General features: G+C 39.2%; 1 protein-coding gene across 1 annotated transcript; it reads left to right on the top strand.

Annotated features, from left to right (window-relative positions):
• The first annotated feature begins 40529 nt into the window (after nt 1-40529).
• LOC132691225 (uncharacterized) lies at nt 40530-62449 on the top strand. Its single transcript, XM_078438748.2, is given in 5 exon segments — nt 40530-41113; nt 45648-45774; nt 46271-46366; nt 57537-59191; nt 59193-62449. Coding segments are annotated over 5 exon segments (2211 nt in total). The 5' UTR covers nt 40530-41098; the 3' UTR covers nt 59511-62449.
• The last annotated feature ends 9640 nt before the right edge of the window (nt 62450-72089 follow it).

The raw sequence follows: 72089 nt of genomic DNA, 5'->3' as shown, positions 1-72089 counted from the left end.
CTCAAGCTTGTTCACCGAAGACATTTTCTACCTGTTGAAACTTTTGCCCTTGAAGAGACATTAAGTCTCCAAAAAATAATTGCAGCTTGCTCTCACTTAGGTTAGATATTTAAGGCACCTACAGTCCTGACAAGGACTAGAATTGGATCCAGCTAGATTTTGAGGCATCCTGTGTAAGTCCAAACCTAAGACTAAGGACTAATTATGAGGATTTCTTGGACTCTGCTGGTTATTGCTGAAATTGGATTCCAAACTTCTCTTTTAGGGGTCAACCTATATACGCTTTACTGAAACAAAACAAAACAAAACAAAACAACAAAACCTAACCCTATAATTTGAAATGAGGGGATGTCATAGCCTTTGATAGTTTAAATAAAAGTCTAAAAAATGCTTTTTTATTTGGACACCCGAATAAGGAATGTGACAAAGCCCTTAATCAGTCAAACTTTTCTGGATATTAGAGAGTTCATTGTGAGAAGAAACTCTACTTATGTAAAGAATGTGGCAAAGCCTTTCACCAGCACTCAAATCTTTCTGAACATCAGAGAATACATACTGGGAAGAAATCTGAAAAATGTAAATAATTTGGTGAAGGTTTTCACCATTGCTCAAAACACTTTGACATCAGAGTATACATACCTGGAAGAAAACCAGCCAACACAAATAATATGGCAAAGGTTTTGCCAGGACTATAACCTAAGTAAACATCAGTGAGTGCATGCTGGGGAGAGAACTGACAAATGTAAAGAATGTAGCAAAGCCTTTATGCAGAACTCAACATCAGCTCAACATCACAGAGTATATACTGGATAGTAACCATAGAAATGTAGTGAATTGGGAAAAGCCTTTGCTTTAAATATACATCTCAGACAAAAACAGAGGTTCATAGAGTTCATATATCTTTAAAGATGAAAAAAATTTGCAATGTATGAAATAAAAAAAACAAATCTAAATATACATCTGAGAATTTATAGTAAAAAGCACTAAGCCTACACCACTTTTCAGGCATTAATCTAAATCACAGTATTTATTGGAGAGAATAAGCCAAAGTTGAAGCACTTAGATCATTTATAGTAGAGCATTCAACATGCATGGTTAAGGGTCTGACCCCTATGCAGTCAAAACAGTTGTATGATTTGACTCCCCCCAAATGTAACTATGAATAGATTACTGTTAACCAGAAACCTTATTGAGAACAAAAGCATTTTGATCAACACATATTTGGAATGTTGTAAGTAATACCATGGAAGCAACAACTCTCAGATTATTATATTAAAGGAAGAAGACAGACTTTTGACCCATTGTAATCTGTACTTTTAAAAAAATGTTTATTTATTTCTGAGACAGAGAGAGACAGAGCATGAGTGGGGGAGAGGCAGAGAGAGAGGGAGACACAGGATCTGAAGCAGTCTCCAGGCTCCGAGATGTCAGCACCGAGCCCCACGCAGAGCTCAAACTCGCAAACCACGAGATCATGACCTGAGCTGAAGTCAGACACTTAACCGACTGAGCCACCCAGGCACCCTTGTAATCTGCATTTTGACCAAGGGTTTTGCAGTGTTTTGTTGAGACTGTTTGAACTTAATACATTTTAATTAGTGAAACTGAACAGATTTTAATGTGTTAACACTGATGTGTAGTGAAGAGTGTTATTCTTGCACCAGCCTCAACCTACTATATTTTTCTAAGTTTTTTTTTTTTAGAGAGAGAGAGAGAGAGAGAGAGGAAGAGAGAGAGCATGAGCAAGGAAGGGGCAGAGAGAGAGGGAGAAAAAGAATCACAAGCATTCTCCATGCTGTCAGCACAGAGTGTGACGCTGGACTCTATCTCAAGAACCTGTGGGATCATGACCTGAGCTGAAACCAACAGTCAGAAGCCTGACTGATTGAGCCACCCAGGCACCCCAATCTACTAACTTTAAACAAGACTGTGGGTAAACAGACGTTAAGAACAAAATACTGTTGATTTTAAACACCATGGGTTTGAACTATGTGGGTCCACTTACATACATATATTTTTTTAACAGTATAGTGTAAGTGTATTTTCTCTTCCTTATGATTTTCTTATTAACATATTCTTTTCTCTACCTTATTTTATTGTAATACTGTATATAATACACATAACATAGAAAATATGTGTTTATCATCTATGTTTTCAGTTAGATTTCTGGTTGATGGTAGGCTATTAGAACAGTTATACATGGGGTATCTGGGTGGCTCAGCCGGTTGAGCATCCGGCTTCAGCTCGGGTCATGATCTCACAGTTCGTGAATTCGAGCCCCGCGTTGGGCTCTGTGCTGACAGCTCAGAGCCTGGAGCCTGCTTACGTCTCTGTGTCTCCCTCTCTATCTGCTCCTCCCCCCACTCACGCTCTGTCTCTCTCTCTCCTTCAAAAATAAATAAAAATATTAAAAAAACAAAAGAACAGTTATACATGTATTTTCAACTGCTGGGGGTTGAGGACCCAACCCCTTCATTGTGCAAGAGTCAACTGTACTTGTGAATTCAGAGGGATCTCATCACAAGTATTCCATTTTCACAGTAGCCTTAAACCTCAAATAATTTAGACTATTTTCCCCAACTTTACAAACTGTATCTTTTCCTCCTTTTTGTAACTAATATGTTTGAACTTAACATATATTTAATTAATGAGCTAATTTAATTAATCCAATAATTATTAATTATGATGGTTCTGGAATAGATGATATAGAACTATTATTGAGCTTGTGGCTAACTTCTTGGTATTGCTGTCTTGGACTTGATTGTATGTAATCAAGCTGCCTGCAGGCGGTTTGAACTGACACTAACTCATCTGCAAAGTCACATGCTAGTGCAACTTCCTGATATGAAGTCCCCATCAGTCCTTAAAAACAACACTCTCCACTCCCAGTCTACTTACTTTGTGTACCCCTTACAGAATAACCCCACAGAGTTTACCATATGTCACTCACTTTGATTTGAATTGTGCATTCTACACTTGGCCCAGGAACATGGACCCTAATAAAGGCATCTTCCCTGGTTCCTACCACTCTCTTTTCCTGCACTGCTCCTTGATCCCCTTGTGTAGTCCTTTCAAGGCTTATTGTGCACATCCTCTAGGATCTATGAGTAATACACTTATCAATGTTGATTACCTTCATGTTCTTTTATTGAACCATGGCTCACCATCCAATGCCTAAGGGCTCTAGCTAAGAAATACTAATTTAGCAAAGTCACTACTTTGTTAAATATAATTATAAGCCACACCTGCAGAATTAAAAAAAAATTTTTTTTAACGTTTATTTATTTTTGAGACAGAGAGAGACAGAGCATGAATGGGGGAGGGTCAGAGAGAGGGAGACAGAATCTGAAACAGGCTCCAGGCTCTGAGCTGTCAGCACAGAGCCCAACGCGGGGCTTGAACTCACGGACCGTGAGATCATGACCTGAGCCGAAGTCTGAGGCTTAACTGATTGAGCCACCCAGGCGCCCCACACCTGCAGAATTTTAAATCACTCTTTAAGAAATTTCTGTTCTATAATATTCTTTGCTCTTGTGCTTTTTCTGAGTATACTGAACAAAAAAAGATTCCCATGGTTTTGATATGCATGGAATGAAAATTGTAAACATGCAAAGCTTAAGATATAATTTAGGTGTAACAGCATTAATGACAAAAAGTTTGTGTGTGTATGTGTACCTATATCTTCAGAAAAGAGGAGGTTGGATCAATATAGATAATATCAGAATTTCAAAATTGATGATTTCCTAGCAAATTTTAAATGTTCCAGATTCATAATGGGAATAAATTTGCTTACATAGCATTGAATTTATTTATCCCAAATCTCATGACTCTTGGTGTGAGAATTTACCCATGCAAATCCTCATCTACCTGCCTATTACTTGTGTGAATATACTCCATTTTCCTTGTTCCAGCATTCATAAACCATTGCTTATATGACTTGCTCAGAGATTTTAAGAATGGCTTTCCTTGAATGATATGATGTTCAGAAATTCATTCAAAATGGAAGTAATTCCACTGTGATCATGTTAAGTTGTATGTTGTTTAACTGATATGTTTGATTGAACACTATGCCAGCTTTTTTCTTCTTTACTTCACTTTTGAGAAATGACATCATCCAAGTTGTTTATGTTACTGTGACAGTTTATTCAGGTGAAAACATGAAGAGATCATGAGTCATGGGTTGTTTTGATATTTCCCTGGAATGAAGGACATAGGACGGTGCTGGGTAAGTAGCCACTATACTACACCTAGGAAGATAACAGTATTCCATTAGAAGTAATGTTACTTTCTCAGGTAGAGATGAAAAGCATCCAGACTGAAGTATTGGAACGAATTCTGCATGTGCAGACAGAACACCTGTCCTGGGCTGCACTACTTACTCTGAACTTAGGAAGGTAAATTCTACTTGTTTCCTTTCCAAATAATCCCTAGTTCTTCTATATCTCCTCATCTCCACTCCCAGAAATCTATGCATCATGCTACCCCCCCCTCCCACATCAGTTTCTCAGGCCCTTGTAGATTCTCATGTGTAGTTTGGAATTTTTCTAACCAATGAGAAATGATCTTTAAACAGATTATTAGAGGCCATATTTAAGATTTTTTTTAACTTTTTTAAATGTTCATTTTTGAGAGAGAGACAGAGAGTGTGAGCAGGGAAAGGGGAGAGAGAGGGAGACACAGAATCTGAGTAGGTTCCAGGCTCTGAGCTGTCAGCACAGTGCCCGATGTGGGGCTTGAACTCTTCAACTGCAAGATCATGACCTGAGCCAAAGTCCGACACTTAACAGACTGAGCTACCCAGGTGCACTCATATTTAACATTTAAATACAACATTGTCTCCACTTCTTTGAGATAAAAGGAAAGAGGTGTCAATAGGCCACAGGTTTACCTCAGGCACTTGGCACTGAGACAGTTATGAAGGCAGATGAAACATAATGATGGTATCCTTTGAGTGTAACCTAGGTCTACTGGAAGCAAACATGGACAACTCTTGAAATGTGGGACACAAATGGTAGGGAATCCGTTTTAGTCACTACAAGGGCTTAGGAAGCTACTTTTGATCAACAAATGTGACAGAGATGGAGACTTGGCAAATGAGGTGGTTTTCAGAGAAGTCAGATCCTATCTTCATGATTTCATATGTCTCTGTGCAGTGCTGAGGACACGTGGTGTTGGATGACAGAGATTCCTGTACTTTTCAGGCCAAAATCAGTGGCAGTGGAAGGAGAGGGGTTGCTGGAAGATACAAATGTTGTGGGCTTAGCTTCCCAATGTCACATGGCAGAGTAGATGCTGGAAATGAGAAGTCCTTCTGGACACCGGCAGGATCAGGTGTGCGCTGTCCTTCCACAAAGCACTAGAATCTTAGGTTTATAACCGCATGTTGGTCTGATCCACTGTAGATGGATGACATTCCAGGGAAGCTGATCCACAGCTGGCAGGAAACTCAGTCCTGCATGAGCCCCACGATGAGTGTTCTACTCTGAAGATTGTGCAAGGTACTGATTAATTGGGGAGCAATTCACCAGACACAGTCAGTGAGCGCTTCTGCCTCGTACAGTCCACCTAGTTTTTAGGCTAGATGCCCCTCTGTTCATTCACAGCACATGATGCATTTCACCCATCTCCTGAGGGCTTCTGTCTGTGGTAGAAACTTATACCATGAAGTTGGGTAGCAGTTGTGCTCACATTTAACATGGGCACATTGAAGTATAACGATGTAATATGGGATAGCTGTTATTTTGTGTTCAGCTATACCATGAGAAGGTCAATTGTGTACATAGGGAAAAAGCTGTGTATTTTGTGTTATGTACACAGTGAGTAGGTAGATGCTCATGTCTGATAACATGGCTCAGACACCCTATGCTGTGCTCTAGCTGTTCTATGTCTTCCCTCTGGTATTGTCCACCTGCAGGCATGTGTTCTCTTGCTCTCTCATGACCACAGATGCTTGCCCCACTATCAGCTATCAAACCATGTTCCATGTGTCAAGGAGGGAGTGTAAATCTGATAGGACTTATGGAATATATTTTCCAACGACTCCTTTTTGCTGAAGGAAGGTCATCCCCTTCAAGGCACTTTTCTCTTCATCTCATTGACCAGAACCCTTTCATAATGCCACTCTAAGTACCAACATATCTGTAAGACAGGTGGACAGATGAGATTGTTGGGAAAAGACAGCATTACCTGAACTATTTCAAGGCATCTGACACAAAGGGCATCATGCCTTGCATTGGAATCAGATGTCATTAAAATCCCCTGAAATATAGAGTATGTCTACCCAGATTCACAAGAATTTATCATTTATGCAAATGGAGTGCTAATTCTTTATTGGTGGGCATGAAGAGCTGCTTAACCAGGCAATTATTTCCTGGCTGACAAGAAAAATCATCAAATACAGATTCAAAGTGAGAATGCTGTATTCAACTCTATTATCAAACATAACATCTATTTATGTTTGCATGTGTTTCATATCTTATTTGATAAAATATTTGAATAAGTTCCAATTCATTTTAACATTACCTTGATGAAAGAATATGAAGACATGTGTATTTGTGGGTGATTACAGGGTGCTTGAGGAGGGCATTGAGGGAAGTGAGACATGGAAGAGGGGGAAGTCAGAGCCTTAAAGAATAATTCCACTTTCCATTGACCCCCTCCAATATCCTCTGCTGGATTCTATTTGAGCTGGTAGGTATCACAGTTGCTATGTATGTGTGTGACAAGAAGAATAAGAAATATATCACAACACCTAGAATTGAACCCTGTTCTGCTATGCCTTGTGGCAAACACATAGACTTGCTCTATGCAGTGTTCAGATGTACCTCAGATGTTTTCCATTTAGGACTAATGGTTTCCATTCCTTGCATATACAAGCCCAGAGGCCAACACCTTCATAGGAACAATCACACCTAGATCCTCCCATGACATATCTGCTACTCCAAGCCTTGACCTGGGGAGCACTTTTTAAAGTTTTGATTTATTTTTCATTTTTTTACTGTTTTTATTTGTTTATTAATTAATTTATTTATTTAGAGAAAGGGAGTGGGGGAGGGGCTGAGAGAGAACTATTTGAGAATCCCAAGCAGGCTATAGGCTGTCAGCCCAGAACCTGATGTGGGGATCAGTCTCACTAAACGTGAGATCATGACCTGAGCTGAAATCAAGAGTCAGATGTTTAACTGACTTAGCCACCCCACGGCCCCCACTTTTGCAGCTCTTTATACCTTCTCTTCCATTATTGTATTTTTTTTCTTCATCATTAGAATATGTGGAGGGAAGTGAACAACTAAGACTTTATCAGTGCAACTTTTCCAACTGCCAGACTCTTTAGTCTCTTGAGTAATGACCACCGTGTATCCAGGATCTTCTGTTTTTCTCCATGTCACTTGTTTATGTATTCATGACTCAGATTGTTATGTAGAATTTTAAGGTGCTCACATTTAGGTTCAATTGTGAATAATATAATCTGTTCCAGTAATAAATAATAAATTATAGCCATACGATGAATCCTTTTATAATTATTATATAATAATCCATACAGTTATGTTCTTTTAGTGGCTTGAGGAGACGAGGTCAGAGTCCAATCAAGCATGAAACAGTTTCTCCTGTTATGCAAAATCTCTTTGAATGTGCATCTTTCTTTTTTTAAGTTTCTTTATTTTGAGAGAGAGAGAGAAAGAGGGTAGGGGCAGAGAGAGAAGGAGAGAAAGAGAACACCAAGCAGGGCTCCATGCTGCCAGTGTGAAGCCCAAGGCAGCACTCAAACTCACAAACCATTTGATCACGATCTGAGTTGAAACCAAGAGTGAGACACACAAATGAGTAAGCCCCTTGTGCTCCTGAATGTGTATTTTTCAATATAAGTATTTTTTCAATATAAATATTTTATTTTCCTAACATTTACTTGGGCATGGGGTTTTGAAGACAGTTTCACAATGGTGCTTAACATGTTTGATGGTCCTTCAAGAAACTGATGCTTCTGATGGTCAGTGCAGAATCTCTAAGTAGCATCAAGCATAGGAAATAAAACCTGCTACAGTAGGTCTTGCCTTAATGCAACCTCAGGAGGCAAGAAGATCCTTTAACAAGGCAAAGTTAAAACCCACAAAATCTAGAATCATGACCACAACCTGTAACCTGTGTTAACTGAAGTAGAGGCTTTTTACAGTAGAATGCCCTGTTCAGGGACAGGAAACATCACACCTGTATCAAGGGTACTGCTCCACTAGGAACAGGTATATGCTCTACCTGATGGCCCAGACTCAGCCTAAGGTTTCTGGTACCTGGATCCCTATGGGGCCATTAGGTCAGTCTCACTAAGGACACTCTCTGTAGCAACAAAGGCTGTTTGGAATATTTGGGGATATTGTATGTAGGCCTCAGCCTACACCAGATATGGCACCAGAATCTGAATCTGCTTCCATCTCAGAGAAAGATGAGTGAGTCATCCAGTGTCCTCTCCTCCTTCCATAGAAGGAAGCTCCTTCGTGGTACCCAGGTGGGACTCATTCCAAGTTCTTTCTACTACTTTGAGAACACTGAGAATGTGTAGAGATGCAAACAGATAGAAACTTATTGTTTGCATGGCATCTAGTCATTAGAAAAACAGATGGAGAGTCATGATTCCTACTCTGTAGGAATTTTTAGACTAGAGCTAATGGGTACATTGTTGAACTCAGACTGTGGAGTCACATAAGACAAAGAGGTGGTATACAGGGGACTTTGATGCAGCTGGGCCAGTTCTCTTTCTGTGTGTGTGAGTTCTGGTGTCACTTCTGATGGGTCATCCATGGACCAAAGAGTTTTTATTAGTAGTAGTAGTAGCATTTATTTTTCATTCTTGTTAAGAATACAAGTTTTCTAATATAATTGTCCCAGAAAATTCTAATTGTTTATGGTAAGTTGCCTTTTATTTTATTTTTATGAAATAGAATGGAAAGAGACTAAATAGGTTAAACTAATAAGAACTCTGGGTGTTAAATTTCTCTGGGAGACCTAGGACTGAAAGAGCCAGAAGTACCCCAGAGGCAGGGAGAGAAGAGCTTGCAGCCAGCCAGCTCCCTTCCTCACCCAAACCAGATCCACCCCCTTGTGAGACTGTGTCCTGGTCTAGCCTGGCTCTGGAATCTACTTTTCTAGGACAGATTAGAGGAGGTGAGATTCTGAGTGGTTGTTCCTTTCATCTCCCAGGGCAGATTCCAAAAACCCAGAAGCAGATTACTGGGAGCAGAGGACTATATATTTTAGTGTCTTCATTTCTGCCTTTCCTATTTAATCTTGTTTTTCATGAGTCTTTCATCCAGAACCTATTTTGTATTTCTGCAGATCCAATAGTTGCTCAAGTAATAAAATATAAATATATGTATATATTATGACATGATTATAAGAATCTAACATCCCACCACCTCATATACTTAAGAGTTTTGATTTTTGATTTTCATTTTTGTTAAGAACATCAAAGATACACTCTCTTAGCAAATTTCAAGTATAAAAGACATGTAAATATGTGTAGTCTCCATCCTGTACTTTAGATCTCCAGAATTTCATGCATACCTGAGATTTTGTACCATTTGGCTAACATCTCCCACTATGCCCTCAGTCAGCTCCTGGGAATCACAATTCTTCTCTTCTTTAGGAGCCCAATGTTATTAGATTCCAGATACAATTGAAATAATACAGTATTTGCCATTTTGTGTGGCTATTCCACTTAGTGTAACATCCTCCAGACTCACCTGCACTGTCCCAAAGGGAAGGATGTCCCTCTTTTTTTTTAAGGTTGAATTTTGTATTTACATATAGAGAGATGATAGCTATATAGATAGAGATATCTATATTTAAATAGATATATAGATGTACTATATACTACATAAGTTATATATTATTTATGATACATAACATTCTGATTTTATTTTATATCATATATATGACATGTTCCATAAATACTCCTCCTAGAAAGCAGGGAAACTACAGGGAGATAATACTTCCTATCTTCCCAAATGATTAAACTTGATAAAGTGATAACTCAAAAATGGAGGACTTAAGCTGATCATACATTGCTGATGAGAGTGGACCAACTACAGGAAAACTGGCATTTACTATAAACATTTTTCTATCCTGTTAAAAAATGCACACACAACAATGAAAACTCTCTGAACTTCAAATCTAACCTTCCTTTCTGCATTTTTCAATTCATCCATATTTCACTCCTATGGTATGCGAATGTTCTTTTTCAATCAATAGGGAAACAGAAGATAGCACTTGGGTCAGACACGGTATCTACATCTTCACGGTTATTGTGGGACATCTAGTGGCCACTTGCAGGATATTATGGGGATTAAATCACATCATGTATGTGAAGTTCCTTACATGGTGCATCGCAACTTCCTTGTAAACAGGAAATTAGTGCTTAATCCACATTGCAGTAATTGATTTATACGTGTTGTTTTCCAAATAGAGACTGGCTCAGACATTAGTGCATTCCAGAGCCTTCTCTCAGTAAACTTTAAAGTGCTGTGAAAGCATGTTGTTCTGCAGGATGGTGATAGTGGTCTTTGCTGGGAAAAACAGTAAACTCACAACAGTGGAAAGTAAGTGGTAAACTCTTGCCTGGGAACTCAGCAGCAGTTGTTTGTGTTGAGTCAGATGGTGGCTGTGGGGGGCTCAGGTGTGCTGTGCCTGCATTCTCTAGTGTAGTGCCACTAAACATGGGTCTTGGGGAGTAACATCAGCGCTAACAAGGAATTGGTGAAAGATGCCAGTTCACAGACCCCATTCCAAGCCTGAAGAATCACCATTTCTTCTATGGGACTTAAAACACCACATGATTCATATTCACATTAAAACTTGAAGCACAAAATTGTTTATCAGCCTGGGTTTACAATAAAAATCCCATGGTGAATTTTAAGAACCAGCATCATCTGTGTCCTCTGCCAGAGTCTATTGGTTGAGGTGAGAGCATCGGTGCTGCTTTAACTATGAGCCCCAGGTGATTCTCAGGTGAGGCCAGGGTGAAGCATGAGGATTTGCAGGCATATTTGGGAGGGCTGCATCTGCCTTTCAGTAGAAGAGACAATGACAGTCTGTTTAGTGTGGATTTGGAAGGGGCAGGACAGTGCAGTCCATATTCGTGGAGCTGTGGTAGGATGTGTGACTATCTGTGGGAGAGCAGGACATCTGAAATTGGGAAGGAGAAACTCACAGGTAAGTGTCCACGCAAGAGCTCCATTTTTCTGAATCTTTCCTGTGACAAAGTCAAAGAGGGGGCAGCCCTTTCTGCACTTTGAGATGATGAGTGCAGGTGAAGAGGCTGTGTTGAGGACTTTAAAGGTCTACAGGTGTGATTTCTCCACATGCCATCACCCCAGAAAGCACTCAAGAGCAGGCAGGGAGGAAGAAATTACTGCTTCTCAGGTAAATTTGGTCTTGACTTAGCTCAGGGACTGTGTCCTCATTTCTTACTGAAATGCTATGCATTTAGAAATTGCAAACATTTACCTCTCTATCTCTGATGGCCCTGCCTAACAAATTTGTTTTGGACCAGTATTTATTCCTTTCATGATAGTCAAATTCAGCTCTTTAGGACATTCCTAAATTATGTTCCCAGGCCTTCTCTCTATTCTCTACAACCAGGCTTTCTATACAGCATGAAAAATTCCTGCCATGAATTCATGACTTGGAACTTTGAAATAATTCCTTCTGCGACAGATCAATATGGAGATGTGTTGATACCCAAGATTCTCTTGGGAGATGGGTCATGTTTTGGGACCTCAGTGAAGGATGATATTATACAATATTTAGGTTGTGTCTGGGTATGGCATGAGTCTATGTAAACTAGATTAAAAACATGAACAAACAAGGGCTCATGGGTGGCTCAGTCATTTAGGCATTAGACTCTGTTTCAGCTCAGGTCATGATGTCACAGGTTGGAGTTCAAGCCCTGTGACAAGTTGTTGTCAGCACAGCTTCTCTCTTCTTCCCTTTCCCCCTACGCTGTTCACTCTGTCACATTCAAAATAAATATAAAACCAAAAGAACATGAACAAACAGATCAGATGGCTATTTGGCCCAGAATAAGTCAACGTTCTGGAAAAAAAAAAAAAAAAAAAAAAGCCTTCTTGTCTAGATTGTTTCAAAGGCTTACTATTTAAAATGGATTGAATACTATAGGACATGGGAGGAATCTGTGGCTTGAAATTTGCAAAAACCTTCTATATTTTCATGATTGGTATCCTATTATGATTTGTGGTGTTTTTGTTTGTTTGTTTTGTCCTTCTGAAACTCTATCACAACAATGGTGAGTCCTTCTACATGCATGAGGCCACTGATAACAATTTGTCTCATTACAGCTGATGTTAATATTGTTCACATGGATTAGGGTCTCTCTGATGGATACCCCTGAAAATGAAGTTTCTCACCTTTGCTTACAGGAGATCCTGGCCCTTGCAGATAAAGGTTTCATTGATAGGAAACCTTGATCTCTTGAGATGCAATTTTATTTTGCACAGTATAACAGATGTATTCTCCATCATTACTTCTTTTTATTTTCAGCAAAAGGAAACAAGCATCATATACTTACTATTTGTGAATAGGTTTTAAAATTCTTGGCACAAATGTAACTTGGCACAAATGACATAATTTCAATGAAATAATCAGGTATTTGTTGGTGTAAGGAAGGATTAATGATGTTTTATCTTGACTTAACCTTCTTCTTCCCTGAGGTTCTCTGTAAGCATCACTGTAGATTGATGATAATTGTAGAAACTAAATGGCATAGGATTCTGTTGCCCACATTTTAAAATCTGATATCTAGTCCTTATTTTTTATTCAATGGTACTTTGAGATGGAGTTAAGTGGCTGAACTTTGAAAAGGCTTCCTAAGTGTTCTAAAGAGGCCATCAGGAAACAACATTTGGAGAAATAAGTTCTATATTGTTCTATAATGTAACATCTTACTGAGGATAGTGCTGGATTTGAAATTGTAGATTTTCCAGCCAGGATCATGTATCTTTTTGCACATCTTGCTATCTCCAGAGTGGATCTGATCAAGTTCCTGGAAAAAGGAAAGAGCCCTGGCATATGAAGAGAAGGGAGACAGTAACCATACACCCAAGGTAAGTGGGAATGAATGAAGCAGATGACACAGGTGAGGGACCAAAGTCAAAGGAGATAACTCAACCTTAAAATGTGGTTTGGGAAACTCAGATTGAATGGAATGATTCTGGAAACCTAGGTTTATTTTGCTGGTGGTCACAGAGGGATCTCTCCTGTCTCCCTCTTGCCATGCTCCTACATCTTCTTAGGCTTACCCTCTGTTACATTGGAACATTGTTCCATTGTCATCTTCTATGACATTCACAGTGAAATCCAAAAGCCACCAATGGCCACTGAGGGTCTATGTGATGTCTGCTTTTCCATTGGTTTTGGGAGCACATGAAAATCTGTACACATAGAGAGATTCTAAGTGAAGGCCTCAATGTAATTTACTCCTGTCCAAGTTATGGGTGCACTTGTCTCCTGGAGACAGACACAAAGGCTGGTACAACATCAGGAATGTGAGGTGGATTGATGCTCCCCTATGAAATCTTATACAGTGCAACCCTATCCATATAGGCTTCCCCATTGACCAAACCCAGTACTCTGTGCTCTTAAATGTACTGGGAGCCTCATCATTTATATTGGCTGCACAGTGGAATAATGGGGCCACTTCATTAACACCTAATTAATACTAGGCTCCATTAAGGACTAAGTGCCAGAATCTTTGGGGTTGGGACACTAGAGATAGGAGTTGAAAAAAAACTACACAGGGGATCCCACTATGAAGCCAAAGCTGAGAATGACATTTTAAACATTGCTTGTCAAAATTCCATGTATACACAAATCACTTGAGGTTCCCATTAAAAACAGACTCTGGAGCCCCACAGTCAGGTATCCTGACTCCTTAGGTCTAGACGAGGTCATTAATTTGTTCTTTATTTTTTTAATGTTTATTTTTGAAAGTGAGAGTGTGAGTGGAGGAGGGGCAGAGAGAGGGAGACACTGAATCTGAAGCAGGCTCTAGACTCTGAGCTGGCAGCAAAGAGCCTGATGCAGGGCTAAAATTCAGGAACCAGTGAGATTGTGACCTGAGCCAAAGTCAGCCACTTAACTGACTGAGCCACCCAGGTGCCCCCATTAATTTTTACTTTTCACAAGCATTGAGGTTGCTGTCCCCAGACTTTATTTCCAGTAGCACTAGAGAGAGCAGAAGAGCACACCTGAATCCGTTATACCCAACCATCCTATCTGAACACAAATACTGCCATTTTCAGTGAAGACTACTAACTGCTTTAAAAAAGATGGCATTCTCTGCTCATACCCTGCAAATTGGGAAAGGAAAGGATAAGGCAGTGGGGTCTGAACATGGCTCTTTGGGGTACATATGTGTACTCATCCACAAAGGGGATGTTTATTGAGTATCTTCTACATGCTCCAAGTGTATGAGAATGCACTGTGTTCAAGAAGTTGGCTTGAGAATCTTACGTATATTGTGTGAGTTAATCTTCCTAAAACCCTGGGAATTGTGTACACTATGTCCATTTTTCCAGGAGGGTTGGATCCTGGGTGAGCCTTCTTGGGAGTAGAGATTGTTTCTCTTCTCTTGTAATAGCAGTGCTCTTGAAGACCATGTCGGATGTGGAGGCACAAATATAGAGAGCAGATGGGAGACACAAAGGGTAGGGTAGAACCTCTGAGGGAAATTTGATGTGTCAATAATTTGCATTTATGTATTTTGTCAATTTTAATGTGTTGAAAATCAGTGGACATTCCAGGAGTGGAAGGTGGGATGCTATGTGTTACGTTGCAAGCACTGTTTGAACCAGAAAGATGAAATGTACTCACCAAATTGTAAGTCCTTTACAATCCTTTATCTGAGTCTGAGCCTTAGGAAAGTGTGGATATCAATGGGCTATCCAGGAGGTGGAGCTGCTAGGAACTCTGTTCTCTGAGCTGTTCTGAGAAGGGAGGATCAGGGACTGGCACCGGGGCCATAGAGGTCAATTTCGTGGTGGAACAGGTCAATTAAAACAATTTTTTTTAACATTTATTCATTTTTGAGAGACAGAGAGAGCCCCAAAATGAGCAGGAGAGGGGCAGAGAGGGAGACACAGGATCAGAAGCAGGCTTCAGGCTCTGAGCTGTTAGCACAAAGCCCAATGTGGGGCTTGAACTCACAGACCTCAAGATCATGATCTGAGGTGAAGTTGGACGCTTAACGGAATGAGCCACCCAGGCACCCCTCAAACAGGTCATTTTTTGACAGAATCTGAAGGGATAATTCTGTCAGGCTCCACACACACCTGTAGACAGAAGGACTGTTCCAGATGCAAATTCCAGGACACCTGAGCTCCATGCCCAGAATGTTAGCCCTGAAGTATGAAACAGTAATCCGGGAACATCAGAAGATTCACTCCAGTGATGGGACTGATGGACGCCTAAGCATTTATATCATGCACGGTGATCCTGAATGGCTGGTCCCTGCTCCCTATCTTCTCAGGTTCCCCTTCATTGTGTGAGGTGCCAAACTTGATGGGTTCACCAGCATTCTCTTAGTGCACATGTGTGAAGTTTGATAATACCAAAGGCAGAAATGAGAGAAAGTATCAAAAATTTTGGGTGTGATAACACTGGTATGAGGGAGGACTGGTCTGGCCAGAGACTGTGACCCCTTCACGTTTGAAACGTAAACTCAGGTGTGTGGGCTTGGTTGAGAAGAGATTAAAGGCTGGTGCTCTGGAGGCCTGGGCCAGTAAAAGGAGGAGCACAGGATTACAGGTTTTGGCCCTGAGAGGGGCAATGCATGCACAGAAATCCCCTGTGCACATGTGCAACATTTGGCCAAAAACTCTATCTGTGCAGGTGCTGTGGGGAGCCATTACCACAAGTGAAGTCTGGGGAAATGAGGGCTGAATCACATGAGTGTCTTATGCACATGTGCAAAAGTGGGCTGAGAGAGGCACGGAAAGGTGTCATACTGAGTCTTATGCCCACGTTGTGAGTGGGCAAGGTGTTCAGACCATGTGGGAAAGGTGCTCAAAATGAGAGGTGGTACTGTGTGGTGTTAAAAGATGAACTGGTATGTGTTCATATTTTCAAGAGTTAGCTGACTACTTTTTTGTCTGTACAAATGGTTAGACATCTTCCTTCTGTAGATGATAGTGGTAAAGTTTTTATAGAGATGTGGAAACAAAGGAAAGACAGTGATTTATTGGATTCAGTATTTGCCCTTATTTTTGAATGCAATTTTATACAAACAAAAACTGCCCAAAAATTAATATCAGAAACCTTACAGATGGGTATTATGGTAACCTGCCTGAAAGGACAACTTACTTGGAGATTAAAATACCAGATAATAAGGTAAATTAAATAACATATGAATGAAAAAAAATGCAGTGTATAATAGCAAGAGGTTTACTATAGAAAGCATTTACTATAGAAAAGATTTATTACTATAGAAAAGATTTATTAGCCTGTACAAGTTGGTTTTGATAAACTACTGTCTACAGGTTACTGTAAAGGACCATGACTTTCATTGCAACAGTATTTCCCACACACATAAAAATCTGGAAATAAGTCCTTCTCATATTGTCATTTAGTGTTTTTTCCCCAACCCTCAAGTCACAGAAATAGATTTTTGAATATCAACTAGCTAAAAACCCTGCACAAAGTGACCATTAGTCACTTTAGTCTCACACTGGTGTGACTGAGTGTTTTTAGATTGGTGGTGTTTGGAAGAATGACAATAAGGTTTTCCCTCAGTTTGGTTTTGGAAGGATATGAATAGGGTGTTTCTTTAACTCATGTAATGCTTACCACTTTTCAAACCTACACTTTTTTTCTTCCCACAAGTGTTGGTGGTGTTTCCCCAGGTACCTCAATTAGAGCTTGTGTAAGGATTACAAACATCTGTATCTTAAGGGGTTTCTCTCCAGTATGGATTTGCCTATGTCCATATAGTGGTGAGCCATAAAGGTTCAACCACATATTTCACATTTGTAAGGTTTCTCAACAGTATGTATTCACTGATGATGAGACAGTTGAGTGTCAGTCAAAGGTTTGTCCACATTCCTTACAAATGTACCTTTTCTTACCAGTACCATTTGTCTTCTGTATATTTAGTCTTGAGGACTGACTAAACACGTTCCCAGGTTTATGACATCTGGATGAGGTTTTTTCCCCCACATGAGTCCTCTGATGATCATCATCATTGGAGGACTGGTTAAGAGTTTTCCTACATTCATTATATTCATAAGGATTCTCTCCTATATGCATACTCTTATATATAGTAAGATTGGAGCTTTGATAAATATCATCCCCTTAATTATTCATAATGATTGTCTGGAAAATGAGTCCTTAGACATTGTTAACAGCTGACCCTGGTTAAACTGTTTTCTCAGATTCACTGCGTTGTACAGTTCTGTCTCCATTAACAATGCTCTGGTAGGATTGTGGGTTTGACTCCTTGGTGAAGGACCTCTCAAACTGAAACCACTTAGCACTTTTTTTCTTCATTTTAAATCTATGATTTTCACAAGTATTTGACGGAAAGGTCAATGCAATCCTATTTTTGAAATGGTTCAAATAATTATTTTTAGCATGGACTAGGTAACTGTAGAGAGACAGGTCCTAAAGGTGTGGTGATGAGAGAATTGGAAAGCAGAGGGCTGAGACTTTCCAGGAGCTGAAGCATTGGTCCCCTAGCTCAAGCCTCTTTTATTTTTGCAAATTGACTGATAACAGCAAGCACATACAACACTGTGTTGGACATCTTGACAGGTCCTGCACCTGTAGTCTATTCCATACTGGGTCATGAGTACGTCTGGTGCCAGACAACACATTCTCATCCCCAGGCCTGGTGCCCATATGATGTTCTTCTGGAGAGGACGAACAGTCCTGGCAGCCTTCTGTCCTGGGAATGAAACTGCTTTCAGTTTCTAGCTGCTCTGTCCCTTTCCTTCAGGACATTCTTATGGTGCCTCCAGTTTCTTGTCCTCCAACATCTCCCCCTTTTTGTTTGTATACAATGGACTGGAGAAGGACATTGCATAACCCAAACTGTCGGTTGGTACATTGACAGGCTCATTTTCCTCAGCACCAGACTGTACGTGCAAATATAAATACACTGCATATTAATACAAACAGAATAGCGGTAGGGAAACTGAAAATCTTAATATGCTCTGTACGATTTAATTTTCCTAATCCCTCTGATCTACTTTCTAAGATCTTAGAACCAGATAACATGTCCAGACTTGTTTTGAAAGTCTCCTATATCTCTGCTTGCAGATGTTAAATGTCCATGGGCACATTAGATTGCCCAAGCAAGGGGCACCTGGGTGGCTCAGTCGGTTAAGCGGCTGACTTCAGCTCAGGTCATGATCTCACGGTTTGTGAGGGCTGTGAGTTCAAGCCCCGCATCGGGCTCTGTGCTGACAGCTCAGAGCCTGGAGCCTGTTTCAGATTCTGTGTCTCCCTCTCTCTGACCCTCCCCTGTTCATGCTCTGTCTCTCTGTGTCTCAAAAATAAATAAATGTTAAAAAAAAAAATTTAGATTGCCCAAGCAAATGTCTCTTAACATGATTCCATGGAAATTTGGTGTTATTAAACGGTAATGGGGTTACACATACTGATGTAGCATACCAAACACATTTTAATGATATTTGCCTTTGTAGGCTCACTAATTGATCTCCCAGAAATATCACAGCCTGTTGTAGGTCTGCAATTTCTCTGGACATTCTACTGTCAATATCCCTCTCTGTCTTCCAAAGTTGGTGTGATTTCTCATGCCATTGTTGCACAAGTTGTGCTGTATACACAGATTGGTGCAATGAGACAACAGCAGTAGCTGTGGTGGCAGTGACAGCAATAATGTTTATAATAGCTGCAACAAGCATTCCAACAAATTGTAGGGATTGATAAAGAATTGCTGTAGAGCCTGGTCCATCAGATACATTTCTGGAGAATGTTGCCATGGTGGAGACCTGTAAACCAGCACCCACAGGCCAGTGTGTGCTCCAAGTAAATACAAGCTTTCTGATGACCGATTAAAGGGTATGGAATTGTTAAGACAAGTGTATAATGAGCAGTTAACACAGGTTATAAGGGCCTCAGAATCATTCCAAACTATGTCATTTTAATAGTACGTATGGCAAACGGACACAAGCCCATATGTACCTGGTACTATTGCCCGTGAAGGACAAAGTAGTATATTGTTGGAGCTGTCTTTGTAATACGTGCCCTTCCAGGTATGTAAAGGGTGAAGGGCAGCAGTTAATTTCCATATATGCTTTTGTAATGGTCCTTGTTGTAAATGAGGACTGGGCACAGAAAATCCCCCACCATGCCGAACAACTGAGACATTAGGAGTGGCGCTGATAGTATGATTATGAACATACCATCGTAGATTTCGTAACATATTTTTAAGGCAAGCTGAGCCCAAAGGGCTCCAATCAATGATGCTTCCATAGGAAGTATTTAAAAGAACTCGACCTATCTCCCCTCTACATGCTTCCCAAGTCACCCGTCCATTCCATTCTGACAATGTATGAGTAGCACAAGACGGAAGTATTGGAAGAGTGTCATTAAGATTGGAGCCAATCAGAGAATGGGCTGATAGTAAGAAAATAGGTTTGTGCTGGGTTCCATTTTTAATAATAGATAGTAATGCTTGAGGCTTACTTTTGAGGCCGTTTCCCATAACCACAACATATAGGAGGACCTTCAATCCCTACAGTATAATAATCCATAACAGTACCTTCTTCATCTGGCCTATGGGGTCCTCTGCTGTCAAATGGTCCAGGTGTCCATTCAGTGTCATTTGTATATACTGGCACGGGGGAGTCATACCAATTTACATCCTGATTGAGAGGCGGATGAGGGATGTAAGCCCAGTAAGTATAGTGATCAGCGTTTACCGTAGTAATGGTAGCTGAGAGCATCATATGGAAAAGGCGAGCAGGAGTTTGTGGGCTGCGAGTCTGCATCAATATTTTTTCAACGTCATGCGTCAACCTCTTAACTTGTCCCCAAGTAGGAGGTTGAGCGGTCCTAGTGCACCTCAGAAGAGGGTGTGGTGCATTGGGCACAATTATTGGTTTCTGGGTGGACATTCTGCAAAACTCTTAAACTAGTGGGGTCATGTCGAACCGAAGTTGCTTGGATCGTCTCATTCCTGGGTTTCAACCGGCAACTGTGTAACTACTGGTAGCCTTGATCTGTAGAGACATAAGCATACCCTTTGCCTCACACAACAACCTCTCCCTATTCCCAGTGTCCCTTCTCATCTTTCCAATATACTGGCTGGTGAACAGGGGTGACCTTTTGCTTGTGCCAGTGTACCTCAGCAGCAGGACATGTATGGGGTCCTTGTATGTCCAAGAAATTTAAAGTATATAAGGCAAGATGTAATTGTTTCCGTGGTGTAGGTCTAAGTCCTTCTACTCCTATCCCTTTTTGTTTAATTAACATGTTTTCAAGTACCTGATGAGTATGTTCTATGATCCCTTGACCTTGAGGGTTATAGGGAATGCCAGTAAGATGAGTAATTTGTTGGGCTGCAAAGAAGTGGGCCACCTTATGAGATATATATGCGGGGCCATTATCAATTTTAATGCATTTTGGGATACCTAGAATTGCAGAGGTTTTAAGGAAATGAGCAATAATGTGCAAAGCCTTTTCTCTGGTATGTGCCATGGCTCAGATATATCTGGAGAAGATATCCATAGTAAAATGCACATAAGAGAGCTTACCAAAAGCAGAAATATGGGTAACATCAGATTGCCAAAGTTCATTTGCCTGTAGTCCACGAGGATTCACTCCAGAGTTGTATGGAGCCACAGTGAAGGGCTTGCAAGAAGGACAGGCACTAACAATGTCTTTTGACTGAGCATGTGTTATAGCATGTCTATGGGCAAGTCCTCAAGCACTAGTAGGGTGAAGCATATGCTTCTGTTGTGCCATTTGTAAGGTGCCTTGTAATAAGTCATCAGCGATGGAATTTCATAAGGCTAATGGGTCAGGAAGGTTAGAATGACTGCAAATACGAATGATATATAAAGGGTGTTGCCTATACTGTATTCTTGTAAATGCAAAAACAGAAGATGTAATTCATTTTGTGGAACAATATGTGCAGTTTCAATATTTAGGACTGTGAACCACACATATTGTGAATCTGTCACAATATTGAGGGAGGCAGATACAAGATGCAACAATTCTATAATAGCTGCTAATTCAGCCTTTTGGGTAGATGTATAGGGTGTCTTAGAAATAGGGCCATGTATAGAAGCTTTACCATGACCAATTCCATCTGTATAATATGTGTCAGTATCTGTCAAAGGCCAGTCTCAAACTAGCTTTGGCCAAATCCATGATGTAGCCTTGAGAAATGGCAAAATTTTGTCTCTTGGATAGTGATTGTATAATTTCCCTACATAATCAAAGTTATTTGCTCTTGTATATTAGTTTGGTAAGCCATATTAATTTGTTGATAAGGGAATAATTATAGAGGAGGGATCGTCACCATTAAGCACACGTAATCAGGATCGGCCTCTCCAAATTACATTCCCAATTTTATCCAGATGTATGGTAAGAGTTTTAGTGTCCTTATTTGGTAAAAAACAGCCACTCAATGATTCCCCTGTCCTACCATAAGACCACAGTTGGAGAATGTGGAGTAGAAAAAATCAATAATTGAATAGGAATATTAAGTCAAATATGAATGAGCTGACAATTTTGAATATGATTTTCAATCCATTGTAATTCAGCCTCTGCCTCTTTTGTGAGAACCCTAGGGCTGTTAAGGTTGGGATCACCAGCTAATGTTTAGAAAAGATGAGATAAGGTATAAGTCGGGATACCCAAAGCAGGTTGCAACCAATTTATATCTCCTAATAACTTCTGGAAATCAATTAAAGTTTTTAAATTATCTTGGCGAATCTGTACTTTTTGGGGAATGATGGTTGCCTTGTGAATTTTTGCACCAAGATAAAGGAAAGGATCTTGGGTTTGCACCTTAACCTGTACTATTATTAGGTCGTATTTGGGTAACAATAATCTAGTGGCCTGATAAAGATCTTCTACCTGTATAGGTGTTTCTGCAGCACAAAAATATCATCCAAGTAATGGATAATCAACGCCTGTGGAAACTGAATATGTAATTGTGAAAGTGGCCGATTTAACAAAATGCTGACACATAGTAAGGCTATTAAGCATACCTTGTGGAAGAACTTTCCATTGATAGCATTGCACAGGAGCCATATGATTGTATGAAGATACAGAAAAAGCCAATTTTTCTCTATTATCTGGCTGTAGAATTGTGAAAAAACAATCTTTTAAATCTGCTATAATTAATGATCAGTTCTAAGGAATCATAGGAGATGGGAGCCCAGGTTGCAAAGGTCCCATGGGTTGTATCACCTCGTTTACCTTTCTTAAGTCAGTAAACATTCTCCATTTTCCAGATTTTTTCTTTATCACACACACAAGAGAATTCCATGGACTGGTGGACATTTCTATATGACCTGCATCCAATTGTTCTTGCACTAATTGCCTTAAAACCTCTAACTTCTCTTTTGGAAGGGGCAACTGTTCCACCCACACCAGGGCAGTTGTTAACCATTTTAATGGTAAAGTATAACGTTGTTCAGGAACAGTTATGTATATATGTATGTTCAAAATTACACTAAACTTGAATTCTGTACAGGATATACGGGATAACGCAGGCCCATATAAGGAGGCTGCATTTCAGCAGTAATTGGCTCCATAGGCCCACTTCCTTGTTGTCCAAGCCCTTTTAATGGATTATAATTCATTTTGGACATAATATTGGTTGCAGCAGGGGAAACATAGGGAATATTAATATATGCTCTCCATTGACTTAATAGGTGTCTTCCCCTCAGATTAATAGCTATATCAGTAACATAAGGCTAGAGAATAACAGCCTGGCCTTCAGGCTCTTTACATAGAAAAATTTCAGCACTCTGTTGGATATCGACAGCTTTTCCTACACCCAGAAAGACTGCGGATAGAGGTCGAAGTCGCCAATTCTTAGACCAAAACTTAGAAGCAAGGATGGTGATGCTGTCAGCTCCTGAGTCTACCAGGCCAGTAAACAATTTTCCATTAATTTGTAAGGTCATCTCAGGCCTTCTGTCTTTTAGAAATGTTTGCCAAAATACCTGTTTTCTGGTAGATCCAAACCCTCCCTGCCATTAGATCAGTGTGGAATTTAAAACAATGTAAGGCAACAACAATAGTTGAACAATGCAATCTCCTGCCATGACACGATAAGGAACAGAATTACTCTCCATTACTAAAATCTCAACCTTAAAGTCAGCATCTATGACTCTTAAGTGGACACAGTTCCCTGAGTAGGAATTGAACCCTGGTCACAGCAGTAAGAGCACATAATCCTAACCACTACACCACCAGGGAAATTGAACTACAATTGTCTCTGGGCCATTGACCTGGGACCTGGTAGGTTTCCATTCTTCCAGTAGTGGGGGTAGGGGCTCAGATTCTGAGTCCTCATTATCTACAAGCTCATGATTACTTTCAGCCAGTGAAGGGTTGCAAGGGCCAATACCCCTGTCTTTCCCCAATTCTGACTGCAAGGGCTGCCATGCCAGGGAACTTAAATTACATAAAGACCATAGGGAGAGAAGGATGGCTTCTCCTCTCTGATGAGCAAGGTGCAAAGCACGTAAAACCAAATTCCATTGTTTCTGATTCAAAGCATTTTTGCTAGAGGGCGTAAACCAGTAACAATGTTTCTTTACTAAATAAAACAAATCCTCAAAATGGGAACATTTCACTTTTATCCATGAGCTCTTTAATAAAGTCTGCAAGAGCTGAATATGTGAGTTATAAGTAGATGGGGTGGAATCCCCAGTACTTACTCTGCAGAAACCCCGAAGGAGGAGCTTCCCTGGCTCTAAAGTTCCCTTCAGTTCCCTGGGCATTTCTTCAGTGGTGCTGCACATGTCCACCTTCAGGTCCCTGTTGGGGCACCAGAGAGACAGGTCCTAAAGGTACGGTGATGAGAAAATTAGAAAGCAGGGGCTAAGACTCTCCAGGAGCCAAAGCATTGGTCCCCTGGCTCAAGCCTCTTTTATTTTTACAAATTGTCTGATAACAGCAAGCACATACAACATAGTAATTGGCGTCTTGATGGGTCACGTACCTGCTGTGTATTCCATACTGGGTCATTAGTACATCTGGCGTCAGACAACACATTCTCATCCCCAGGCCTGGTGCCTTCTGGAGAGAACGAGCGGTCCCAGTGGCTTTCCATCCTGGGAATAAAACTGCTTTCAGTTTCTAGCTGCTCTGTCCCTTTCCTTCAGGACATTCTTACGGTGTCTCTGGCTTCTTGTTCTCCAACATCCAACCATGTTTATCAAAATTAAGGGACTTTGGAACGAAAAGGGATTGTGTGTTGGTTGAAGAATCAAGAACCCTCCAAAAAGAACTTGTCAAATCAATCACATTTAGAATTAAAAAAAAAAATTAATGTTTATTTTTGAGACAAAGACAGAGCGTGAGAGAGGGAGGGGCAGAGAGAGGGAGACACAGAATCTGAAGCAGGCTCTGAGATGTCAGCACAGAGCCCAACGTGGGGCTCAAACTCATGGACCACGAGATCATGACCTGAGCTTAAGTCGGATGCTCAACTGACTGAGCCACCCAGGCACCCCGATCACATTTAGGATTTTTATCTCCATTGTTAAATGTCTAACTTTCAGAAGTGTTTCAGTGAATGATTAAACCCATGTTATATATGAAATGGTTTGAATGATCACTTTCAGCATGGACTAGGTGATTTTCCAGAATTTCCAAATGTCCTTTCAGAGAATATGTATTTTAATAATGGATTTGGGTCCTTTCATTCAAAGACAGTATTCTGCAAACATAACTGACTTAATGTTGGGTTTTGCCTCCAATTTTTATATCCTTGACCTCTTTTGTCAGTAAGGATTTCATCATGGTAATACAGCCAGTTTTGTCATATCCATCATAATATCATTTCTACCCTTCTCTACCCACCCCCCATAATTATTGCTGTCATTCATTAAGTATAAATACTCAGGTGTGAATGCAAACTGGTACAGCCACTCTGGAAAACAGTATGGAGGTTCCTCAAAAAATTAAAAATAGAACTACCCTACAACCCAGCAATTGCACTACTAGGTATTTATCCAAGGGATACAGGTGTGCTGTTTTGAAGGGACACATGCACCCCCATGTTTACAGCAGCACTATTGACAAAAGCCCAAGTATAGAAAGAGCCCAAATGTCTATAGATGGATGAATGGATAAAGAAGAAGTGGTATACAGGGGCGCCTGGGTGGCTCAGTCAGTTGGGTGGCTGACTTTGGCTCAGGTCATGATCTCACAGTCCGTGGGTTCGAGCCCCGGGTCAGGCTCTGTGCTGACAGCTCAGAACCTGGAGCCTGTTTCAGATTCTGTGTCTCCCTCTCTCTGACCCTCCCCTGTTCATGCTCTCTCTCTGTCTCAAAAATAAATAAACGTTAAAAAAAAATTAAAAAAAAAGAAGTGGTATATTTATACAATGGAGTATTAGTCGGCAATCAAAAAGAATGAAATCTTGCCATTTGCAACTATGTGGATGGAACTGGATGGTATTATGCTAAGTGAAATTAGTCAGAGAAAGACAAATATCATATGACTTCACTCATATGAGGACTTTAAGAGACAAAACAGATGAACATAGGGGAAGGGAAACAAAAATAATATAAAAACAGGGAGGGGGACAAAACAGAAAAGACTCATAAATATGGAGAACAAACTGAGGGTTACCGGAGGGGTTTTGGGAGGGGGATGGGCTAATGGGTAAGGGGAATTAAGGAATCTACTGAAATCATTGTTGCACTATATGCTAACTAATTTGGATGTAAATTTAAAAATAGATTTAAAAAAGAAGTATAAATACTCAGGGCCACAGCCTCCAGATCTTCCCAAATTAAGTCTAAGGAATTAATCTTTTTTGCCAATCATTGCCAACAAGCCTAGGATGTTATGGAAAGATGCAACTACAAGATAGAAAAGAAGTTATCTCACTTATTAAACCCACATTTATATATATTAAAATGATAATGTAGAAAATTTTACCGATCCATAGGACATAGCAGAATGGAGAAATAGGAAATACCAGTACTTTGCTGTTCCATGAAATTAAAAATGGACCAAATGACCTTTTGGAATGCTCCAGAAGCCAGTTGGGAGAACACAGCACACCTAAACAAGTACAAATGAAGAAGAACCACATCAAAGAGACAAGGAAAGTTTGTGAAACTTGCCCACTACAGCTGCTCACCCTCTCTGGCACTCCATGGCAAGACTGTGAGAAAACTGTTACCTCCTCTAAGGAGGGAAACAAAGGAGTGACCTGTATGTTCAATGATCTGGCTTGTTGGCAGCTGCCTGAAGGGCTTGTTTCTGTCTGGGAGGACATGCAAAGCCAAGGGACTGACAGCACTCTCTGAATGCACTGTGGTGGGTGCTCAGACAGAAGATGAGTATTTTTTCAAACAATGGAAACTACAGAGGTGAAGAACGAGAGATTGAAGGTATCACACACTCTCACGTAACTACACTTTCTTAAACTGGGAAATTTCAAAACCTCAGATGTGATAATGGCCAATACATGTGTAACTGAATTACTGTTACTTATCTTTTCCTCTACAAAGCAAGTTAATAAGCCTGTGCCCAGAGGATTTTTTTTTTAACTTCCCAAACCTCAAGGAAAGATCACAAAGTATAAAGAGAAATAGAAAAACACATTCTAATCAGATGAATAAAAGAATAAAATCTTTTTTTTTTAATGTTTATTTATTTTTTGAGACAGAGAGAGACAGAGCATGAACGGGAGAGGGTCAGAGAGAGGGAGACACAGAATCTGAAACAGGTTCCAGGCTCTGAGCTGTCAGCACAGAGCCCGACATGGGGCTCAAACTCACGGACCACGAGATCATGACCTGAGCCGAAGTCAGATGCTTAACCGACTGAGCCACCCAGGCACCCCTAAAATAAATCTTTAAAACTGGCCCTAAAGTAATAAAGAACTTATAATTGCCTGGCAAAGATTTCAAGAAATGATCATAAATGAGGCACCTAGCTGGTGCAGTCAGTGAAGGGTGTGATGCTTGATTTCAGGGCTCTGATACTGGGTGAAGAGATGAATTAGAAATAAAATCTTAAAAAAATATATCCTAAAGATGCTCTTGGAGAAAGAAGAGGAAACAGGTAGGTAATTAAATAATATCAGAATACTATGCATGAACAAAATGAAAATCCAAAGAGACAAGGTACAACAAACAACCCAGAATTGGGAGGTGAAGAGTACAATTACTGAGTTAAAAATGCACTAATGGGACAGCAATGGACTTGATCGAGCAGAAGAAAGAATCAGACAAGCAAGACTCCTTGTTATAAATATCTATGAAAACCAAAGGAAAACGTGGAAAAGAATAGGGACTCATGGGACACCAAAAAATCTCACTCCCCATAAGGAGAGGAGAGTGAAAGAGATTACATAAACAACTAAAGGTTTGTAGTTCCCAACTATATGGAAAGAAGAAATTCAATAAGCTCGGTAAATTCATAGGAGGATACATATCAAGACCTGAACGCAGTGACACATTATAATTAACGTATCAAAAATCACAGGTGATAGGGGCGCCTGGGTGGCTCAGTCGGTTAAGCAGCCGACTTCAGCTCAGGTCACCATCTCACAGTCTGAGTTCGAGCCCCGCGTCGGGCTCTGTGCTGATGGCTCAGAGCCTGGAGCCTGCTTCCGATTCTGTGTCTCCCTCTCTCTCTGACCTTCCCCTGTTCATGCTCTGCCTCTCTCTGTCTCAAAAATAAATAAACGTTAAAAAAAAATTAAAAAAAATAAAAAAAAATCACAGGTGATAATTGTTAAACACCATGACAAAAGCAGCTCATGTTATACAAGAGAGCTTCTTTAAGAATATTAGTGGGATTCTCAGCAGACCTTATAAGAAGAAGTGCATGGGACAATGTATTCAAGTAATGAAGGATAAAAATATATCCACCAAGAATGTTTTATCTAGGAAAATTATTTTCCATGAATGTAGAAATGAAGATTTTCCCAAGTGAAACCAGCCCCATCCCAAGTTTACCAGTAGACCTGTCCTATACAAATGTTCAAGGAAGTTCTTCTAGTTGAAATAAAAAGATTCTAAACAGTAACTGAGACCACATGACAACATGTAGCTCTCTGCTTAATTTAAACATTTACACAATTATAGAGATGTTTAGTGTTGTAACTGGGTAGTTCATGTCGCTTTCATTTCTGCTAGCAATTATTTTTCAAATAAAAGCATAAAAATCCTATCTAGGTAATAAAGTATAAAACATAAAGAAAATAATTTGTGATAGTGGTTGGGTACAGGGTTGGAGACGACAAGTATGGATTTTGCATGTAATGGACAATGTCAGTTTATGACGGTTTATTATAACCTTGAGATGTTTTAAGTAATCTCTAAGGTAACCACAATGAAAATACATACGGAGGACATAAAAGTTAATGAGAATGATATCAAAGCATGTCATGGGTATAATGACACAATTAGGGATAAAATATGATACCTAAACTTGATACCATGGTATAAAATGTTTACAAATACCTTCAGGGGTGGGGCACCTGGGAGGCTCAGTTGGTTGAGCGTCCGATTTCGGTTCAGGTCATGATCTCAGGATCTGTGAGTTCGAGCCCCAAGTCAGGCTCTGTGCTGATAGATCGGAGCCTGGAGCCTGCTTCAGATTCGGTGTCTCCCTCTCTCTCTGCCCCTTCCCCCACTCATGCTCTGTCTCTGTCTCTCTGTTAAAAATAAATAAACATTAAAAAAATTAAAAAAAAATTACCTTCAGGGGTGCCTGGGTGGTTCAGTCAGTTAAGCAACTCCAGCCCAGGTCATGATCTTATTGTTCATGGGTTCAAGCCCACAGCAGGCTCTTTGCTGATAGCTCAGAACCTGGAGCCTGCTTCAGCTTCTGTATCTCCCTCTCTCTGTGCCCCTCCCCCCCTCAAAAATAAACATTTAAAAATTACTTTCAATTCACAAAAAGTGTTTTTCTCATGCAAAGGGAATACAAATTTACCAGTAGATCATGAAATTCTATTATTATGACAACTCCCTTAGATATGACACAACATTCACAGAACACTAACCAAGGAAAGAAATGAACAACATGAGTCACAATCAAAGTATGTATGGGTGATATTTATACAGGCAAATACATACATAATTTTATGGGTAAAGGGCATAAAGCTGTTTTATATTTGAGTTAAATTCACACTGTCTTAAAATGCACTGAGATGACAATTGTCAGCCTATAACCAAATTCACAGTACATTGAAACCACAATTACCTAATGTTGTGGAAGATCCTTGGATAGATCTAACAGATATATTCAGAACATTTCATCCTAAAGCAGCAGAATACACATTCTTCTCAAATGCACATGGAACATTCTCCAGAATAGATCATAAACTGGGACACAAATCAGCCCTCAACAAGCACAAAAAGCTCGAGATCATACCTTGCATATTGTCAGATCACAACACTATGAAACTCAAAATCAACCACAAGGAAAAATTTGGAAAGATAACAAATATTTGGAGACTAAAGAACATCCTACTAAAGAATGAATGGTTTAACCAAGAAATTAAAGAGTAATTTAAAAAGTAGATAGAAACCAATGAAAATGAAAACACGACAGCCCAAAACCTCTGGGATGCAGAATGGTTGGTCCTAAGAGGGAAGTATAGAGCAATCCAACCCTTCCTAAAGAAGAAAGAAATGTCTCAGATACACAACCTAACCTTACACCTTAATGAGCTGGAAAAACAACAGCAAATAACGCCCAAAACCAGCAGAAGATGGGAAATAATAAAGATTAGAGCAGAAATCAACAATATGGAAATTAAGAAAAGCAAAACAGTAAAACAGATCAATGATACCTGGAGCCGGTTCTTTGAAAGAATTAACAAAATTGATAACCCCTAGCCAGTTGATCAAAAAGAAAAAAGAAAGGACCCAAATAAATAAAACCAAGAATGAAAGAGGAGAGATCACAACCAACACTGCAAACATACAAACAATAATAAGAGAATATTATAAGCAATTATATGCTAAGAAATTGGACAATCTGGAAAAAATGAACAAATTCCTAGAAACATATGAACTACCAAGACTGAAGCAGGAAGAAATAGAAAATTTGAACAGACCCAAAAAATGGTTAGAGAGGGAGGGAGCCAAAACATAACAGACTCCTAAAAACTGAGAACAAACTGAGGGTTTATGGGGGGTGGGAGGGAGGGGTGGGTGGGTGATGGGTATTGAGGAGGGCACCTATTGGGATGAGCACTGAGTGTTGTATGAAACCAACTTGACAATAAATTTCATAATAAAAAAAAAAAAAAGAAAATTTGAACAGACCCATAACCAGTAAAGAAATCGAATTAATAATTAAAAAATCTCCCAAAAAACAAGAGTCCAGGGCCAGATCCTTTCCAGGGGAATTCTATCAAATATTTAAAGAAGAGTTAATGCATATTCTTTTGAAGATTTTCAAAAAACAGAAATGGAAGGAAAACTTCCAAACTCATTCTATTAGCCCAGCATTACCTTGATTCCCAAACCAGACAAAGATCCCACTAAAATGGAGAACTACAGACCAATTTTCCTGATGAACATGGATGCAAAAATTCTCAACAAGATATTAGCCAACCAGATCTAACAATACATTAAAAGAATTATTCACCATGATCAAGTGGGATGTATTCCTAGAATGTAGGGCTGGTTCAATATCCACAAATCAAGCAATATATCACACTAATAAAAGAAAAAAGAGCCACATGATCCTTTCAACAGATGCAGAGAAAGCATTTGACAAAATGCAACATACTTTCTTGATAAAAACCCTGAAAAAAGTAGGGTTAGAAGGATTATACCTTAAGATCATGAAAGCCATATATGAAAGACCCACGCTAATGTTATCCTCAATGGGGAGAATCTGAGAGCTTTACTCCTAAGATCAGCAACATGACAGGGATGTCCACTCTCAGAACTGTTATTCAACATATTATTGGAAGTCCTAGCTTCAGCAATAAGACACAACAAAGAAATAAAAGTCACCCAAATCAGCAAGGAGGAAGTCAAATTTTCACTATTCTCCGATGTCCTGATATTCTATGTGGAAAACCCAAAAGACTCCACCCCAAAACTACTGGAACTGATCCATGAATTCAGCAAAGTCACAGGATATAAAATCAATGCACAGAAATTGGTTGAAATTCTATACATCAATAATGAAGAAACAGAGAAATCAAGGAATCTATTCCATTTACAACTGCACCAAAAACAATAAAATATCTAAGAATAAACCTAACCAAAGAGGTGAAAAATCATTGCACTAGAAACTATAGAAAGCTTATGAAAGGAATTGAAGAAGACACACACAAAAAGGAAACACATTCCATACTCATGGATTGGAAGAACAGATATTGTTAAACTGTCAATACTACCCAAAGCAATCTACATATTCAGTGAAATCCCTACCAAAATAACACCAGCATTCTTCATAGAGCTAGAATGAATCCTAGAGCATAGAAACAATCCAAAAATTTGTATGCAACCAGAAAAGATCCTGAATAGCCAAAGCAATCCTGAAAAAGAAAACCAAAGCTGGAGACATCACAATTCTGGACTACAGCTGTGTTACAAAGTTGTAATCATCAAGACAGTATGGTACTGGCACAAAAACAGACCCACAGATCAATGGAACAGAATAGAGAACCCAGAAATGGATTCACAAACATACTGCCAAATAATCTTTGACAAAATAGGAAAGAATATCCAACGTAAAAGAGACAGTCACTTCAGCAAATGGTGTTGGGAAAACTGGACAGTGACATGCAGAAGAATGAACCTGGACCACTTTCTTACACCATACAGAAAAAATAAACTCAAAATGGATGCAAGATCTAAATGTAAGACAGGCAGCCATCAAAATATTACAGGAGAAAACAGGGAACAACCTCTTTGACCTCGGCCACAGCAACTTCTTACTTGACATGTCTCCAGAGGCAGGGGAAACAAAAGCAAAAAATCAACTATTGGGACCTTATTAAGATAAAAAGCTTCTGCACAGAAAAGAAAATAATCAGAAAAACTAAAAGGCAACAGAGTGGGAAAAGATATTTGCAAATGACATATCAGATAAAGGGTTAGTATCCTAAATCTATAAAGAACGTATCAAACTCAACACCCAAAAAACAACCGAGTGAAGAAATGGGCAAAAGAATTGCATTGACAATTTCCAAACAAGACATCCAGATAGCTAATAGACTAAGGAAAAAATGCTCAACATCACTCATCATCATAGAACTACAAATCAAAACCACAATGAGATACCACCTCACACCTGTCAGAATGGCTAAAATTAATAACCCATGCAACAACAGATGTTGCTGGGGATGAAGAGAAAGAGGAACGCTTTTGCACTGCTGGTGGGAATGCAAACTGGTGCAGCCACTCTAGAAAACAATATGGAGGTTGCTCAAAAATTAAAAATAGAGCTACCCTATGACCCAGCAATTGCACTACTAGGTATTTATCCAAAGGATACAATAGTGCTGTTTCGAAGGGGTGCATGTACCCCAATGTTTATAGTAGCACTAAAGACAATAGCCAAAGTATGGAAAAAACCAAGTGTCCATCGACTGATAAATGAATAAAGAGTACACACACACACACACACACACACACACACACTGGAATATTACTTGGTGATCAAAAAGAATGAAATCTTGTTATTTACAGCAACGTGGATGGAACTAGAATATATTATGCTAAGCAAAATAAGTCAGTTAAATATGACTTCACTCATATGTGGAATTTAAAATAATGCTGTTGAAGAACAAAAGAAAGCATATTATTATGGGATTGCAAAACCAGAATAACAAAATTTAACCCCAAAAATACTACATAAAAAAGATAAATTTTTAAAAGGAAACCTTCTATATAATTTTAAACTGTGTATCCATGAAGAGCAAACATTTTGACTTATTTCCATGTCTTCACTGATAGTAAAATAGTAAAGAATATTCATTGAAATCAACCATAAAAGACTCTAATGAAAAATTTTATGAATAAGCACTGAAAATACATTTAAAAATGTAGTATGTTTCAAATATATTCCTCCTGTTACAATGAAAGTAGGGCTATAATCCATTCCTAGTACCAAGCAGACAAACAATACCTTTAATTTCCAAATAAAGAAACACCATAAACATTGTAAAATATACCAGCAATTGCTTTAGAAAAAAAATAGATATTTGGGATTAAATTCAGAAAAATAAATATTTCAGATTACCTTCAGAAAAACCAAATGATTAATTTTTTTCCTAAAGTAAAATTTCATTTCTAAACAAAACTTTTTTAAATATGAGAATTTTACTAATTATCTACCTCACTTCTTATAACAACATGCCCACATCATATCAGAATTTTTGTTCTAAAAATTCAGAGATGAGGAGCAGCTGGGTGGCTTAGTCAGTTAGGCACCTGCCTCCTGGTCTCAGTTGAGGTCATAATCTCATGTTTTGTGAGTTCAAGTCCCATGCCCCAATGTTGGGCTCTGCTTTGACAGGGTGGAGCCTGCTTGGGATTCTCTCTCTCTCCACCTCTCTGTCTGCCCTACTCCTGCTTGCTCTCTCTCAAATAAACTTAAAAAAATTAAGAAAATAAAAATTCAGAGGTAAGTCTCATACACAATCAGAAAGTGCAAACACATATGAAAAGTAACAACTTCATATCATACAAAATGATAAAATTATGCATTTATGAATGAGTAGAGTAACAACTTAAAATTAATTATAGGCTGCGTATTTCCAGTTCTAAATGTTCTACCTCCCCTGGTATTAATTTCCGTAGGAATTCTAGGATACAAATAGATACATTAAATTATTTCCTCATGGAGGAATGGAACACAGAGAGTGGAAATTTCTAACTTCAGTTAATACAAAGAAAAATGAACTTTGGAAGTCAAATAAAGGATTAGATTTTCTCATTTTAGGGAGGTGCTTTGTAATGAAATTACTGAGTCCCAGATTTGTATGATTAGGATTAAAGCCTCCATAACATTGGAAAGCATAAAGAAGAAAACGTGATATCTTAATTATTTCCGGGGTTTCTGCACCAAAACCCAATATGGCCACCACTACCCTGACACACTGCCAACACAAAGCAAAACAGAAATTATAAATGGGTTAGCACAGAGATCCTCAGAAATATGGAGATTTCCTCAGGGGCCCTCAAAGCAATTGAGAAGCTCTCAGATTAAGGAGGCCCTCACACTCCAAGGGGAATCTCCTGGTCCCTCATTGTGGATGTGATGGACCATCACCGCAGCTGAAAGAGAATCCTTAGAGAATATGAGAGGTTGATAATATCAGACAGCAGATGTCTCTCTGTGAGAGGGAGAGGAATAAAACTAGGCTTCTTAGACTAATTTCCATTCAAAGAGAACTACTCGAATGACATCTTAAGGTGTATCTTCCTCCTTCACATTTGGACCTCACCGCTATCATCTGCTTTATTCCTTCCCACCTGCCTGGGTGAGTGCCTAATGTTCCTTTTGCTTCACATGCCAATGCTTGAACTTTTGTTCCAAAAAGATGACCAGGCCTTGTTTTGGCACAATGAGACCTGTTTATAGAAAAAAAAGGAATATTTAGGGCACCAGAGGTACTCAGTCGGTTTAGCACCTGACTCTTGATCTCGGCTCAGGTCATGATCTCATGGTTCATGAGATCCAGACCAAGTTGAGCTCTGTACTGACAGTGAGGAGCCTGTTTGGGATTCTCTCTCTACCTCTTCCCCCGCTCTTCCCTGCTTGCGTTCTTTATCTCAAAATAAATAAACTTTTTTTTTTAAAGGAATATGAGTGTTGATGGAGATTCTATCTTTCAATCCACTATTGTGTTCAGTAGAGAAGAAAGGACATTGTAGAATTCTGGAAAATGATTTCCCAAATGCTGTAGCCCAACAACCCCTGTGGAACATGCAGGAGGAATTTCCCATGTTCAGATCTTGACCTTCACTTTTGAATACTACTGATAAGGGAGTGTGGAGCAAGCTAAGGGCAAAATATAGGCTAACAACACCCCAACCCCAGGTGGTATATGTGTGATATTCCTCAGATGCTTCTGGTTGTCCAAGAACAAGGGAAAGGAAAGAAAGCAACTGATAGAGATCACAGTCATGCAGGAAAGGAACCTCCTTTAGATTACAGATCATTTAATAAACTGCAAGAAAAAGGCAATCTTATCCATAGTTTAATTTCTGGAAATTTAGAGACTGTTTCCTGGAGCCCTCATATCACCCTCATCAAGATGTAAGAAGGTTTAAGTGCTTGCTATGGTGGTGATGTGGGAAACTAAGGCAAATGAAAAATTAAATTCCCTTACTGCCTATAGTCCATTCCCAAGTCCTTGAAACAGGCAGAGTGACCTTCCTCTAGGGCATCAGCTGCCTCAATAATGACATTTTGCTGGGGGCAAAAGAGAATCTTAGCTTAACATTAATCCAACCTCAAGTATCCTGTAAGTATACTTCCTTTATCTCAACTGCCCCAAGATATATGCTGGCAATCATACGCCAAGCTTATAGCCTCCCAATATACATCCAAAGGGTCTCATGACTGAGGTTTTACTAAACAGTAATAAGTGGTGCTTCTCTAGCAACAGCTAGCCCCTCAAAGTCCTGGAAAACTTGCTTTCAAAATTGCTTAGAGACTTACTCTATCCCTGAAGCCCTTCGAACCTGAAGGTATATAATGAGTTACCTGTCACAACGCCAGTGTAACTATTCTGCCCATGGGTGCTGTCCCCATGCTTTAATAAAATCACCTTTTTGCACCAAAGACATCTTCAAGAATTCTTTCTAGGTTGTCGGCTCTGGACCACCCCACCATCACCCCAAAACTTCATTGCTACTACTACATCAGTGAGTAGAAATTGGTATTTAAGACATGGGAAATACCATTTTATGTCACTCAATATTTAGAACTGCCATTAATCTACAGAAATGATGCTACCTTAAGGAAGGGGAAGCAAAAGCTGAAAAGGAAACACCAGGAAGAATTTTCTCTCTACACACAAATAAGTAACTTTCCCTTTACTGCAAGGATATGAATTCCATTCTCATAAAAAGGAATCTTCCAAGAAACTGTGTTCAAATAAAGGAACAAAACCCTCGAGTGATGTTTGGGAAGTCTGGAAGGAGTTATGCTCACCCAAGAGGAGGTTTCCATAGTTCTCTGACATCACATCCCTGTACAGTTCCTGCTGACTGTGGTTCAGGCATTCCCACTCCTCCTGAGATAATTCTATGGCCACATCCCTGAATATCAGTGGTCCCTGCAATAAATAACACAGTTACCAAGTGGACATAGGCAGGGGTCATAATGGTACCTAAGATGAAAGAGGTGTAATAGGTCAACTTACAAGATATCAGAAAGCTTATTGTATATAAGTTCGGCTTAAACTCACCTTTCATGAATAATTGACATAAAAGCACATGTAGTTCCCTTTTAGGGTTATCAAAAATTACTAACCGCCCTATCTCGCTTCTGTGACCTCACCTGCTTGCTAAATAGATAACTTAGGTTGCAAAACGCTCCCCTACACCTTCTACCAAGATCTGGCCTAGGCAAGACCAACATGTAAAAAGTCACGAACTCACTGCCCCATGGTATCTTAGGTGTCTAACTATGACTGGTCATTTTAAACCCTCTTAGGACAAAGAACTTTAAATTGATAGGTTCCCACCAAAACTAACGTCTGTGTGTCACAATATAATTGGCTACCATGAAATGCTGTAAATTGTAAGTGGTTAACCAAATAATGACGTATTCTGACTTGCTAAAATCCATATAAGCTCACTGCTACCTTTGTTCGGGGCCATTCTCTGCATTTTTCTCCTTAAGATCAAGAGATCAGGTTTGGCCCGGTCATGAATAAAATCTTGCCTCACTTCTACTCAGTGTCTGGTCGTTTTTTTCGACAGCAGCCTGTTTCAGAGGGAGTTAATGTCACCAGCTGGAACCCAAGACCAGACCTTCATTGCTTACCTGCTTGTGCCCACAGACCTTAGTCCCTCATTTTACTTACCCTCTTCTTTCCACCTTATCTTTTACTTGAGGCAAAACATCCCATGGGCATAGCATCCTGTGGTAGAAACAGAAAGCATTCAACAAAAGGTAATGACTGCCCTGAGGAAGAGTTTGAGCCTGCTCAATTTGAGCTTAACCCCTGACTTCTACCTCTCCAGATGACCCAAGGAAAACCACAGAGTGACCACCAGTTACTTTTACCTCATTATAATACTAAAACCGCCACCTCAATTTACCAAACATACAAGTTATGTATAGAACTGTTCTCTTAAGGTGTACGTGTGACCTTAAGCCCAAATCTACCTAAGACAACAGACCTCAGAGCACCTGGGTGGCTCAGTCAGTGAGGATCTGACTCTTGATTTCAGCTTTGGCCATGATCTCAGGGTTCCCAGGATCCAGTTCCCTGTGGGGGTCTGAGCTGACAGAATGGAGCCTGGTGGGGTTTCTCCCTCTCCCTTTCTCTGCCCGTCCTCTGCTCATGTGTACACTTGCTCTATCAAAATAAATAAAACTCTGAAACAAAGATGACAATGCCTGTCTTTCTAAATTTCCACCCCAGCCCTAAATAAAAGGAAACCATTTCCCCTGCCTCTGTGGGTCTCTGCTTTGGAAGTTATTCCCTGTGATCTCCTTATTGGCTGTAAATCTAATTTTCTTTGAGTGACAATCTCACCTGGGGTAGTTTCTAGTTATGACTCTGTTTCAGGGTTTTAAGGCCCCCAAACACGTCATTATGTGATTCTTGTTTTCATTTTCTGAAAATATAAAGAAATAAATAGAAGGGTATTTCTGTGACCTGATGTGGAGTGAATTAAAAACATCCTGGGTGGAGGTGTGATTTAGAATCTCTATTCCCACAAGTCAATATCCTTACAACAGAAAGGTGAGTCCTTCCTTGTCCAGTGGACACTGATGTGATGTGGGCTGGGAACCAAGAGTCAAGAAGTATTCTTGAGATGTTTTTGGTGCCAAAAACTGGTTTTACTAAAGCATGTGGACTCCTGGGTAGACTGTCATTTTGAGAGGGCATTGATTATATACTTTTAATTTGGGGAGTAAAGATAAAGTTAGTTTCCAAAGGGATTTTCATATGTTAACGAAGACCAAGTTAGATCTTGCAGGTCTGGCTATTGTGAAGGTAAAGCGACCCTTTGCCTCTAACAAAGCATTAAATTAAGGCACTTGGGAATTCCTAGAGGAATGTCATACTCTGCCAGTCTCAAGTATTTATCAAGGTGCTGCAAATTGAGGGAAAGTTAATGTTATCTACAGTTCTTTTGCCTTTGTTTTTCTCACCAAAACTATGGCAAGAGAAACTCACAAGTTTCCAGTTTCTGCACATCATTTAGTTAATTCCCCTAAAAGTCTTACAAATGATGAGAGGCAAAATATGAACTTTATACTAGGGGAGAAATCTGGCAAAGATAGCAAGCCAAATACTAGAAGTTAACATCAGCTGTAAGGAAACAAATGGATATCAGTACCTAAATCACACCAAAACATCTGTATTACTGGTATGTTCTTGTGGTCCCAAAAGAAAAAATCAGATACAACTCTGATTATGAGGATAGAGTAGATTTATAGAAAGTTATATCACATATACTTATCATGTCCTGTAATATCTATGGTATTCATAAAAAATTTTTTTTAACACGTATTTACTTTTGAGAGAGTGAGAAAGAGAATGAGTGGGGTAGGGGCAGAGAGAGGGGGAAGACAAAGAATCCAAAGCAGGCTCCAGGCTCTGAGCTGTCAGCACAGAAATTGACACAGGGTTCAAACTCAACTTACTGCGAGATGATAACCTAAGCCAAAGTTAGACACTTAGCCGACTGAGCCACCCAGGAGCCCCCGTAGCTATCATTTTCAACTCTGCCTGTGTACCCATGAAAAAAGAAACATTTTGAATTACTGGCATGTCTTCAAGGACAGTAAAGTTGTAAACAATATTCATAAAATCAACCATGGGAAACTCTAATAAAAACTTGTATGAATGAAGCACCTTAAAAAAAATAAATGTATTATGTTAATAAATCCCTATTACACAGAATTTAAGGGCTTAATCCATTCTTTAAGAAAACAAAAACCTTTCATCATTTTTTGTTTTGTTTTTAAGTTTATTTTGAGAGAGAGAGAGAGAGAGAGAGAGAGAGAGGAGGGGTAGAGAATTCCAAGCTGGCTGCACACTGTCAGTGTAGAGCGGGGCTGGAACTCATAAACCACGAGATGATGTCTTGAACTAAAATCAAGAGTCAGATGCTCAAACCTCTGACCCACCAAGGTGCTCCTAAACCTTTCATTTCTAATAAACAAACACCATCAAAGTTGTAAAATATGCCAATAATCACTTTACCAAAAAGTCTTTTGGGTTAAATTCAGGTACATTTTCAGGAAAGTAGAAAAACTAATGATTCATTTATCCAGGAGTTGAAGTTCTCTGATTTTAGTTTTGTGAATTTTAATTGCATTCTTCTGATAGTAGAAAGTGGAATGATTTTACTTTTATTTGTTATCTTTTAGCTTTATCTTCAAATGGCACCCAGAGCCTCCTTCCAAAGATATGCATAGAAACTTCTTTCCAGAGTGTCAGTGGGTAGACATAACCATAGTGCTCTTGAGAATGTATACTTGATGATAGACTGGAATAGTGTTGGGGAGAGACAAGTGCATCAAAGATATCATGAAGGACATACCCAAAAGGTGACAACTGCCCATAGTAAGAATCTCACTGCCCAAAATGCTGAAGGATATAAAACGTTTTGGAAAACTCCCCTTTCTACATCCACTACTTCTGCAAAGTGGCATGTTTCTATAATCAAAGGCTCAAATCAAATGGTCAAACATACATATCTGCAGAACAAAAGTTAGGAAATCTAGAAAGTGACCTGGTCCATGCTGAAAATACTTATACCATTTTATCAATAGGATTACATTGACCTTTCGAACATTTCTGAAAATCAGAAATTTTAAAAATAAAAAAATAAGTAGTATCCCTTTGAGGGATCTTCACTGAGCAGTCAATCTTACAACATAACCACAGCATTTTTAATGAAAACAGAATTGCTCAGAACAGTGAATCTGAGAAAATATTTAACCAGGGTTCAAACATTAATTAACATCTGAGGACTCATTTGCCAGAGAACCATTATGACTGTAATAAATGTAGGGAAGTCTTTTATCAAAGTTTCAACCTTATCATATAGAAGAGTATTTGTCTTTAGTCAGATTCCTGAGGGGAACCTGAGAGGGAGTAGGTCATGTCTGTTACATCCTTAAGAGCAACCTTACTCCAGAGGGGGTTTGCTGCAGTCAGACACTCCCTGCATTGTTCCAAAAAGTGTTTTTCCCCACCCAGGGACCTCAGGCCCTAATCTTTCCCTTTCTGCCTACTGAATCCTATCTTTTCCTATTATAATTCTAAGTGAGGCCCAGAGGTGATCAGGAAGGTTTCCCATTAATTTATCAGAGTTGAGTGCAGGCTTTGGCTCAAGGGTCTCCTGTACAGGAGTTGGGGAGGGTCAAGTCCTGTAGCACACTGTTTCTATGCTCAAGCAGAATTTGTGGGCTTCTGTGGGAGGGGAGGCCCCCTGAAAGCAGAGAAGGGAAACTCAGTGATTGGTCTCCAAGTGGGAGCTGACAGTTTCTGAATAGCTCCTGACACAAAGGACTAGGAACTTGGGCCTTTTTTGCATTTCAAAGCCCTGCCTGCAGGCGATCAGGTTACAGGAGGTGAAGAGGCAGTGTTGGTGTCTTTACCGACATTTTCTCCTACTTGTGCTGTGTTTTCTCCACAAAGATCTTCTGAGAAAGAAATCTTGAAGAGGAGGTGAAGGAAAAAATGGCCAGTTCTCAGGTAAGCCTTGCGCCCCAGGCCGGAGGACCTGTGATCTTTTTCTCCTGAATTCCGGGCGTGTAGAAATTGCAGGGCACCTGGGTGTTTCAGCCATTTGAGCATCAGACTCTTGATTTGGGCTCAGGTCATGATCCCAGGGACCTGTGATCCAGCCCTGAGTTGGGGTTCCTGGCAAGCTTAGAGCCTACTTAAGATTTCCTCTCTCTCCCTGTGTCCCTGTCCCCCATTTGCATGCATGTTCTCTCTCTCTCTCCCTCTAAATAAAAAATTTTTTTAAATGCCAATGATTTTTTTTTTATCAGTTCTGACGGTTTGCTTTGTGTTTTCACCGAATTACTAACCTTTCAGAAATGATACTCTAGGTTATGTCTTTAGAACACTCCTCCCCTATATCCCAGAGACCTCTCTCTCTTCTGTCCAACATGGCTATCAGTATGGCAACAGCAGTTGTCACTTTGAATTAAATTCCTGCAAGTATTGAAAATATTCCCTTTGTGACAGATCCAGAGGGGAAGGTGTTGAGGCCAAATTTCCTGTTGCTGATGGGGTCTGGTCCTGGGATAGCAATCAAGGAAAACCATTCCCATGTAGGTCTTATCTGAATGCTTTCTCTGCCCCGGGTAGAGTAGGATTATGAAAATGCACAAATACACTAGACAGATATGAGGCACAGAATAACTGGAATGCTCCTGCTCTTCAGGATGTGGAAAAGGTACTTTAAGATATTCTAGATATTACAAGACCTGGAACTATATGTAATTGAAGGCTGTATAAATCCACCGTATCCTCAAAGTTGTTTATATTGTGATTTACTGTTTGGGGTCACAAGAACACACTGGTGACCGTGTGTCCTGAGGTGTGCCTTAGGCACTGACATGAATGGTGTACTTGCAGCTGATGTTACCTTCTATTCCTTGGCTTTGGCTCTCTGCCAGATTTCCCCCCAATAATGTTCATATTTTCCTTCTTATCAGTTATAATGATTTTAGGCCTATTCCCTGAGCAATTTCCAGACACCATCGCATTTAAACTGGAAACTTCTTTCTCCTAGTTTCTCTTTCCTTGCATATATATTTTTCTACCTTGTAGTTTTTTTCTTTTCTTTTTAAAGTTTATTTATTTTGAGAGCGATAGAGCGAGAGCAGGTTTATTTAAGTTAAGTTTATTTATTTTGAGAGCGATAGAGAGAGAGTTGTAGAGATTGCAAATCCCAAGGAGGCACCACAGGGTCAGCACTGAGTGGGACATGGGGCTTGAGCTCAAAAACCAAGAGATCTTGACCTGAGCCAAATTCAAAAGTCAGAAGCTTAACTGATTGAGGCATCAAGGCACCCCTTCCTTGTAGTTTCTGATGAGCAGAACAAAGCCAAATGAAATGTAGATGAAATTAAATTTTCTTACAACTTAAAACCCATGGAGAAATACTTGAGACTGGCAGAGGGAGATATTCCTCCAGGAATTCACAACTGCTTTAATGTTAATGCTTTTCTAGAGGCAAAAAGCTAGCTTAACTTTACAATAGTCAGACTTCCAGTATCCTGTGAGTCTTCTTTAACATATGAAAATCGCTTTAGAAACTTCTTTTATTTCTACTCCCCCCCCCTAACTTAAAGTCATGACACATACTCTATTTACTTCTATGTATTTTCAGAAAAAGAAGAATCACATAATTAACAGGTCAGCATATCTTAAAATCCCGAAATAAAACAGAGCACAAATGATGAATGAAACAAAAGCTTTCAATGAGGGGCACCTGTGTGGCTCAGTCGATTAAGCATCTGACTTGAGCTCAGGTCATAATCTCACCGATCCTGAGCTGGAGCCCTGCATGAGGTGAACAGGAGTCAGGCCTCTCCATATTTCTCTCTCTCTCTGTCTCTCCTGTCTCTCACTCTCTCTCTCTCTCTCTACCTCTCCCCCTCCCCCCCCCGCCCCTCCTGGTATTCTCTCTCTTCTTCTCTCTCCACCCTCTCTCTCTCTCTCAATAAAAAATAAAAAAGCTTTCAAAGAAATACTATGTTAGGAGATCATGGAGTACTATGGTCAAGACAATTCTTGAGATACTCTCTGGTGCCAAATAGTTTATTGAAGTAGCACAGGGACAGGACCCGTGGGCAGAAAGAACTGTACTTTGGTTGCATGAAGCTTATATGTTCCAGGGGAGGGTAGGTGCACAGAGTGTTCAATCACAAATGTTTCTTTAAATTTCTACTTGTAAAACTGCTTCTGCAAGATTTCTCTGGTGCTCATCATTCAGTTCCATATTAAGCAGTGGTGAGATGTACTGGCAGTCACGAGACCCTGTAAAAATGTAGCAACCAGTGGTACCTGGGTTGTTCAGTCACAGCCTGGAGTCACAGCTTGGGTTCTCTCCCTCTCTCTGCCTCTCCCCATTTCACACTTTGCTTACCCACACTCTCTCTCACAATATAAATAAACATTAAAAAAAAAAAAAAGAATGTAGGAACCAGCATTTATTTGATGCATATCAAAATTATAGGATTATATGTTAGCTTTATGTGCAAAAGGTGGAAATTTTTCTGATTGCATCCCTCATCATACTAGACTCAGAAATAATAACATTATATATATCATAATGTGTGTTTGTGTTGATAGTGTGAGTAAAAGACCTAAGCGTCATCATCTACAACTAGTTTTATGAGTTTTATGTCATTGAAAAAAATTTTTTTTTCTTTTTTTTTTTTGAGAGAGAGAATCCCAAGCAGGCTCCACACTGTCAACACAGAGCCTGAGGTGGAGGCTGGAACTCAGGAACCATGAAATCATGACCTGAGCCAGAATCAAGAGTTGGGCACTTAACCAACTGAGCCACCCAGGCGTCCCTCATTGAAAATGTTTCTTAGTCACCATTACACTTTCTTACTTTATCATATTTAATGCCTATACAAGAATGTAATGCCTTAATATTTATGGATATGAGCATGATGTATAAAGATAGATCAATTTTGTGTGCATACCTTATTCTTTCCATCATTCTTCTCAGGTTTGACACCTGTTATGAACATTGCTTTAGGGTCCCCTCTCCATATTGACCAGTGTGTTATTTTGGGTCAACTCTAGGTCAGATGACCTGTATTAAAATATGATCCCTACCAGGTACTGGATGACTGACAAAATATTTGCTAAAAATAGAAGAATAATGTGTTTCTTCTCTTAGATTGTTATTATTTATTTTCCATGAATTTATGAAACTGTTAGATGCTATCTACTAACCAGGAAATGCCTCAAAAGGCTTGCTGTCACGTTTCTTGCTATTCTAGAAGAACCTGTAATTGCTATAAATCCCATTCAGTTCCAAGTCCTCCAAGAGTTCTTGTCTTTGAGTTCTACTTCCTCGTTATTGAAATATGTATCTCCTGGCCCATAGACTAATGCTTTGTAGAAATGCAGACAACTACCTCATCCTAGAACTCCTGAACAGTATCTGCATTTTAACAAGATCCCCAAGGTCCTGTTGTGAAATTCTAATTCACATTACAATATGCTAAATACATTTGTCACTCCCCAAAACTTTCCATTTAAGAAATAGATAGCACATGTACCATATGATGTAAATACAATATTCAAAATGTATATGCCTGTGTTGATGCCTTCATTTTACAAATTCTCTTGAATAAACACAGTATTTATAAAGGTTCTTACCTCCAAGGTAAAGAATATACTAGAGCATAATACTGGGTGACAAATAATCTTACCTCATCAAGCAGGAACCTCACCTAAGCCAGAACCAGTTCTCCTGATCTAACTGAACTAATTATGTCAAGTGGAGTATAAGGTTGCACATAAGCCTTAAGAGAACAGTTGTGTACATACTCTGCATATTTCATAGGAAATGAGGTTTGTGCTCCTCCTTGGGTGAGATTTTAGTATTATAATGAGGTAAAAGGGAGCTCCTGGGTGGCTGAGTCCATTGAGCATCCTACTCTTAATTTAGGCTCATGTCAGGATGAAAGTCCTGAGATCAGGCTCCACTCTGAGCATGGACCCTGGTTGGGATTCTGTCTCTCTCACTTTCTGTCCCACCCCCTCTTGTGTGTGCTCTCCCTCTCAAAGACATAACATTAAAAAAAAAAAAAGTTTATATATACATATATATATGTATACATATATGTATATACGTATATGTATACGTATATATGTATATGTATAAATGAGGTGAAGGTAACTGTACTCACTGCCGTGGTTTACTCTATTATCCATGTGCTTAGGTGTGAGTCAGGGGTTAATCTCAAACTGAGCCAATCCAAACTCTTCCTCAGGGCAGTCATTACCTTTTGTTGGATGCTTTCTGTTTCCACCACAGGACAGTATGCCCATGGGGTGTTTTGCCTGAAGTAAAAGGTAAGGTGGAAAGAAGAGGTTAAAATATGGGACTAAGGTGAGTGGGTACAAGCACATAAGCAGTAAAGGTCAGGTCTTGTGGTCCAGCTGCTGACATTAGCTCCCTCTTTCATTTGACTTAGCATTAAGAAATCTGCCTATGGCCACTTGGTAACTGTGTTATTTATTTCAGGGACTGCTGACATTCGAGGATGTGGCCATAGAATTCTCTCAGGAAGAGTTAATATACCTGAACTACAGTCAATGCGAACTATACAGGGATGTGATGTTAGAGAACTACGGACACCTCCTTTTCTTGGGTGAGGATAACTCCTTCCAGATTTCCCAAATCACACTCAGGGGTTTGTTTCTTCCTTTGAAGACTGAATCTTGAAATTTTCCTCTATTGCATGGCTGGGATTCAGATCCCTGCAGTCAGGGAAAGAAGTAGGGGTTTGTAGATATAGAGAAAAATCTTCATGATGTTTCCTTTTCAGCTTTATCTTTCCCTTCCTTAGGATAACATTATCATTTCTGTAGATGAATGGCAATTCTAAGCATTGAGTGGCATAAAATGGTATTTCTGACATTTTAAATACCAATTTCTACTCATTAATGTGGTAGTACTCAGAAGTGGAGGTCAATATCTGAACATGGAAAGTTCATCCTGTGTGTTCTAAAGGGGGTGTTGGGCCACAGCATTTGGGGACTCATTTTCTAGCATTCTACCATGTCCTCTCTGCTCTACTAAGCACAATAGTGGATCAGAAGTTAGAATCTCCAACCACACTCATATTCTGTTTTTCTAATAAACAGGTCTTGTTGTGTCAAAGCCAGACCTGGTCATCTTTTTGGAACACAAGAAGGATGTCTGGGCCATGGAGAGAAAGGAGACAGTAGCTACACACCCAGGTAGGTGGGAATGAAGCGGATGACAGAGGTGAGGTCCAGTTGTGAAGGAGGAACTGGACCTTAAAATGCGGTTGAGCAGCTCTGCTTGAATGGAAATTAGGTTGAAAAGGCCAGTTTCAGGGCTCTTCCTCTCACATCGGACATCTGCTTTCCAACATATCATGCTTTACATTCTCTAAGGATTCTCCTTCACTTTCACTGAAGGTTCTTCACATCCACAGTGAGGTCCTCCATAATCTGATTGGTTCTCCATTTGCTTTGAGGTCTTGGGGAAATGTCTGCCTTTCTGAGGAACTGTACGCCAATCCATTTCTGAGTTCTGTTTTGCTTCTTGTGTGAAGTGTGTCAGGGTAGTGGTGGGCATCTTGGGATTTGGTGCAGAAATCCCAGGAAGGCTGGAGTGAGACATTACAAGTTTTCTGGTTTATCCTTTCAGTATTACAGAGGCTTTAAACTTAATCATACAAAATAGAGATCCAGTGATTTCATCAGGTAACAAAGCAACTCCCTAAAGTGAGAAAATCTCGTCCTTTGTTTCACCTCAAAAGTTCATTTCTTGGGTTGCCTGGTTGGCTCAGTTGGTTAAGCGTCTGGGTTGAACTCAAGCCATGATCTCAGTTTGTGAGTTTGAACCCTGCACCAGGTTCTCTGCTGTCAGTGAAGAGCCCATTTGGGATCCTCTGACTCTTCCCCTCTCCCGCGTGCTCTCTTTTTCTCAAAGGCAAAATATTAAAAAAAAAAAAAAGTTCAGGATGCCTGCATGGCTTAGAATTTGACTCTTGATTTTGGTTTAACTCATATCTCAGGGTTTCTTAGTTGAAGCCTCTCATAGGGCTCTGGGTTGACAGCATAGAAACCATTTGGTTTCTGTCTCCCTCTTTCCCTCCCTCCATCCCTCTGTCTCTCTCTCTCTCTGCCCGTCCCTTACTTGCTCTTTGCCCTTCCTTCAAATAAATAAATAAAAGTTTTAAGGTTCATTTTCTTTGTATTAACTAAACTAAGAAATTTCCACTCAATGTGTTGCATCCTCAATGGTGAAATAATTTAAAGCATCTATTATTTTCCTAGAAGTCTACGTAAATTAATGCCATAGGGGAGCTAGAATATTTAAAAATTAAAACTCAGAGCCTAAAATAAAGTCTCAATTGTTACCGTATTTCTTAATAATTGAATATTCTTATGATTTTGTCTTGTACAGTATGAAGTTCCTGTGACCTTGGCATATGTTTTCACTTTCTGATTACTCACATATCAGATTCCTTTATGTTTTTTTTTTTTAAGTTCTGATATAACATGGGCATGTGCTTTATAAGAAGGTATATAACTAGTAAAATTCCTATATTTAGAAAAAAGTTTTAATTATAAATATAATTTTACTCCAGGAAAAATTAATCATTGGTTTTTCTATTTTCCTCAGAATATCTGAATTTAATACCAAAGATTTTTATAATAAAGTGATTGTTGGCATATTTTACAATTTTTATGATGTTTATTCAGAAATGAAAGCTTTTGGGGCACTTGGGTCGCTCAGAAGGTTGAGCTTCTGACTCTTGGTTTCAGCTCAGGTTATGATCTCATTGTTTGTGCGTTCAAGCCCTAAGTCCAGTTCTGCACCCACACTGTGGATCCTGCTTGGGATTCTCTCCCTCTCTCTCTGCCCCTCTTCCTCCTCCCTTTTTCTCTCTCTCAAAATAAACTTTTAAAAAAACATAAAAAGAAATGAAAGTTTTTGTTTGCTTGATTCTAAAGAATGGATTATAGGGGCACCTGGGTGGCTCACTGTTTAAGCTTCAGACTTTAGCTTAGGTCATGATCTTGTGGTTCATGAGTTTGAGCACCCCGCATCAGGCTCTATGATGACAGCTCAGAGCCTGGAGCCTGCTTCGAATTCTGCATCTCCTCTTTCCGCCTCTTCCCTGCTTGCGCTCTGTCTCTCTCTCTCAAAGGTAAATAAACATTTAAAAAAATTAAAAAATAAAGAATGGATTATGCCCTTAAATTATTAACTATTATTAATATATTAGGGATCTATTAACAGAATACATTTTTTTAATGTCTTAAGTGCTTAATGCATAAAAGTTTTCATTAGAGCTTTCCATGGTTGATTTTAATGAATATTCTTTACAATTTTACTGCCCATGAAGACATGCCAACAACTCAACATGTTTCTTTTTCATGGGTACACAGTCACAGTTGAAAATTATAGCTACATAGGGATGCCTAGATTCTGGTCATGATCTCGTGGTCTGGGAGTCTGAGGCCTGCATTGGGCTCTGTGCTGACACTGTGGAGCCTTCTTGGGATTCTTTCTTTCTCCCTCTTTCTCTGTTCCTCCTCTGCTTTAGCTTTCTCTCTCTCAAAGTAAAGGAGGTTGAAAAAATACATATATACATATATATGCTTCTATATCTCTATATATAGGCTTCCTTTAAATAATTCATCTTTTATTTATGTAGAATTTTTTGAGGTATATTTTGTTTTACTCTGGTTTGGCAATTCATAAACCATGAGATCATGACTTGAACAGAAGTTGAACGCTTAACCAACCAAGCCACCTAGGCACCCCTAGAAGAACTTTAACATTTCCTATAGGACAGGTCTGCTGATAAACTTAGAGAGGTTTTTCCTTGGGAAAGTGTGCATTTCTACATTCATGGAAAACAGTTGTGCCAAGTAGGGTATTCTTGGTGGATTTTTTTAAATATAATTTTTTGTTCGTAATTTACATCCAAATTAGTTACCATATAGTGCAACAATGATTTCAGGAGTAGATCCCTTAGTGCCCCTTACCCATTTAGCTCATCCCCCCTCCCAAAACCTCTCCGGTAACCCTCAGTTTGTTCTCCATACTTATGAGTCTCTTCTGTTTTGTCCCCCTCCCTGTTTTTATATTATTTTTGTTTCCCTTCTTCTATATTCATCTGTTTTGTCTCTTAAAGTCCTCATAGGAGTGAAGTCATATGATTTTTGTCTTTCTCTAATTTCACTTAGCATAATACCCTCCAGTTCCATCCACATAGTTGCAAATGGCAAGATATCTTTCTTTTTGATTGCCAAGGAATACTCTATTGTATATGTATACAACATCTTCTTTATCCATCCATCCATCGATGGACATTTGGGTTCTTTCCATACTTTGGTTATTGTTGATAGTGCTGCTATAAACATGGGGGTGCATGTACCCCTTTGGAACAGCACAGCTGTATCCCGTGGATAAATGCCTAGTAGTGCAAATGCTGGGTGGTAGGGTAGTTCTATTTTTAGTTTTTTGAGGAACCTCCATACTGTTTTCCAGAGTAGCTGCACCAGCTTGCATTCCCACTTGGTGGATATTTTTTGATCTTTCAGTATTTGAATACATTGTTCCATGCTTTTCTTTCTATAAGGTCTACTGAGAATCCCAGTAACAATCTTGTAGGAGCTCTTATACAAGATGAGTTGCTTTTGTCATGCTTTTCAAAATTCTTTCACTGGTCATTTTTGATAGGTTAATTACAACGTGTCACTGTGTTCATGTCTTGTCTTTTTTTTTCTTGACTTTTTATTTAAATAATAGTTAACATACAGTGCAATATTGATTTCAGTATAATTTAGCAGTTCATCACTTACATATAACACACAGTGTTCATCATAACAAGTGCTTTCCTTAATACCCATCTCCCACCATTGATATTTATCCTACTGTGAATTTGCTGAGCTTGTTAATTTGTCTCCTTTCCACATACATGGGACCTACAAGCCTTTAGTTCTTTATGGAAACTCTCTGCCCCCTTTCACTCTCCTTTCTTTATGGGGTCCCCTTAATGTGTATATTGGTTCACTTGTAGGTGTCCCATGTGTCCCTAGACTTTGTCATTTTCCACATTTTTTTTTTTTTTTGGTCCTCTTAGATAATTTAAAACAAGGGGTCTTTAGATTGTCTGATTCTCTCTTCTGCTTCATAAAGTCTGTTGCTCTCCCCTTCGTGTATGTTCAAATTCAGTGGTTCTACACTTCAGGTCCTAATTTCTCAGTGATTTTTACAGTTTGTCTCTTTGGGTTTACATTTTGGTCATGGATAGTTTTTCTGCTATCATTTAATTACCTATGCGCTTCCTCTTTTTCCTACATGGACATTAAAAAAAATTTTTTTTTTAAACGTTTATTTATTTTTGAGACAGAGAGAGAGCATGAACGGGGGAGGGTCAGAGAGAGAGAGGGAGACACAGAATCGGAAACAGGCTCCAGGCTCCGAGCTGTCAGCACAGAGCCTGACGCGGGGCTTGAACTCACAAACCATGAGATCATGACCTGAGCCGAAGTCGGACGCTTAACCGACCAAGCCACCCAGGCGCCCCATCCTACATGGACATTTTTATGACTTTTTTTTCTTTAATTCTTTGTCTCACCATTAACACTACCTTATTAATTTAGGGTCAGTTTCGGAGATACATTTCATTCCTGTGATTGGAACTAGTTCTATTTCTTTATGACCTTGTGATCTTTTGTTGAGATTGGTGAATTTAAGAAAACAGCCTCGGGGTTCAGGATTATGAACTTGTTTGTACAGGAGAACACAAATAACCAATTTGTAATGTCTGAATTTTTGTAATTTCCTAGTTTACGAAAGTATAGTTACTTCTTTAGAGCCCATGATGCCTTCCTCTGTTGTCCTCAGCTCTGGAGTCTCTCCAGTGTGTAAACAAAAGCTCACCTGTTGTCTGAGCAGCCATCATAGTGCATCCAGAGGGTGCTCTCATTCCCTCTGCTTCCATGTCCTTCATGACAGAAATAAGCCCCTCAGGCACCTGCAAAGAACCCAGATCACTGAACATAGAGGTCACTCCTGTGTTTGTCTCCTGATGAGAGGTAACTGTTTTCACACAGTGTTGGCAAGGAGTGTCAGGAACGGTGAGTAGCTGTTGTGGGCCAGTGTCACAAACTTTGTTTCTTTGATGTTTCTTTTCTTCATTTCTACTTGCCTGCATGGGCTGGGTTCTCCTAATTGCGTTCTGGAGCATTCACAAGGTAATTTAGTCCATTTTTGTCTCCATGGAGGAGCACCGTCCCGATGCTCCCTATTTCTCCACTGCTGATGTCCTGTGATGGGTATTAATTTTGCATATTAGCATTTAACATATATGCATGTGAGTGTAATAAGTGGGAGAACTGATCATGTATCTTTTACTTGTGTCTTTCCATAACACTATAGGCCTATTGGCAAAGTCAGGTAAAGAATATTCTTTTTAAAGGGTGATGTAGGAACAAATGGAAGCTGTGGCTCTTAGTATTTACACTTAGTGATGACTTGGATGAAGAGGTTAGAGACGGGCAGAAATGAGGTTATGATGGATATCACCAAAGCGGGATAATTGCCCTTAATGGAACCCGTACTGCCAGAAGAGATCAAGTGTATAAAATACTTGGGGGAAAACCCCACCTTAAGTCAGTTATATTTGAACCCAAAGACCAAAATCCATTTTTGTAAACTTTTAAAAATATTTTACTCATTTTTGAGAGATAGAGTGTAAGCATGGGAGAAGTAGAGACAGAGAGATGGAGACACATAATCAGTAGCAGGCTCAAGGCTCTGAGCTGTCAGCACAGAGCCTGATATGGGGCTTGAACTCATGAAGCATGAGATAGTGACATGGGCTGAGGTCAGATATCCAACCTACTGAGCGATCCAGGTGCCCCTCCAAAATTCATTTTTAATCCTACATGTTCTCTGGAAGGACTTTTGGAAATTCTGGAAAATAAACCAATGCATGCCAAAACTACTCATTGGAATTATTTCAGATATAAGATTGGCTTAATCGTTCAGTGATTCACTGAAATACTTCTAAATTTAGACATTTAAAAAGGAAGATAAAAACTCGAAATGTGATTGTGTTGAGATGTCTTTTCAGAGGGTTCATTATTCTTCCACCAGGTATAATCCCTCTTTTTCCAAAGTCTCTAAATTTGATAAAAACCAGACAGTCTGTATGCAAACATCACTGTTCAATGTTATCACATAGTACCTAATATGGAACTAGTTTTTATGTGTGGTGAACTTCAGAAGGCCTTTAATGAGAACTCTATCTTCCATAATTACCAAGGTGTTTAGTATGGAATTACAACTTACCAGTGTAAAGAATCTGGGAAGAAACATGAAGCAAGGGTCAAATCATCAATTTCAGAGAACTCCGTTTCCAGATATCCAGTATAAAAGTAATAAATGTGGGAATGTGTCTTATGAAACCTCAAATCCTATTGTACATCACTGTATCCTTACTGGAGAGAAGACTTAAAATGCAGCAACTCTAGTAAAGCTTTTAATTAGTCTTCAAAACTTGCTCAACAGCAGAGATTTCATAATGGGAAGAAACCTTACAAATATAACAATATGGCAAAGGTTTTCAGTACCACTCAAAACTTGTCAACATGAGGTGTGACATATACTGGGGAGAAGGCTGAAAATGTTTTGGCAAAGGCTTTAGGCAGAACTTCAAACTTTGTGACCATCAGAGAGTGCATACTGAAAGAAATATTACCAATGTAAAAAAATTTGACAAAGCATTTAATCGTCATCAAAACCTTCAACATGAGATCGTCCTGAGGAGATACTTTACAGATGTCAAGAATGTTGACAACGTCTACCTAGAACTGAATTTATAAAACATCAGAAAAACTACACTGGATATAAACCCCAGAAATGTAATGAGTGATGAAAAATGTTTGCTTTTCATATATATTAAAAAAAATTCTTTATAAAGATAAAAAAAAATTACAGTTGTGAACAATTGGCAAGCTATGTAATGGAATGTGAAATCTAAATTGAGAGAATTCTCAGCAGAAAGAAGTCAATACCACTTTTGAGACATGATTCTAAATCAGAGTATTTATTATAGAGAAAAATCCAAAATTAAAACACTCAGGTTGTTTATTTAGCCTTGGACAATGGAGGTGCTATGGGATGCCAACCCCTCCACAAGTGAACATCTGCTTGTAACTTGTGAGCCCCCCAATTTAAAAACATAGGCACTTTCCCATGTAAATAGCCTATTGTTGACCAGAAGCCTCATCTAGAACATAGTCAATACCCCATTATTAATATGTGGTCTGTATTATAGGCAGTGTTTTTATAATAAAGCAAGCATGAGGAAAGAATATTAAGGAAATCATAATGAAGAGAAAACACATTTATAGTATATATATAAATTTGTGTATAAGTGGACCCACACTATTAAAACCCATTTTCTTCAATGGTCAACTGTGTTTGTTAATATGCGTGAAAGAATCAAGGGAAGATGGATATCTGTCTGGAGAGGAATAATTTTACTGTCTCCTTTTTCTTTTGACCATGATTGTGATTTGTTGAGGGGGGGGTGTGTGTGGAAAATATTATAAGCTTGTGTGCATGCAAAAGGATTTGATTGTTTCTGTCTCTCAGACATACACGGCTGTTGTATGATGGGGAATTCTCTAATACCAGCTTTTCCATGGAAGATAAAGAACACTGTCATGTACAATGTACGAAGAAAGTCTATATTCACATGCTGTTTGTGGTTGACGTATAACTGTGATGTAAGTAACCATGAAGTGATCATTCAAGGCATCATTATTTGCATTAAAGTAAGATAGAGGAACATTCTGAATTTTAAATAGATATGACAGTTTTTTTGCAAGGAGATTATGGTGGCTGTTGATTTAAAATTTGCATGCATCTTCATAACAGCAATCGATAGAAGTCAAGAATATTAGGCAGTTGAAATAGAGATTTTCACGCATCGTAGGCAAGGATAGCTAACTCTTCCATAAAAGGGTGTAAAATTGTTATAAATCCACATTTATTCAATAATGAGCCTCAGTTTGAACAGAATGGAAAGCACAACTCACAGATCAGAGGAACAGAATGGTTCTTGAATGATTGAAAGGGGTGTTTTGACCAAGGATCATATAGTGGTTTTGCACTGGTTTGGTTAGAAGGCATTTGAATTTAATATATTTTGAATAAGAACACTGAATGGATTTTAATGTGTTAACTCTGTGTTAATGAATGAACTGTTCCCCTACACCAACATTAGCCTGCCCCACCTTCATTAAGGTTGCTGGTAAACAGTAACACAAAGTATAATCGACCATTGATCAACATGGGTTTGGACTATGTGGGTACATTTATAGTCAGGTTTGTTTATTGTACAGAAATATATTTTCTCTTCTGAGTTTCTTAACATTTTCCTTTCTTGAAATTACTTTATTGTAGGAATGGCATATATAACACATATAACATAAAATATACATTAATTGATTGTTCTTGATCAAATTCCTTGTCAATAGTAAGCTATTAAAATATAGTGTTGGGGAGTAAAAGTAATACACAGATTTTTAACGGCATGAAGGGTGGGCACACTGAAAGTTCCCTACTTTGACTAAGGAAACAGTAAGATCCAGAAGGCACAGAGAACTCCTGTCAAAATCAACAAAAGCAGGCCCACACCAAGATATATTAGATTGAATTTACAAAATACGGTGATAAAGAAAAACTCTTCAAAGCAGGAAGACATCTTTCACTTATCAGGGAGAACCATAAGGTTACCTGGTGATTTTTCAACAGAAACTTGGCAAGCCAGAAGGGAGTGGCATCATCTATTCCACGTGCTGACTGGGAAAAATAGGCAGCCAGGAATTCTCTATCCAGCAAGGCTATCATTCAGAAGGGAAGGAGAGACAGAGTTTCCCAGACAAGCAAAATCTCAAGGAATTCCTCACCACTGAACTAGCCCTGCAGGAAATGTCAAAGGGGAATCTTTAAGTGCAAAGAAGACACCAAAAGTGACAAAGAAAAAGGATCCAGAAAGTATATAGAAACGAGAAAACAATTAATAAAATGGCAATAAATATGTATCAATGAATACTTTAAATGAAAATGTACTATACCTTCCAATCAAAACATATAGGGTCTCTGGATGGAATAAAGCAACCAAACAAAAACAACAAAAAATAAACCCCAGGCCCATCTATATGCTGCCTACAAGAGACTCCATGTAGACCTGAAGACACTTACAGATAGAAAGTGCAGGTGGTAGAGAAACCTTTCTCACGCAGATGAAGGTCAAAAGAAAGCCAGAGTAGCAATACTTGGGTTGGACAAACCAGATATTTTATTCTTGTGTGGTAATTATCCTGCTTTGGTACCAGGGCAATGCTGGCCTCCTAGGGTTATTTTGAATGGGTTCCTTCTATTCTATTTTTAAGATTTTGATGAAGAGTCCCTAAATTTGGTTTTCTTTTTAATGTTTGTTAGAATTGACCAATGAAGGCAAGAGGCTGTGGGCTTTCCTATGCTGGGAGGTTTTTTATTCCAAATTCAACTTGTATATTTGTGATGATCTAAGAAGATTCCTTATTTCTTGAGCCCAAGATTCATTTTTCAATCTTGGTAAATTGTGCATTGTTTAAAATTACATTTTTTTCAATTTTGTCTAACTTGTTAGTATATCATTGTTGATAGTGATCTGTTATCACACTATATATTTCTGTGGTTATCTGTTGTGAGGTTTCCGTTCCATTTCTCCATTTGGTGTTTGAGTTCTCTCTCGTTTTTTCTTAGTTAATGTAGTTGAAGAATTTCCATTTCTGTTTGTTTTGAAAAACCTGGGCATTATTTTCCATGTTATTCTTTATTCTGGTCTCTTTTATTTCTAATTTTAATTTTTTGGTTTTACTTATTTATTTATTTATTTAGAGAGAGCGAGCATGCAAGCTGGGGCAAGGGGCAGAATAAGAGAGACAGAATCTTAGACTCCTCACTGAGAGTGGAGCCCTACCTGGGACTTGATCCCACAACCCTGGGATCATGACCTGAGCTGAAATCAGGAGTTAGATGCTTAATGGACTGAGATACCCAGGTGCCCCAACTATTTTATTTATTTCTGATTTTTCCTTGGTATTTCCTTCTACTCCTGTAGAACTGAATGTGGGGCTTGAACTTGCTAACCACGAGACCATGAACTGAGCCAGAGTCAGATGCTCAAATGACTGAACGACTCAGGCACCCCTGTTGTTGTTTTTAATATTTATTTGTTTTTGGAAAGGAGAGAATCCCAGGCAGGCCCTGTATGGACAGCATAGAGCCTGAGAAGGGACTGGAGTCACAAACCATGAGATCATGAAAGCCAAAATCAAGAGTCTGATGCTAACCTACTGAGTCACTCAGGCGCTCCTTAAAGGCAAAGACCATTTTGTGTGTTTCAATAGGTCTATGTATGTCTGGTTCTTCAAAATCAGAGGCACAGTTGTTTTAACAATCATTTCTTGGGGATGTGGAAAGGAGGAGAATGATCTTTCCTCTAAAATGTTGGGCAGGAGTTGCTTTCTGACCACAAGAGTACTTGTACAATTCTCAAGGCTGTAAGGGAGGGTGTCAAAATGCCATTGTGGTACATGCCTATGCTCTTGCTCTACTGTCCAAATGAACTTGAACAGTGTGCCAAAATGCACCTTTCTTTTCCCAGTTACCCAAAATCTGTATGGTGTGTTTAAGACCCCAGATTGATTGATAGGGAGATTCATACATAGATACATAGATGGATGGATGTATAGGTACATAGATGATAGATTTCTTCATGGTGGAGTCCAGGTAAGTTTTATCTTTTTGAAATTCATAACCATTCTTTGGTATTGACTTCTTGCCATATAATTATCTATTGTGGGCCTATTTATTTTTATTTCTATGGGATCAGTTGTACTGTATCTGCCTTCACTTCGTTACTTCTGATTTTAGTCAGCTTTCTCTGTCATTTTGATGATTAGATATAGCTCTGTTGATTTTGGGGGGTTTTCTGAACACCACCTTTTCCTATTGTTGATTTTTCCTATTTTTGCTACATATTTTTCATTTTTGTTTTAGTTATCCTTTCTTCTGCTAATTTTGAGCACATATTGTACATTTCCTGAATTTCTGAGATGTAAGAGAATGATTTCTGCTACATCAAGATGTGCTACACAATTCTCTATTAAGCTATGTGGTCAGTTCCTTGTGTGCAAGTTTATGTGTCCATGGAAGAATGAAGTCTTGGTGATTTCTTTCAGCTATATTCCTGATGTTCTCTGATTGATTTTAAGGTTCTATATTAGAAGTTGTGAGTACATTTATCTGAGAGTAGTATCTGGAATGATTTTACTTTTGTTATTTGATCTCTTTCAGCTGTATTTTCACCTGGCACCCAGACATTCCTGCCAAAGTCATGCATTGAAGCTTTTTCCCAGAAAGTGTCAATGAGTAGATATAAACATAGTTCACCTGAGAATGTACACTTACTGACAGACTGGAACAAGGGTAGGGAGAGTGAAGGGCACCAAAGATATCTGGGGACTCCTTTTCCAGAGAACGATGATGAATGTAATAAATATGGGGAAGCCTTTTATCAAAGCACCAACCTTATTATACACAGGAGTATCCCTAAGGGAGAGAATCTTTATAAATACATTGAATGTGAGAAAATTCTTAACCAGTCTTCCAATGTTGTTGATCAGAGGGTTCATGTGGGAAGAAACCATTACAGATGTAATAATCCTGGGAACATGTTTACTCATTCATCAAGACTAAGCACACATAAGACAACTGGTACTGGAGAGGAAAGTTATATAGGTAACGAATGTGGAAAAGCCTTTGACCACCAACAAATACATACTGGACAGAAACCTTACAAATGTGAAGAATGTGGCAAGACCTTTAAATTCTGCTCAACCCTTACTCAACATAAGTTAACTCATATTGGAGAGAAACCTTTCCAATGTAAGGAATGTGGCCATGTCTTTAAACAGCTCTCAACCTTTACAGAACATCACAGAATTCATAGTGGAGTGAAACCTTACCAATGTAACGAATGTGGCAAAGCCTTTAACCGGCACTCATCCCTTACAAGACATCAAAGAATTCATACTCGAGAGACACCTTACAAGCGTAAGGAATGTGGTAAGGCTTTTATTCATTCACAACCGTCTGAACATCAAAAAATTCGTACTGAGGAGAAACCTTACAAATGCCAACAATGTGGCAAGTCCTTTAACAGGTCCTCAGACTTTATTCCACATCACAGAATTCATACTGGAGAGAAACCTTACCAATGCAAAGAATGTGGCAAGACCTTTAACTGGCCCGCATCGCTTAGGGTACATCACAGAATTCATACTGGAGAGAAACATTACCAATGTAAAGAGTGTGGCAAGGCCTTTACCCACCTCTCAAGCCTTACCAACCATCACAGAATTCATACTGGAGAGAAACTTTACCAATGTAATGAATGTGGCAAGGCCTTTAGGTACTTCTCAACCTTTACACAACATCGCGGAATTCATACTGGAGTGAAACCTTACAAATGTAAAGAATGTGGTAAAGCCTTTAACTGGCACTCAGCCCTTAAGACACATCATAGAATTCATAGTGGAGAGAAACCTTACCAATGTAAAGAATGTGGCAAGGCCTTTTCCCGCCAGGCACATCTTAATGTACATCACAGAATTCATAGTGGACAGAAACCTTATGAATGTAAAGAATGTGGCAAGGCTTTTAGCTACATCTCAAACTATACACAACATCACAGAATTCATATTGGAGTGAAACCTTACAAATGTCAAGAATGTGGCAAGGCCTTTTACCGCCAGGCATATCTTAATGTACATCACAGAATGCATAGTGGAGAGAAACCTCACAAATGTCAAGAATGTGGCAAGACCTTTAACCAGCATTCAACCCTTAGAGAACATCAAGGAATTCATACTGGACGGAAACCTTACCAATGTAAAGAATGCGGCAAAGCCTTTAACTGGCAATCGGCCCTTAAAAGACATCACAGAATTCATAGTGGAGAGAAACCTTACCAATGTAAAGAATGTGGCAAGACCTTTAGCCAGCACTCATCCCTTAGAGAACATCAAGGAATTCATACTGGACAGAAACCTTACCCATGTACAGAATGTGGCAAAGCCTTTAACTGGCCATCAGCCCTTAAGAGACATCACAGAATTCATAGAGGAGAGAAACCTTACCAATGTAAAGAATGTGGCAAGACCTTTAACCACCACTCATCCCGTAGTAGACATTACAAAACTCATACTGGAGAGAAACCTTACCAATATGAACAATGTGGGAAAATGTTTTACCACTGTTCAACCTTGACTTATTAACATAGAATTCAGACTAGAGCAAAGCTTCTAAATGTTAAGATTGTGACAGAATTTTAAGGACTCCTCAACTCTTATTCCATATCAGATAATTCATACTGAAGAGTAATGATACCCATTGGGAATGTGGCAAGATATTAAAGCAATGCTTAAACCTGGATTCTTCATCAGAGAATATATACTGGAGATGATTTTACCAATACAAAGAATTTGGCAAGCCTTTTAATCAGTACTCAAACCTCATTCAACATCACAGAATTCATACTCCAGAGAAAAATGATAACAAATGTGGCAAAAAAGTGTTTCAGACTGCTCAAGCCTTACTCATCATCAGAGTTCCTGTTGTGGAGAGACATTACAAATGTAATGAATGTGGGAAACCTCTAGCTGGAACTCACAACTACCTCAACATCACAGTTATTATACAGGAGTGAAACTGTAAAATGTAAAGAGAGTGGCTGATCTTTAGCTGGAATTCAGTCATGACCCAGTATCCCCAAATGCATACTCGGGGATAATGTATGTATAAAGAAAGACCTTTTTGAATATACACTTTAGAAAACAAACCATACGGAGAGGAAAGTAACCTGAAAGATATAAATATTTAGTCATCTAATTACCTGAACATCAACTGTCAATAAACGTCACAGAATTCACACTAGAAAGGAGTACATTGGTCACTCTATCCAGACCTTATTCTCCACGAAAATACTTAACCATGTGGGATAAAACAAAGTTGAACACTTAGATAACGAATATGCGGGTATGCCTGAAAATAGAGAAGGGGCGGTGTTTTGCATAGGAATAAGTAATTTCAATATGCTTTTGTTTTACCTTGGCCCTTTTTAAGATGTTGACTACAAGTATTAATGTATTTGTGCTCCCAAATCAGTTCAGAAAATTCACTGATTCCCAGTGGGTGTTGAAAGTATGTGGCTGATTCTTCCTGCATCAAAGATATCAGATGCCCTTCCCTCTTAGGTGGGACTCCTGCATACCTGATTTTCCATGGAAGCTGAAGGACAATATGATGTACAATCTATGAACAAACCTAACTGGAGAGGTCATTATGTTTCTAACACTGATGTAAGTTATTACAAAATGAGTGTTCAGAACGTCATTCTTGAACATTTATTAAAACTAAAAACGTTTCTGAATGTTATAAAAAAAAGTGTTATAGTTATTGGTTTTGTGCAGTCCAGGCACATACTGAGACAACTTCTTACCAGCAATAGTTAGAACTAGAGAATACCAGTTGATGTGGTTGAAAGGAAGAAACCTTCACAGATATCAGAAAGAGAGTAACTAACTCTTCCCTAACATGGCATAGGATTGTACATTGACATCTTGTAAGAATTACCTCAGGTCTCAAAGAGTTTTAGCATGCAAAATTAAGGTGTTAACAAAATAAATTTTTATAAGATGTCTCCTTAAAGCCTCCTGGTAACCACAAAGCAAAACCTGTAGTAGATACACAAAACATAAAGAGAAAGGAATCAAAGTACACCACTAGAAAATCAACAAATCACAAAGAAAAAGACCAAACGGATAAGAAAGGGGCAAGTAATTCTACAACAGCTAAAAACATGGAAAACAATGACAAGAATAACTCCATCCATACCTGTGTCAATACTTATTTTAAATATAAAGGGACTAAATTCTCCAACCAAAAGATACATTGGCTGAAAGGAAAGAAGTACACAAACTAAGGATTCGTGCTGCCTTCAAGAGACTCACTTGTAGGAACTGTAGGAGCTGTAGGAACACACTCAGGCTGAAAGCGCAGGTGTGGAAAAAGATCTTCCATGCCAATGGAAAACAAAAGAATGTGGAGTAGCCATGCTTACATGAGACAAAACAGACTTTAAGCCCAAGACTGTAAGAAGTCACAGTGCATGTCCTTACAAAATAGAGGGGTCACCTCATGCAGCGTTTTTAGTTATGTGGTGTTTGGCAGAATGGCAATAAGGTGTTCACCCATTTTTCTTGGGGGAGCGGGGGAGGGACACCAACAAGAGTATGTTCATGTAACTCATATAGTGTTTAACAATTTGAAAACCCACACATTTTTCCACTACTCTTGGTGGTGTTTGTATAGGTACCTGAACTGTAGCTTGTGTAATGTTTATGAACATCTGTATCTTAGGAGTTTCCTAAATGGCTAGTTGATATTCAAAATCCTATTCCTGAGATTTGATGGTTTGGGGGGAAAAAAGAACCCTGAATGACGCTTTGAGAAACACCTATTGCTTCCAGGTTTTGATGAGTGTGGGGAAAATAACTATTGCAATGAAAATCTGGGAATTTTACTGTAACAAGTGGCCAATGGTTTCTCAAAACCAACTTGTAGAGGCTAATAAATCTTTTCCACAGTATTCCATTTGCTAACTTCTTGCTGTAATACACTGCATTTTTTTCCTCTCATATGTCAATTAATTTACATTGTTATCTGATGTGTTAAGCCCTCAAATAAGTTATTGGTCCTTTCAGGCAGGTTACCACAATATCACTCTAAAATTCCTAACATTCATCTCTGAGGATTTTTTCTTTGTATGAAATTGCCAATCATCACTTTTTATGGATCACCTTTGCAATACTTGTGATAGTGGTTTTATTTCATGTTGGGTTCTTTCTGAAATGATAGATGAAAACCTGAGATTCTACTTTGCTCACACTTTGTAGAACTGCAGTACTTGTTACTAAAGGTTTTATACATTATATATGTATTCACCAAATAGAAAACATGAATCCTTTCATGAATCCTTTCATCCTCACATGTATTTAGAATTTGTCTGTGTTACATTAAACCAATAGATTTGTATATTCATGTAGTGTCTGCATTGACAAGACATTTAATTGTGTTTATTGCCTGAGCTACTTAATAATCTTTTTGTGCATCAGATAGTTGTGTTGATGTGGTCAAAGTTTGATACATTAGAGTTATTTATTTTTAAAAACTAGTTTTGTTTGTTAAATATATATGTATATATACATACATATATATATATATATATATATATATATATATATATATGTATATATATATCTTTTATAGTTTTTTAAAGCAATATAACAAGCTTTCCCTAAAAAAAGAATAAATAGAGGGGCACTTGGGTGGCTTAGTCAGGTAAGCTGCCTACTTCCGCTCAGGTCATGATCTCGTGGTCTGTGAGTTCGAGCCCCACATCGGGTTCTGTGCTGACAGCTCAGAGCCTGAAGCCTGCTGCAGATTCTGTGTCTCCCTGTCTCTTAGACCCTACCCACTCAAGCTTTGTCTCTCTTGTTCTCAAAAATAAACATAAAAAAAATTTTTTTAAGAAAAGACATAATAGAAAATAAAAGTAAATTCAACACAAGGATAGAACTTTGGTAAATATTTGTCCGCCCCACAGAAAAGCACCTAAATATAAAGCAACTATTAACAGACAAGAATAGAGAAAAAGACAAGATATATTAGCAGGGGATTTCAATAGTGAACCTTTCCATAATGAGTAGATTGTCCAGACAGAAAATCAATAATATCAGACTTCAATGCCATTAAGTAGGTGTCTTACAACATTCCATCCAACAGGTAAAAGAAACACGTTCTTCTCATGTATATATGGAACATTCTCTAGTATATGTTATATGCTGGGTCACAAAATCAATCTTAATAAATTTAAGATTGAAATCCTATGAAGCAGGGTTCCTGGGTGGCTCAAAAGTGTCCAAGTCTTGACTTTGGCTCCGGTCACAATCTCATAGTTCTTGGGTTTAAGTCCCCCATCAGACTCCACAATCACAGTGTGGAGCTTGCTTGGGATTCTCTCTCCCTCCCTTCCTTTCTGTCCCTCCCCTGCTTGTATGCTCACTCTTGTGCTGTTCATCTCCAAAGGAACAAAATTTAAAAAAAAAATTCATGAAGTATCTTTTTCAAACACAATGACATAAAACCAGAAGCCAATTAGAAGTACAAAACAAAAATCTCAAGTGTGTAAATACTCAACAAAATGTAACATTCATAAAAGCCAAGACTTGAAAAACATTTGTGGCCCCTATCAGAAAAGTAGATAATGTGGTGCATATATAAGGTATATGCTGGCTTTCACAATACTGATTGCCTATTTGAAGATGCTAAAGGGAGTAGCTCCTAAAACTTATCACACCCAAGAAATTTCTGTGAGGTGATGGATGTTAACTAGATTTATGGTAAATACTTTGCAATATATACATGTATCAAATCCTTAAGTGACACATTATATTAAACTAAGGTGTACAACTTCTTTCTGAATAAAAGTAGGAAAAAAAAACTTAAGCAGACTAGTGGTTGTGCATGCATAAGGATAAGGGAATGAGGGTGGTGACCTAGAATATATTTGCCTCATGAAACCTTGATTTTTAACCTCACAAGACCCTGAACAGAAAGTAAAGCCAAGTCCACTGAAATTCCACACTTATTAACAACACAATTGTGTGAATATTTGCCCATAAAATTATGATGACTGGTTATGGTAGTGATAGAAAACAACTACATCAGGCATATCATGAATTATAATAGGAAAATTATAAAGTATATGCTTATAAAATATTTAAATAAAAAGTAACAGTAATTCCTGTCAGTCAAAAATAGCTAGACCTTCAGAGATAACTATTTTTCAAGTAGAGGTGGATCCTCCCTCTTATGCAAATTCAGAGTGTATGTGAAATTGCACTTGAAATTGACTAACACACAGGTGCTAAAATACCCTGTCCTGGGTTCAATGTTTCTATAAATATTGTCACATCAAACTTATTCTCAACTTGCTTTTCTTAATGCTACACGAGGGTGGTATTTTGACACCAGTAGAATCGATTTCACAAAAACAAAAATGCATCATATACCACGGTAATTGTAAAGAAAACGTCCTTTTTCCAACAGTTTCTTGTCTATATGCTTACAGAGTTGAATGACTATCAACATCTCTTTTAGTGAAAGGCTGGCAGATACGGCCCTCCCAAATATGGCTGCGAATCCTCCTGCTTCACCCTGGCCTCACCTGAGAATCACCTGGAGCTTGTAGTTAAAGCAGCACCGATGCTCTCACCCTAACCAATAGACAGACTCTGGCAGGGGGCACAGGTGATGCTGGTTCTTAAAACTAGCTAAGGGATGTTTATTGTAAACCCAGGCTGATAAGCACTTCTGTGCTTCCAAGTTTTCATGTGCATATAAATCGTTTGGTGTCCCAGGTCCCACAGAAGAAAAACCTGTCAACCTTGCCTGGTTCCACTACAGTAAAGGAAAATGACGACATTAGAAATCATGCAGGTTTCTGGGGCGCCTGGGTGTCTCAGTCGAATGAGTGTCCGACTTTGGCTCAGGTCATGATCTCACGGTCTGTGAGTTCCAGCCCCATGTCGGACTCTGTGCTGACAGCTCAGAGCCTGGAGCCTGTTTCAGATTTTGTGTCTCCCTCTCTCTCTCTGACCCTCCCCCATTCATGCTCTGTCTCTCTCTGTCTCAAAAATAAACATTAAAAAACAAAAAAAGAAAGAAATCCTGCAGGTTTCCAGTGAAAATCTGGACCAGGGAAGATCATTTCCACTCTCAATACACAGCTGCCATTTTCCATGGTTCAATATTTATATTCAAAAACAGTGAAAACAGCAGGGAAACATAGGTTGTGGGCTATGTACTCCATGAAAAATGAAATCCAAACTACACTGTTCACCAAAGTCTAAAGTCATTCTATAACCTTTAAAATGCATGGTTCACTGTTATTAATGCTTTATTGTAAAGATTTTAACCCTTACGATTTTATGCACTTGGACAAATCTGATTGCTTTTCTACTGATGTGAGGTAACAGAGTCACTATTTATTTGACTGCTGAGGACAAGGTACACTGGTCAACCTTTCCAGGTTAAAACACAGGAGAAGCCCAGACTACACATGAGCCTACTTTCCCATCTAGAAACCAAGACCACATCCACCTACAACAATGTCATGGTCATCTGTGTATCTGACTACATTCTTCATGGGCTAATATCTTTTTTTTTTTAATATTTGTTTATTTTTGAGAGAGAAAGAGCAAGTAGAAGCTGGAGAGGGGTGGAAAGACTAGGAGATAGAGGATCTGAAGCAGGCTCCATGCTCAGTGCAGAGCCTGATGAGGAGCTTATACTCACAAACCACGAGATCATGACCTGAGCTGAAGTCGAATGCTTAACCAACTGAACCATTCAGGCACCACCAAAAATAAAATAATATTTTTATTGAAGAGGACAACCATAAATATGCCCCCAGATGTTTATTCTCCAAGTAGGCTCCAAAACATGGCCCTTAGGCATCACCTGAGAACGTGTGAGAAAGGAAAATTGGGGAGTTACAGCCCAGAAGTATTGAAATGGTAACATGGGAAGAGACCTAGAAATCTGATATTTTATAAGTGCTTCAGGTAAATCCGATTAAAAATAAATTTGACAGTCTCTGCAGTAACTAAATCAAAGGTCATCCCTGAGTTATACACATTAAAGGTCACTCTTAGGGGCACCTGGGTGGCTCAGTCGGTTGGGCATCCGACTTTGATTCAGTCATGATCTGACAGTCCGTGCGTTTGAGCACACATCAGGTCTGTGCTGTCAGTTCAGAGCCAGGAGCCTCCTTTGGATTCTGTGTCTCCCTCTCTCTCTCTGCCCCTTCCCCACTCATACTCTGTCTCTATCAAAAAATGAATAAACGTTAAAAAAAATTTAAAGTCACTCTTAGAAACCTTCTGTGTTTGTGGTGATGTTAGTGGTGTGATACACACACACACACACACACACACACACACACACACACAAAACATACACATTTGCTTTATTCATAAATAAGTCTGACTCTAACATAGTCTGGTTCAGTTTTCACATCTTCCATGTCTCATGTTCCTCATTGAGTATGCTGGAATCACCCAAAAATACACTTGTCCTCAGATTCTTTCATCAAATAATACAAATTTACATGAATTGGAATTTATTCAAATATTTCATCAAGTAAGATATGAAACACATATGGCCACACGTTAATAGATGTTATATTTTATAATGGAGTTGAATATGGCAACATTCTTACTCTGAATCTGCATTTCATGACTTTTCCCATAACACAATAAATAATTACACTCTTAATTAGTTGTTTGTACTCAGGTATAGAGAATTAGCACCCCATTTGCATACATGATGAATTCTTGTGAATCTGGGTAGGCATACTCTAAATTTCAGGGGATTTTCATAACATCTGATTCCAGTGCAAGGCATGATGTCCTTAGTGTCAGATGCCTTGAAGCACTTCAGGTTACACTGCCCATTCCCAACCATCTCACGTATCCACCTGTCTTACAGATACGTTCTTAGTTAGTGTTGTGGTTTGCCAATGTTCAGGTCCATGAGATGAAGAGAGAGGGGCCTTGAAAAGGATGGCCTTCCCTGAATGAAACAGGAGTGGTTGCAAAATAAATTCCTGAAGTCCCATCTGATTTATACTCCCTCCTTGCTGCATGGAACACAGTCTGATAGCTGATGGTGGGGCAAGCATCTGTGGCCATGAGAGAGCAACTGTGAACACATGGCTGCAGGTGGACAATACCACAGGGAAGAAACGGAGAAGCCAGAGTGCACCATAGGGTATATGAGCCATTTCATCTGACATGAGCATCTATATACTCACTGTATACATACTAGAAAATATACATCTTCCTTTCTACAAAGTACACATTGGCCTTTTCATGGTATAGCAGAACACAAAACAACAGCTACCCCAAAATGCATCGTTATTGTCACTTGTGCCAGTGTTAAATGTGAGCACAGCCTGGTTCCCAACTTCATGGTGTCAGTCTCTACAATGGACAGACATCCTCTTTCTGCTCCCCACCAGATGGGGGAAAAATGCTACGTGAGCTGTGCATGAAGAGAGGGGCACCTAGCCTAAAAACTAGGTGCACTGTTTGAGGCAGAAATACTCACTGCCTATGACTGGTGAACTGCTCCTCAACTAATCAGTATTTTGCACAATCCTCAGAGTAGAACACATCATGGAGCTCAAGCAGGACTGAGTTTTCTGCCAGCTGTGGATCAGCTTCAGTGGAATGTCATCCAACTACAATGGCTCAGACTGACATGGGGCTAGTGACACATATAATAGTTGTTATGCCTTTAAGATGTTTTAAGTAATCTCTAAGGGAACCACAATGAAAATACCTACTGATAATACATTCACCAATAAATAGATGATGTAATGGATTCTATTATTCTAACGATTCCCGTAGACATAATACAACATTCACTGACCACTAACCAAGGGAAGAAATACACAAGGTGAGTCACAAAGGACACATGGGTAATATTTCTACAGACAAACACATAGATACTTTTAATGGCAAAGGGAACAAAACCAATTCATATTTGAGTTACACTCACATTGTCCAAAAATGTAACGAGTTGAAAATTGTCACTCTATAACAAAACATACAGGTAAAAACAAAACCACACCTAAATGATGCTGTGGAAATTTCTATACAAAAGGAAGCATATTATTATGGAATTGCAAACCAGAATAAGAGAAAATATAACCCAAAAAATTCTACATAAGAAAGATGAATTATTTAAAGGATACCTACTATAATTTTATTTTAAAGTTTACTGATTTTGAAAGAGACAGAGCACAAGGAGGGGAGGATCAGGGAGAGAAGGAGAGAGAGAGAATCCCAACCATGAGATCATGACCTGAGTTGAAATCAGGAGTTGGATGGTGAAGCAACTGAGACACCCAAGTGACCCTGTGTATGTATAATTTTAAAGTGTGACTGTGTACCCATGAAGAAAGGAACATTTTGAATTATTGGCATGTGTTCATGGACAATAAAGGTGTAAAGAATATTCATTAAAATCTCCCATGGAAAGCTCTCATGAAAACTTTTATGAATTAAGCACTTAAAAGACCTTAAGAAATGAACTATGTTAATAGTTCTGTCCTATTCCACAGAATTTAAGGGTATCACCCATCCTTTAGAATCCAGCAAACAAAAAGTTTTCATTTCATTATTTTTAAGTTTGTATTAAAAGTGTATGTTGAGAGAGAGAGAGAGAGAGAGAGTGGCAGAGGGGCAGAGAGAAAGGGAGGGAATCCCAAGTAGGTTCCACTCTGTCAGTGCAGAGCCTGGCATGGGGCTTCAACTCACAAATCATGAGATGGTGACCTGAGCTGAAATCAAGAGTCTGATGCTCAATGCCCTGAGCATTTCATTTCTTAATAAACAAATACCATCAAAGTTGTAAAATGTGCCAACAATCACTATATATTAAAAAAACCCAAAAACTGAGAGATGAAATTCAGATACATTCTGAGTGAAGTATAAAAACTAATGATTCATTTGTCCTTAAGTTGAAAGTCTCTGATTTTAGTTTTGTGTATCAGAAATTTTAACTGTATTCATCTGACAGTAGTGGATTGATTTTACTTTTATTCATTACCTTTCAGCTGTATCTTCAAATGGCACCCAGAGCCTCCTCCCAAAGATGTGCATAGAAACTTGTTTCCAAAGACTGTCAGTAGGTAGACATAAACATAGTGACCTTGAGAAAGTATGCTTAATGAGAGACTGGAACAGTGTTGGGGAGGGTGAAGGGCATCAAAGCTATCATGAAGGACATATCCAAAGGGAGACAATTACCCATAATAAGAGTCTCACTGCACAAAATGGTGAAGGATATAAACATTTTAGAACCCCCCTTTCTAACTACACTACTGCAAAGTGGTGTCTTTCTATAAGCAAAGGCTCAAATCAAATGGTCAAACATACATATTTGCAGAACAAAAATTTGGAAAACCTGGAAGGTGACCTAGTCTATATTGAAAATACTTATTTGTACCCTTTTGACAATAGGATTGCATTCAACTTTCAATCAAATATTTCTGAAAATCAGAGATTTAAAAATGAAAAAAAAGTGGTAGGTGGTATCCCGTTGAGAGGTCTTCACTGAGCAGTCAACCTTAAAACAAAACCACAACACTTTCAATGAAAACAGGATTCCTCAATGCAGTCAGTCTGAGAAAATATTTAAGGAGTGTTCAAACTTTAATAAACATCTGAGGACTCATCTTCCAGAGAACCATTATGACTGTAATAAATGTAGGGAAGTGTTTTATCAAAGCTCCAACCTTAGTATACAGAAGAGTATATATTTAGGAGAGAATCGTTACAAATATAATGAATGTGGGAAAATTCCTAACCTATCCTCCAATGATGGTGATCATCAGAGGATTCATGTGGGAAAAAAAACCCATACACATGTCATGAACCTGGGAACATGCTTAGTCAATCATCAAGACTGAAAATGGATAAGACAACCTACACTGGACAGAAAGGTCAGATTTGTAACAATTTTATGAGGAGCCACTCATTTGTGTACAGGCTGGTCTACCTTGAAGCCATTGTATTGATTGTACTAGGCTACCATAAAACAATTAGATTGTCGCGTATTCATTATCAGTGCATGAATCATGATACCTCTCAATAAACATGAATTTCTGGGGCGCCTTGGTGGCCCAGTTAAGTGTCTGACTTTGGCTCAGGTCATGGTTTCATGGTTTGGAGGGTTGGATCCATGTTTTGGGCTGGGTGCTGACAGCTCAGAGCCTGGAACCTGCTTCAGATTCCATGTCTCCCTCTCTCTCTGTGCCTCCTCTGCTCATGCTCTGTGCCTCTCTCTCAGAAATAAATAAACATTAAAATATATATATTGCATTTGGAAAACTACCTGGTAGTGACTTAGGGAAATAAACTTTCCTCCTGAAGGACAGCAGCTCATCAAGTCTAATTATGTCTCTTTGCCAGAAAGATTATTTGAAACAGACCAAGGAAAAGCTCTGAAACCCAGGACAGGTTTCCTTTGTAACAGACATTTGCATGTATCAGGGTAAGTTCCATTTGGAAGGGTGTCTCCCTCTTTGTAGCAGAAAGAGGGAGAATGTGTAAATCTCCACAAACTCTGGTCAGTGGAGAAGGCATGGATTTTAATCTGGACAACATCCCTAGCCTGGGTGACTGTGCTTTGCTGATCTCCTCCCCAAATGCTTCCCAGTAGGATCACCTGTGGAGTTTCAAGAAGGATCATTGCTGCTGCCCTCCCCCTCACATTCTCTCAACTGAGTGGGTGGAAACCACAGTGTGGTTTCAGGGAAGTGCTCCAGGGGATTCAGGTGCAGGATTTTTGACCTCAACACCAGGGATTCCTGGTCTTCCTGCTTCAAAGAAAGAAGAGGTGGGCACAAAATGAGCCACAGGCAGAGGTGATTAGTGTCTAAGAGAGGGAGAGTGGTAGGAAAGCTCGCTGTACACAGAGGGGTGTCGGAGGGTGAAAACCCGAGACAATAGGCAAGGATCTTTGTTTTGTGAGGATTGGGTCTCTCCCACCTTCCCTTTCCCCTATTTCCTTTTCACCACCTACTCGTATTGGCTTGCTAACTCTAGGTGTTGGGTTTTCCATTCCTGATTGTCTCATTCCCATTGTACTCGGGATGGTGAGGCCCCACAGTTCCTTGTGGGTCACACATTTTATGTTCTACCACTAAGTTGGGTCTTCTGTCAAATTCCTGAGGGGAACCTGAAGGGAAGTCGGTGATATGTGTTACATGTTTAAGAGGAACCTTACACCTGAGGGGGTTTGCTGTGGTCAGACACTCCCAGCATTGTTCCAGTGTTTTGGAAAAAAAAGTGTTTTTCCCCACCCAGGGACCTCAGGTCCTAATCTTTCCCTTTCTGCCTTCTGAATTCTATCTTTTCCTATTATAATTCTTTTTTTTTTTTTTAATGTTTACTTATTTTTGAGAGAGACAGAGACAGAATGCGAGTGGGTTGGGGCAGAGAGAGAGGGAGGCACAGAATCTGAGCCAGGCTTCAGGTGCTGAGCTGTCAGCACAGCGGCAGACATGGGGTTCAAACTCACAGACCGTGAGATCATGACCTGAGCTGAGGTCGGACCCTGGACCTACTGAGCTACACAGGTGCCCCTCCTATTATAATTCTAAGTGAGGCCCAGGGTTGAAAAGGAAGGCTTCCCAATAATTTATGATAGTTGAGTGCAGGCTTTTCCTCAAGGGGAGGTAATAGGGTCTCCTGTACAGGAGTTGGGGTGTGTCAGGTCTGCGTAGGAACATTTTTCTAAGCTCAAGCAGAATTTGTGGGCTCATGTGGGAGGGGAGGGCCCCTGAAAGCAGAGAAGGGAAACTCAGTGATTGGTCTCCAAGTGGGAGCTGACAGTTTCTGAATAGCTCCAGACACAAAGGACTAGGAACTTGGGCCTTTTTTGCATTTCAAAGCCCTGCCTGCAGGCGATCAGGTTACAGGAGGTGAAGAGGCAGTGTTGGTGTCTTTACCGACATTTTCTCCTACTTGTGCTGTGTTTTCTCCACAAAGATCTTCTGAGAAAGAAATCTTGAAGAGGAGGTGAAGGAAAAAATAGCCAGTTCTCAGGTAAGCCTTGCGCCCCAGGCCGGAGGACCTGTGATCTTTTTCTCCTGAATTCCGGGCGTGTAGAAATTGCAGGGCACCTGGGTGTTTCAGCCATTTGAGCATCAGA

This window comes from Panthera onca, chromosome E2, assembly GCF_046562875.1.
Source record: "Panthera onca isolate mPanOnc1 chromosome E2, mPanOnc1 haplotype 2, whole genome shotgun sequence".
NCBI lineage: Eukaryota > Metazoa > Chordata > Mammalia > Carnivora > Felidae > Panthera > Panthera onca.
This window is presented reverse-complemented; position numbering and strand designations above follow the sequence as displayed.